The sequence below is a fragment of the Schistocerca serialis genome, chromosome 12 (assembly GCF_023864345.2).
Source record: "Schistocerca serialis cubense isolate TAMUIC-IGC-003099 chromosome 12, iqSchSeri2.2, whole genome shotgun sequence".
Classification (NCBI taxonomy): Eukaryota; Metazoa; Arthropoda; class Insecta; order Orthoptera; family Acrididae; genus Schistocerca; species Schistocerca serialis.
Window position 1 is genome coordinate 33,716,046 of NC_064649.1, and position 72,089 is coordinate 33,788,134.

Genomic DNA, 72,089 nt, shown 5'->3' on the forward strand with positions numbered 1-72,089 from the left:
TCTGAGGGCTAAACAACTACGTACCACACTGTCATGCGCGGTAATGCGAGTTCTCGGCTAGCAAGGCACGTCGACTTGTGGCGGCTCCGGTCAAATGCTCACTGGATTTGTTCAGGAACACTTGGGACGGAAAGGACTTTTGCCTTCACAGACATCCCGTTTCTTCAAACTGTTTATATCACCGTCAAATGTTCTTTGGTAATGGTGGTTTAGCATGAAATTGAATATGAAATGCCAGCTGAACTGCGAACACTGAGTATGACTAAATTCAGTAACACAATATGTCTTCTGTTGCGCGAACGCCTTATTGCAGGAGATTGGCTGCATGCTCCAGGTCAATGCTCGTAGCGACACCTACCGGATTTTTTCTGAAACTCTAGACCTTGCCAATTACCTCTAGCACTGTTTCAGTTACCTAGTGATATTTGTCTCAATATTATTACAAGTTAAAATCGAGTCATTCTTTTTGGTACACCCTGTATTAACATTATTGTAAAAAGTGTTACATTCCTCATTTGGCTACAAGTCATCTGCTCATATTAAAATTTACTTAAGAAACTGTAAGCAGTAAATTTAATTACAGCCTACTAAGAAAATGTCATAAGGTATTTCCTACAGATATCAGTTGGAAGGTTGTTTTCACACACAAAATTTGAGTTGCAGAATCTCAGATTGTGACTCAATTTTAACGTATTTTTTGGCAGAGTAGGTATCAAAAGTATGTACAGTATCCCATTTAACTGCTGTTAAATTCAAGAATTTACCTTAACATGTACTGTTCTTTCTCACTAGTTCCTGACAAAGAAAGAGGATGTTCATGTTACTGAGGTCACATCAGTATTTGTGTTCTATGAGTATGCGTATTTGTGTTCTATGGATACGAAGATGGTATGAAAAGTTCTTGGAATGGAATAAAAAGATACAATGTACCTTAGGAACACTTATGTTTCAGTGTATTCTCCCTGTGAACTAATGAACTTGGTCCAGTGATGTTCCAAGGATTCATTCCAATCTCCAAAATTAGATTTCTCCAGGCCTGCAAAAAACATGTTAACTTCAGCTACTAGTTCTTCGGTTCAAAATCTTCTTCCGCCAAGGAAAATTTTGAGCTTGGGGAAGAGATGGAAGTCTAGTGGAGCTAAATCAGGCAAATAAGGCAGATGTGGCAAGAATTCGTATTTTAGTTTGTGTATTTCTTCCGTGGCAATGACAGTGTCCCCACACATGAAAGACAACTTTTTCCTTGCCAAACCATGCCTTTCTTTGTGTATCTTTGGCTATAGTTTGTCCAGAGGGTTAGGATAGTGGTAATGTCTTGTAACTGACCTGTGGGAAGATAATCCATCAGCAGGACCCTTTCACACCCCAGAAAACTGGTGCCATGACCTTTCCAGCTGACCGTACTGCCTTTGCTTCCTTTGGTAGTGGTGAATCAATGTTTCACACACAGTAGTCTGGTCTCTGGCATAGAGTAGTGGGCTCAAGTTTGATCTGTGGCCACAAAAAAAGATTGTTGGTTGCTCTGAAAATGTGTCCAACCCTGTTCAGACAATTCCATTACAATGTGTTTCTGGTCCTGCAGTTAAGTTGCGGTTCCCATTTAACAGGTAATTTTCTCATATTCAATTCCATTATTAAAATGCAATTGCCCGTTCCGATGACATCCCTACACAGCTTCACACATTTCTCACACTTCCAGTTGGCAATCCTTGCATTAGTTTCTGGAATAGCGGTGCATCTTGGCCAACCACTACACCGGAACTATCGTGATGAAATTTAAACCTGTTTGTCCACTTGGCAACAGTTGAATGTCAAGGAGCTGAGTCCCCCAGTGTGTTCGGAAAATCTGACATGAATTTCCTTTTCGTTCATAAATTTACTTATGAAGTTAAAATCACTGCTGGAACCTCAAAATTTTTTATCTTCACAAATCACTACATGGAAACAACAAAGAAATGTCTGCACCAGAGACCTCTATCCAGAGCTCTGATGCATTACACGTTTATTCACAGGATGACCTGTTATGACAAAGGAACCTCATTGCGCTAGTTATGACGTCTGATGATTCCACATACTTTTCACATCACCGTTGTACATGTTAAGAAAAGTATAAACACCTCAGATAAACTTTAGCACACCTCTAGAATGTAAAAAAGAAGAAAAAAGCGAGATTAACAGTAACAAACCAGTGACAATTCTGTAGTAATTTGAGGATCAGGAATGGGGGAGGGGAGCATGACAAGCCAATATTGAAACGAGAGATAAACCAATAGTAAAAATTTACTGGCTCCATACTTTACATGTACAAATCACATAAACAAAACTACTTTACAGAAAAATAATCCTTATTACTAGTATAACACGAATCTTAGCAATTAAACAAGCCAAGCTTACAGCTGGAGAAATATTACAAATTATATACTGAAACTCTGTAATAAGCATTCCCTTGATGAACATTTTATGTTTACACACTGAATAATGTAATCTATGGAGATGTTACACACTCAACTATACCACATACTCAGAGCATTCATTTCACAACGTACAATGACAAACTCTAAAACAAAACTGAAGATCACATGGGCACTTTATTATAGCAGTAGAAATTAAGTTGCACAAACTGGAACCTGTACATTACTAAATTATCATACAAGATTATCACTAATATAAAACATTCTGATTGTAAACCTAACCACATGAATGAAGGATTGTGAATAAGAGCAGACAATTATACATGCAAAAAGTGAAACTGTGTGATGGAGACTACTGAATATACACAGAGACTTAACATGTCCTTTGTACAAATGTGGGAGACAGTACTGCAGTTAATAACACGATTTACTATCAACAAGCAGTGTCAACACTGCTACTTCAAACATTTAAAACTGCAAATATGACAAATCTAAGGAAAACAAAAGAGAAATGCAAAAATAAATGAATTTCCAGAAGACATGTTGATCAACTGGAGGATCTCCCACTACCACCACCTCCTCTTAAAGTCATTTTCAGTCACTTCAAATTCATGAATGTGAAGTTACTATTCTGTGTGTTTTATTATGCACTCTACTGAAAACACAGCCACAAAAGAGGCAACACTGAGAAATTTAGTGTGGTGTCAATTTCACACTACCAAGTGCTCTGCGCAATTAAAACCGTGTGTGTGTGTGTGTGTGTGTGTGTGTGTGTGTGTGTGTGCGCGCGCACGCGCATTATGGATTAAAAGTGAAAACTGATCTAAAATATCTAAAGGGAATTTGTCTTAGAACTAGTTATGGAGCCAGAAGAAGTAACTCTGCTGGAATGCACCCCCAAGTGCGGCCTGCGTCCACAGTTAGGCTGCACCCTCAGCCTTGCCTCCTTCCTCCTCATCGTGGCTGGACGTGTGCCATGTCAGTCGCTCCTCGTAGAACTTTATCACAATCTGAGGACACTTCACATTGGCCTGGCTTGAAGGTACAAGGTCTGCTTCATCAGTGCCCTTCCTGCAAGACAAGTGTCACACACTATTAGCTATCACAGAGTATGCAGCAGATAAAAGTAATTAACACACAAGTACTGCTGTGACACGAAAATTTCACTTTTACATGAGTACAATGTCTCCCCATGGCTTCCACAATTTGGCAATGGCAGCTACTGGTAGAATCCCTTTCACACCTATTGAAAAGCTGAAACACTATACAGGAGCCTGAAAGCCCATGAAGCTATCTCACTGCTGTGAGGATTGCACCACAAATGTAAGGTGAAAATTTGAAGTCTAAATGATATTATTCATGAACTCAAGCGTAAATTTTTGGAAGACTGATGATGTTCTTGAAAACCCTCTGGGTAAATTTAGAGGACTAATTATTCAAGTAGACTGTTCAACAACCACAAATCTTGAGCAGGCACCACAAAAGTTAGAGCACACATGCAAAGGCACGTTTTCCTCGTGTACAGTAAATGAATTCTGTAAGGAGTCATTAATACTGGTTCTGAAACAACCTTCAACATGCACTCTAAGTGGCTGTATACGAGTTGTGTGGAGAAAGTGATGACGCTGATTTTTTATCTACCAAGTTTTTAAATAACATTGTCCACTTCAAAGTAATTCCCTTCAGCAGCTATACACTGGCGGAGTCATTTCCAATCTTAGTAACAGCACTGAAAGGCTTCAACTTGTAGGGCCTTTAACACGTTGGCCAATCTTTTGAATGTTCTCCGGAGTCATAAAATGACGTCCTTTTAATACATTTTTAATTTTGGGAAAAGAAGAGTCGCAAGCACTTCGATCAGGTCAACAGAGAAGGGGGTGGAACGGGGTGGGGTGGGGGGGGGGGGGGGGGGCGGCTGTGGAACAACAGGAATGCCTTTCGAGATCAAAAATTTCGTGATGGATGTGGCCGTGGGACATGGGGCTTTGTCCTGATACAGCATCCACTTGCTTGTAATGTCTGGTCTTGCTCAATTAATGTTTTTCTTGAGCATTTAAAGGACATCTATGTTAAACAACTGGTTGACAGTCTGTCCTGGAGAAACTGACTGTTTATCCACAACACCTCTGCTGTCAAAAAAGAAAGTAATCACTCTTTTGATATTTGTTTGTTCGGGCTCAATGTCTCAATGTGCCTCTCCTCACTTTACCACTTCATCTCAGGATCGTACTCAAAAATCCAGGTTCATCACCTGTGATCACAAGAGTGAACCATTAGTGGTCAACGGCAATGATCAATGCACGTTTCCTCGATTGTCCTTTTTCTCTGTTGTGAAGATTTTCCTCACTATTTTGGCACGAACTTTTTGCATGTGTAAGACTTTGGTCAAAATTTGATGTACGGTGAAAGTATTTACATTTAGAAGGTCACCAATCATCCCTATTGTTAAATGTCGATCTGATTCCACAATAGCATACATACTGTTAGTGTATTCGTTGACTGCATAACTTTATTCTAAATTCCACTGTTCCATTTTCGTAACATACAACGAAAACACAGCGTCACTGACGGTGCTCTAAAAAATTACCTGATTGCTATACGGAGATTAAACTCCGAGCATTGGGAAGGGTGAATGCACCAGTGTACACAAGCAGTGCAACACAGTGTTCCCAGATAACTCACAGTGTCATCACTGTGTGTGTGTGTGTGTGTGTGTGTGTGTGTGTGTGTGTGTGTGTGTCCACAACTACCAAACTCAGCACTTTCACTACAAATATGAGATATAATTTGTATTGAAAACTTAGGCTACAGAACTTTCACAGGTGCTATAGTGCTTTGCATGTAAGGAGGAAGCTGCACGTTGCATTCTGCAGTGATAACTGGCAATGCTATGGTGCGGGGTACACCAGGCCAGTTTTTTTTCCTGCTTCTGACTCCCTAGCAGAATTTATATGCTCAGAAAATTATTCCCGTCCCTTATGAGCTTAATACTTATTGTGATTGCTTTCTGCCACCCATAATGAACACTATAGTGACTAAGTAATGTCACCATACCTGAAGTAATGTGCAAATACATGTTCCACATACACACTAAAGGTAGATGTAGCGGAATGATACTACTGGCTGGAGTGTCATATAGTACACTGCTCATGGCACTGTACATTGCCCCACTGACTGCTGCCCTATGTGCACACAACTATAGTCCTACTGAATTGAGGAAAAGCCTCTTCGCAGTTTGAGGGTAAGAGGAAAATGCAGAGATAAAGGAAAGCTCCAATTTTGTCTGTTGAGACACGTTCAGATCTTGCAAGTGGTAGTTAGCTGACAGCGAAAGACAGTACCCAGGTTTGATCCCTAGCCGTGCACCCAAGTTTTGACTCATCACATTGAAACTTCAAACATTTTTCTTTTGTAAGAGAGGCATAAGCTTTTAGAATAACCCGACACCTATGCTGGATGTAATATAGGTTCTAGTATTTGTTGTTTTAGAATTTTGTTCACAGCAGGCTACTATTTACCCACAAAATTTAAAGGAGAAGTATTCTGTTATCCTTACCACTTCATTAGGAACATTAGCTCTCCACTCGAATCTGTGGCACCAATAATCTTCTCTGGCTCCAAACCACGTTCAAAACCCCTCGGTTTGTTGTCTTCCTGCAAATGACAGCACATTATACTGGTAAGTAACAGCTGTAGAAAATTTACACACATGCGACACTTTGGAATTAAATTAGGAACACACAAGTTGTCATAAAGCTGAAAACAAAACAAACCACCTTCTCATAAAAGAAAGGAGCTGTTATGCAATGGCCTACAATGAATTGTTGCATACTAACTTGTAGCTGCCTCAACACAAGTGCACGGTTAGACAGTTTGAAGAGAATAATACCATCTCAAAAAGTTGTGAAACATTTCAAATTTTCAGCCTCAACCCCTTTCCATCCATCTTTTCTCTCAGAGGATCATACGAGCTCTGATAGCTTGCAATAGTTCCTTTTTTCTATTTACTACTGTTTCTAATGGCACCGCCTAAAATTATATCCTCTGAAGACAAGTCCTGGCTATCTACAGTCTCTCCTTCCAATTAAGTTATAGATATAATTGTGTTCAATATAATATTCTGTAACAGGAAACAATAAAATTGTCCAGAACAGTTGCATACAGCATATGTAAACATTTGCCTACATAAAAATAGGGTACACCTATGACGATTAACCAGGGAACAGAACAGCATCACAGTTTCAATACTCATAGGATAGCATCAAGAAGATTATAAACATTGAACGCTAAGAAAAAATTACCATGCCTTTTGCAGTTAGTGTGTACACAGAATTTTGTCTGCATTGTAACATATCAAATTTAAGATTCTTGTGCTCTTCCAAGAGATTGATACGTGAAAATATGTTAATATTATTTGTCTCTTGCAAAAATTAAATATGTGCCAGACCACATTTCTAAACATGGATTTCTCATTTACCAAAAGCAACCTCTCAACCAAGATGACGCACACATACTCCATTCCAGAACTTCGCAGCTATGAGTAAGCTGCCCACATACTGTCATTTTAACCCTTTTGCTGCAACAAAGTAGTTCTTTACATTCCGTGCTGAGACCGTTTTTGTTATGGCTGTACTGCTCGCCAAATGCTGGTGCCTTTGCTGAGAGATGGCATTTTGGCCATTTTGAAATATTTGTCATCCAATTTTTCAAAAACTAGTATGTGAAAAATTTTACTTTTGGATGTATTATTGTCTGATATTTCCACTCGAAGAACTGAGCTGCTTTTCGTTATCCATCTTATTAATGCGCTGTATCAAATTATGCATGAAATTTTAATGAGGTTGCATAGGTAAAAATGCACTGCATAAACTTTATGTATGGTTGATTTTAGCTCTTACATTGGAAATGAATGAAATATAGATAAGATACTACATTTTTATTTAAAATTGAGGGCACTGTGAATTGTGTTCATAGTAATCATCAAATGTCAAACATTTCAAGGTATCGAAATGATATTTACTGTAAATGATAACTCACAATGAGGCACATGTTGTATGATAAATATTCAAAACTTTTTTCAGTCACAGACATTGAAGTAACTTATTTGCAGCAACAAGAGGCTGGCAGCTCAGCATACATTCAGACCTGCCAACATTGCAGGAAAATCCAAATGATGAGCATATACATGTCCACAACACCTGTCTGCAGCTCGTGGTCTAGTGGCTAGTGTTGCTGTCTCTGGATCATGGGGCAGTCTGACGGTTGGGTTGACGAGGAGGCAGGGAGCAGTGGGGAAATAGGGTCTGGTGCGAGAACATTTAGTGCGGCTTGTGGGAACATGCATGGACATGGTTGAGGGCAGGGTAGGGCTGCTAGATACAGTTGGGAGGTTTGGAGAGAGGGGTGCGGTGAGGGGGGGGGGGGGGGGGGAGGAGGAAAAGGGCTAGTGGGTGCGTTGGTGGAATGGCAAACTGTTGTGCTGGAGCAGGAGCAGGTAAGTGGTGGACAGGGTCTATCAAAGGTCGAAGTCATGGGGAGATTACAGGAACATAGGATATATTGTAGGCAGAGTTCTCCACCAATGTCATTCAGAAAAGCTGGTGTTAGGAAGGACCTACATGGCACAGGCTGTGAAGAAATTGTTGAAGTGATGCACATTACGTTATGAAGCATGTTCAGCACAGGGTGGTCCACCTGTCTTCGCTACAGATTGTCGGTGGCCATTCATGCAGACTAACAACTTGTCTGTCTTGTCCACACAGAAAGTACTGCAATGATTGCAGTATAGTTTGCAAATTACATGACTGCTTTCATAGACAGCCCCACCTTTGTTTGTTTTGGTTTAGGGTGCAAAACAACAACGGTCATATGCATTAATCCCAATTGACGGATGAGAAGAAAGCTAAAAACAGGGACGTGGAGAAAGATGTATAAAATACGCCATAGAGAAATGGAGGTCCTGAACTAAAGATTAAATGACCTTTTCCGTATTGCTATGACAGATAAAAAGCAAAATGTGGTGGACAGCTAGCGCATCGTTCGCTAAAACAGCCAAAAACTCAGATGGCAAATACGAATGAGAATGTAAATGGTTAAAAAAAAGGGTATTCTGCCAGGAAATGGTGGACCATCAAGGATTGAGGCAATGAGCACAAAGTGGTGGGAGAGCAAACTTAACAAATGGCGAAGGCTAAAAAGACAGTGCCCAATATACAACCTAGCTAAAATGGTGATCTCACGGCAAGAGAGCCGGGAAGAGGTCGCTGGGAGAGACTTAATAACCTGGAGCTTGTTCCTACGGATGGAGTACCGGTGGTGATGCCAAAGTCACACTACCTGCTGACAGGGAGTGTAAGAACTAGCAGGCTGAGGTAGGAGGACTGCAGCCTCGGCAGCAGTGTCAGTGGCTTCGTTTCCTGTCAGACTGGATGTGACCAGGAAACCCATATAAACATCACAGTGGCTCCATCAAGAGTAAGTGACAGCTCTCTTCGACACACTGCACTAAGGGATGGACGGTGTACAGCACATAGAGGCTTTGAAAGGTACAGAGAGTCAAAGCATGTGACACAATTGAAAAGCCTGTATCACAGTATGTACTCCGTGGCATGATACAGGGCGAAGAAGTCTGCTGTTAATACCGGGCAGTGTTCCCGAAGCCAATACTGGAAAACGTTGGTGTCAATGACAAAGGCACACGCGACACCCAGTCAGTCCGACAGGCATCAGTATACACAAAAGTATTATCATGCAGTTCCTTGTGAAGGTCGTGAAACTGAAGGTGATAGAGCAAGGCTGGAGGAGTGTCCTTAGGAAGCAAATGAAGGCCAAGGTGAACACATGCCACAGCACAAAGCCAAGGTGGTGAAGGGTTCACAGCCATCAGGAAAGTGGCAGGTAACGTTCAGTTAAGCTGCTGGAGCAAGAGCCAAAAGTAAATGCCAGGAGGCAAGAGAGAAAAGGGACACACCCCCTACTAGTGAACAAAGGATTCATCAAAGGAGGCGGCATAGGATGGGTGGCCATGCACGACAGACAAACGGCATGCATATCTGCTGAGAAAGCGATCACGGCATTAGGACAGCAGTAGTCTGGCAGCTTCTGAATAATCCCTGACTTTGATGGGGTAGGAGACACCTGCAACCAGACTGGAGTAGGTGGTGGTGGTGGTGTTGTGAGGATGTATGGGACAGGTCTTGCATCTTAATCTATCGCAGGAATATACACTGCAGTTTTCGGTCAGTCGGCTATTACTAACAGTCAAATGGTGGAAATTTCTTCTGCCATCTGTCAAACCTACTCAATATTTTTGTCGATCTTTACTCCATCCCTGTTCTAAGCCTCAACTCTGGCTCATATGCCTGCAACAGACCTAAACGCAAGCCCTTTTTCATACATCCTCCCACCACTACCACGACCACCACCAAAAGTTCCAGTCCCATCTCACAGATCTACTATCCCATCAGAGGCAGGGCTATCTGCGGACACAGTCAAATGATCTAAAAACTAAGTTGCAAACACTGTGCTGCTTTCTATGTGGTCATAGTCTTTCGTTAATAGCAGCTCTGTTTAAAGTATTACCACTTGTGTCAACCCTCAATCTTTCACATGCTTCTGTTTCTTTGTTTTGGTTAGAACAGCTTTGTGTTTGTTACACTGTCAGTGAGGCCGCTCCTTTTATTCCTGCTGCAGCTAAGATGAGTACACTAGTTGTTCGTGAATTATTTTAATGAGCTTCTCACACGAGTGACTTATTTTCAGTTATCTGTGTGATTACTAGTTTAGATCAATACATTGAGTGTTTGCATGCTTACTAGGCATAGTCTAGCATTCTAATAAATCTGTAGTGAAGAATTTTGCTGTCTTTGGTATGGATATGGACTGTGATTGCTATGTTCAGATGTGAGCTGAATTTCTGACCATTTGCTCACAGCTCCAAGTGGCACTGGCTTCGGTCACACAGTGTGAGGGTGCTGCCACTGGGCATCACTATGGGAGACCAAACGTAGGGATCCACAGGATGTCCTGAAAGTTACATGTGTGTCACGATTGGTCAGCTACTGAGGCCATCCTGGGTACTGCATACTCTGGCATTGCCCCTCACCCATGGCCAAGTGAGGGGTCAATTCCCAAGTTTGGCAGACAGTAAAGGACTTTCCGAGGGGCCAATCTGAGGGCCTCCACATCTGATGAACAGGTTTGGGTCACTACCTGCAGCTGAAAGCCCCTGAACCAGATGCAGTCTGTAGCCCTGTTCCAGAGAAAGTATCTTGGTCTGTGAGGTATGCACTTCAGAGGGTGGGATTACTAGTAGGTGGGAGCTCCAACAATTAGTGCATGATTGGGCCCACTAAGCAATATGGCTGCCAAGGAGGGGAAAGAATTGTGGGCGGTTTGTGCATACTGGGAGGGGTCATTACATATGTATGGCAAGCCTGCTTCTTCAGGATGCCATGAAGAGCACAGGGTGTAGCTAAATGCAAGTGGTGGATAATGTCTGTATCAACAGTGTGTATCGCTTTGGATCATAAGAATTTGTCTGGTTTCGGGCAGCCAGGTGAAATGGTGAAGACTGCCAATCTTACTTGTGAGATTTAAAGGGAGCTCATCTGCAGCATTGTTGACAGAACCGAATGTGGGCCTTTGGACAGAGATGAATGTAGGGTCTGTTATACAGAATACGAAGAACCAGAAGAGTAATAATGTAAATAGTGATGTATGGATAGTGTTGTTTTTTTTTTGCTTTGGAAGTTTGCTAAAAATGAGATATACCAACTGATAATCCTCAGATCATGCTCATAATCAAAGGCATAATAAAAGTCTTCACACAAATCAAAGTTTACGAGTTCTGGTTTTGATGTACATAGACTACTTCTACAGACATAAAGAGTTTTTCGAGTTAGGGAGTTCACAAACTTCTTGGAACTGAAAATCAGCAACTATGTAGTTTATAAACTAACTGAACCCTAGCAACCAGATGCATTTTGGATTCAAAAGAAATTGTGTAGACAGCTATTGAGAAATATATAGCAAACAAATTTATAAGAGATGGTACTGATCACCCATGGCACACAGAACAGGACAGAACACTGATGCAGAAGCAATGAAAAAAGGATGCCAAATTTGAAAGAATCAAAAAACCCGAAGAGTGTTGCAAAAACCCCGAGAGTGTAGAAGTTTTACGGAAGCTCAAAATTTAGCATAACTTCAATGTAAAGTGCTTTTAATACTTCCCACAATGAAACTGCCTTGAAATCTGGCAGACCAGGAGATTCTCGTTGTATGTGAAGTAAACCAGTGGCAAGATGCAATCAATACCTCCACTGTACAGTAACAGCACTGGTATATGTGGTGGTAGGAGGATGTGTAGGGTAAGTCTTGCAGTGGTACAGTCACGGGTGGCGGCCATAGGTGAAATATATACTATTGAAGGAAGAACCATCTGCTGTTATGCACACACTGTCCAGCCTTTCACATTGATATGACTACCACCTAGCTATCAGTTAGGATGAATTGGGTATGCAGAGGGTGTATACTGGCAGCATACAATATCTTCTTGCACAGTATGCTCTACACCATGACAGTTGTGACCTTAGTGCCTGCTTCACCAAATGTGCCATGTGGATCTTTCCTCAGACACCAGATTCTCAGAACTCTGCAAGTCAGAGTTGACGTTACAATATGTTTTTGGTTCTTGCTACCCAGGTGGACTTGATGTACACTAATGTCTTCGGTCTCGGTAAACATTCCTTTCTTCAATCCTTTTTTGTATTCTGGAGCTCTTTTTTCACTTATCTAGTTTTCCTTATCTCTACCACACACAACAATTAGCTTTCAACCTTATTAACTCTTGCATGTCTTGTCAGGAACCTCTGTCTTGCTTATTAACCCCTCTTCCATCTTAAAGCTTTCAGGTTTTCACAAATCTCGTCTGGTGCCATCCCCAGCAAACAGTCTTTTCTTCTCGACCAATCTGATAACTTTCCCCCGACCTGGGGTTTAGAGTTACTTTTGCAAACACTTCCCATTTACTAAAATTCATCAGTCCTTTTCCATCACCCCTCTTCAATTCTTCTACTAGAAGAGAGCCACCTACTCTGCAAGATTGCCCATTTCCTTAAACAACTAGTAGTCCGAATTTGATGCATGTTACAATGTCACGAAATGGTTGGTTTTGAAAATTCAGGAAGGAAAAGAGCTATATTAAAAAACAAATACTAATCATTTATTTGACCCCCAACCATAGCAAAATTTTGACTTTTTATGTGGAAACCATAGTGAAGACTAAATCTGCAAGAAGCAGAAAAATTCAGATCATGTTATAGTGTGTGGAAGTACTATAGTGCACTGCTCAACACCAAGCAACATGAAATGCACGAATTGCTGCAGTCAGTTATGAAATTGACTCCTATGGACAAGCAGGATAGCAGCTTGAAACACACCACCACCTAAAACGTGTAGACTGGCCTCCAGATGAAGCAGATACAAATATTAACATATGTTTAGTCAAGGAGGGAGAGAAACAAAAGGAAAGCTAGTAACATCTTTGTAATCCCACCACTGGAAAGATCAGTGGATGTTCAGCACACAAAATGTATGATTATTTGTTGGTGAGCAGACAAAGTACAAACATTAGAGAAATAATCTCAAAAATTTTAGCACTGAAGTATCTTCAAACCATGGATGGGAACCTGGGCTGAGGATAAATGTTTGACAACGTAATTTTTGGAGGATCTGACAGATAACCACATTTGTTTGAGCTATTTAACTGTAGTGGCATGTTAAAGGATGAAAACGGGAGATGCAATTTTAGTGTAGAGAGCCGGAAAACTATTGGAAAGTGTAGGTTTCGGCTTTAGTTTATATATGTATTTACACATATGAACACAAATGTGTTTTCATCTGAGGAGCCTCTGAGCCAGAGGCAGTACTAATCATGCTGTACTGTCATGAATTATGTCAGGTGAGGACTCACTGAGATCTAGCATTATTTAATATTGTGATCTTGGAAACAATTTTTATGCTTAAATGGATGGGTACCAATAATGGTGTACGTTGATGAAGCACAATGTGCCTACAGAAAAAATTACTTTGACTTCTGGGGAGTTAAGTGCCTTTTCCTTGTTAACAGTGAGGAACCAATTTACTGGTTAGAATTTAGCTCACATAGGAGAGCCCATCAGAAATGGCAATGCTAGTTTGTCGATGCTGGGGGAAGAAAACAATCCTTTGGGAGTCTTCTGCTGTGCTGCTCATGCTCCAAATTCATGATTACTTGGGCAGGACACACTAAGTGGAGTTCGACAACGAAATCTCTCTGTCATAGCAGATGCTGCACGGAGCTACCATCATTAAACGGAGTGCAAAAGAGGACCTCAAGATTACACCTTCCCTATGTATTTCCACTGATGTGAAGAAACATGATTAATGTCTTACTTTCAGTTTAGTACAAGCTTAACTACACTTCATACACGATATTTGAACTTACTTTAATGTCCTAATATTTCAACATCCAAATATAGAAGAATTATTTTTTCACTGAATAACTGAAGAATAAGAATCACTGTTTATGTGGCTTTTAGCACACGAAATTTTGGAAAGGGAGAGTGCAATAATCTAAAAATAAACAAGAATCCGTAATTTAATAAATATTACAAAGTTCTTAGTTCAAAGAATTCAGAACAATCAAATATACCAAAGAAAGCAAATAAGAATCATTTTAATTTCAACTTTCAGTACGAAATAGATGACAAATTTATGCGACAAATATCTTCTGTGTCCGTTAAAATGTGAAGTGATATTTAAAAGTGACTGAAGCAGAAAACTATATTTCTTCTTGTGTATTATCTAATCAGTCAAAGCCCTTGACAAACAGTACATTATGAAGTATTTGGCAGTTATCAGTGACAAATTTCCAGCATTACTCATGTCAAGGCTCCTGGAAAAAAAAAGAGACTAAACCTCACTGGCGGCCAACAGTTAACGAAAGCGAATGCGCAGCGCAGTTCGTAACTACACCACCTTCATCACGACACTCATTTCATTATTGGCTGGTAATGAGTTAGAAGATTTCCATACTACACCTGTTACTCAACAATGCCTGTGCCTTAGTGAATGCTCAAAAAACTGAACCTAACTTGCAGTATCAGGAACCCTTAGTTTCAATTTACCTCTGTGTGCTTCTTCTTGCTGGAACCTTTCTTCTCCTCGCTTACAGCACTCGACTTGCGTTTGCGGTCTTCTTTTTTCACACTGGTTGACCCCGTGTCACTACCGCTTCCTCCCTTCTTGCTCTCCGCCCTCTTCGACTCATATTCACTGATGAGGTCCGGGCAGTCCAAATTCTCCTCTGGTTCCCACGTGTTATCGTCACTACAACAATGGAAATGGGACACAAAAATTCGCCTCCTGAACTGCCTCACAAGCCAGAGGAACTGTGAAGAACTGTGAAGAGCACTAGCAGATTGCAAATACAGTGTCCTGTCCATGTTGTATGCTCATGAATTGCTAGACTTCATAAAAAAGAATTTAACATGTCTAATAACACGAACTCTCCAGTTAACTTTGCTATGAGGCAGAAAGAAGTTTAACAGCACTTAAAATGAATATAGCAAGAGCGTTCACTAATTAAGAAAAGGTGAAACAAAGCCAGAAGGCAAAAATAAGCAAACAACTTTTTAAGAGGAAAAAATGGCAATTAAAGATCTGTTTACATTTCATGGCACATTACCTCTTTCTGAAGGAATTCCATTAAGGCTCATGTAAGAGAAAGGAGAAAAAACACCAATTACAAACTACGCCAAGTTCCTCGAACAGCTGTCACAAAGTTTAGTAGAACTCTCGATATTTCAGAACTGTGAACTGTTGCTGTGGAGATCTGTTTGCACAGCAACAATATGACACACAGTTACTGACTGGTGACTTCTTCCTGGAAATGTATTGTGAAAAAAATCAGCACAAAAAACCACTTCATAAATATGCATTGGTTTGGTCTAATTCCTGTAAACTGGGCAGTCAAACCAGTGCACCTAGAAATTTTATTGTAGCACAATATTTGTGTGGTGGATATACGTATCTCTAATAATGGCACCACGTTTGCTGCTGAAATACCACGAGAGTTCTACAGTGTAATCTGAACACTTGACAATTGTTCAGGTATGTGTTTCCCCAGGAAAACCTCAGAATCATATATACTAAGACACACACACACACACACACACACACACACACACACACACACAAACCAGAACTGACAGACAAAACTAAATACCTGCTAATAACTAAACAAAATATCAAATTAACTCAGGCGAAACAGGTTATTAGTCAAGGGGGAAAAATTATATAATTCAAATGACACAAGACACAAGAAAGGTAAACGAAGTAACAATGGAGAGTACAATCAAAAGGCCTAGAAAAATACCCAGAATAAATTACAAATTTGGAAAAAAAAGTAATCAGAGATCATGGCTAAATCAATTTGGAAAGAAAGAAGACTCACTCAGTGTAGCCCGCAATCTTTTCAACTGCACCTAAAACAATTACGTTTACACCTGCCACCCTTAGGATAAAGTTGTGTAATTTTCTTGTTTTTCTACGAATTTGTGCTTGCTATAGTGTCATAACATTGGAACTGCTGATTAACTTCAAATAACACTCTTTCTCCAGTCAGAGCCTGCAACCAGGACACCTAGCCTGCTTTGCAAGTTGCACCTGGTATGCATGCACACACAATTTCTTCATGAAATAATATGACCCCAACAATTTATTATTTCCCTGATTTTTCTGTCCTTGTGGCAAGAACCTGTGACTTACAGAAACAAAAATCAATGTTAGTATTCAAAACACTGGTGGCAGATGTCTCCGTAAAAGCTAGCACTGTACTGAAACATTTACAATAGACAATTTTTGTTCCTGAAAAATTTCTAACAATTAAGTTTACACCCCCAGCCAATATGTCAATGTCAAAGGCTTTGTAACTTTGTAAATATGTGTGTGTGTGTGTGTGTAAAATTACTAATATTTTGCATGTCAGAGTTCATCAAAATAGGCCCAAAATTTTAACTTTCCAAAATATATTTAGAAGGAACTGAAGTGACGAACAAGGACTAGGAAGAACATCACCGGAAAAGGTCTAGTACATGCAGACTAACATACAGTATATTGTGTGCAGAATCACATTCTGAGGTGAAACAGCTTTCAGTAATCTTTGTCCAGTCATCTAGTACACAGTGCCAAGCCTTACTAAGAAGATGCGGAAGAGTAAAATTTCTTCGTAGAGTTGAAAACAAATTTGTGGTTTGCCATCAAAAAAATGCAGCCGATCATTGTAAAAACACATAAACTGAAATAATACATCTTGTTTGGTCTTTGGCTTTATGCTTGAAATACATGCAATTATTGGTGTAATCTAATCAATACAAAAATGAGTTAAAGGGTAACTGCCTGGTGCACATCCTTGTCCAACAAGAATCATCAAGGGACCAAAAGTGTGACAATCATGTGGGGAGGGATCAGCACTATAGTGTCTCCCACTTGAGTTCGTGAAACTTCTGCATAACAACATTTGTGATATGGGGATCTGTGTGGGCATAAAGCAGCAGTCCCCTTGTCGCAGCTTTTCCAGACATTTTGACTTGAGTGCACAGCATAATTTATCTACCATGCCACAGCACCATTCCCCCTGTGATTCAGATCTCATCTTTATTGAAATCAATAAGCAATGAGAACTGGGTAAGCATTACATTCACAGGATATGGCTGACTGACTTTATGAGATTGGGGGAGGGGGGGGGGGGGCGAGGGGGAGGCTATGGATGAGACGACTGCACCATTGATGCTTTTGACTCCAGTTTCCAGTGACTGCACTAGCTTTCATTGCCTGCAACAATGTGCTCAATACTGAAGGCAACAGCTATCTGGTTTGCTTTTTGTTCAGCATTCAACATCTGGGATATCCACTGGCTGCAGACCTTAAGGTTGCCTAACTCCTGCCTGATAGTGTGCAGCATGCTTCTCGAGATCCTTTGCTAGCAAATAAATGGTTATGTGCTGGTCTAATTGCAAAGAACTTGGTGCACCATTCCAATGGTAGTTTTCAAAAGACATGCTGCCGCTTAAAGATTCTTCGCTCTTCAGTGGATGCCTGCTGGTGTTTGTCCTTCGGCAGCCGAGGAAAGAACAACAGCACTGGTCCGGTTTGGATGCATCTGATAATAATGTTGCCACAGTTCTCTTTCCTGCATTTACTGCATACACGTCAGAAAGGCATTTATGCCACACTGATCCCTCGCATAAATGTCAATGTTTATACACATGCATCAAAGTCACGTTACACTGCTCATACCTTCAGACGGAAACTTGCCCCTTATACATTAAATTTATTAAAAATTACTAGCCTATGATTTTGTCAGACAAATAGCTTACTCCCAGCTAGCAGCTCGGGAATATGTTTCTTTTTCACTTTCTGTCACACTTGGGAAGACCCCCCGCACTTTTCTCTGTCAATTAGTTCCTTCGTTGAAAACCATGGAAATTCCCCACGTTCCTGCATTGCCAACTGGTTCGAATGCCAATTGTCTCAATTCAATTTCGTTTTGGAGATCTAAGTATCTCTGATCTTTCCATCATGCTGGCTTTGTCATGAACTGCTCCGTGATGGGCGTTTTCAGAGAGCATTTGTCACTTTTTTATGTAATAGACACTTTGAGTTATTGTGCGGTGTGCCATTGGGTAAACAACATTATCAGCTCTGCTTCGCACAGTCAGTAAGTTCAATAGTACAGTGGTATCTTCAAGGTCTCTGTGACATCTTTCAATAAAATAATGATGGATGCAGTGGGTGTTTGACTTGCCTGGACAATGATTCTCCAGAGCTCCCAGACATTGGAAACATCCGGTGGCAGGTTGCCGAGAGCCCGGCACCCCACTGCTCGCCAGCCAGACAATCTAATTCTTACATACAGTTTGGGCACTATGAGCAATGTGCCCTTTCTGAATTCCCTAGCCCAGTTCGACAATCCCCAGAACTTTCTAGCAAGGACCACAGATGACTAACTGTCTTTGACAATTTGAAGTCTAACCTGCAGAAATTTACTTCCTTAAGTTAAACACCAGATAACGAGTTGTTTGCAATACTGTGAACTCATTATAAAGCATTCAGAACTGCTCAGCATTTTAATAATATTCTGAAAGATAATATCAATTTTCTCTGATTTTCTATGTTAAGAAAACCTCAGAGCGAAGTAGGAAAGATTTGTGTCCAGTAAAAATTACATAACGAGTTGAGAACCTATATTGTTAGCTGAATGGTAAATCTTTTACTACCAATGCACAGCAGTTTACACAAGTTTTTGTCCCACAGCTTTTATATTGAAAGGTCGTATTCCAATGTTTGTTTTTAAGATTATGCCACAGCACACATGGTTTGCCAGTATGGATACATTATGTGTAATTTTTCATTTTGGGGATGTTAGTATGCTCCATTATTCTACCATCTTCCATCTTCTCCATAGTGCTACTTTAAGAAATAGTAATGTTGGGTAGATTTTTCATCAATGACTCCAAATTGTTCATTTGTGTAGGGAGGAGGTAAGAAAATGATTGAGCACACCATGCAAGCATAGACTGACGAATAGCTTTGACAAGTGACAGCAGCAATCTATAGGGCGCTTCAATCCAAAATTTTATAACTACTACCGATACCTATTCCTTCATTATTTGCTTCAGGTAAAACAGTGATACACTGTGTTGTCAAGCACCCAACTGAGCAGCAGTAATATAAAATACAAAGTAAGCTAGGTGAGAAAAAATTTACGATTTGTGCAAAAAAAGAGACCCCAGTTATGAACTATCAGCATAATCCCACATTGAAGCAATTGCCTACGAGATAATCGGTGATTGAATACGCAGCTGGTTGGGATCTGATGCAACTGCAGTGGTTAATAATATAGTGGAAATTTATTGAATTATTGTTTATTAAAACAATAGTTTTCCCCCATGAACCATGGACCTTGCCGTTGGTGGGGAGGCTTGCGTGCCTCAGCGATACAGATGGCCGTACTGTAGGTGCAACCACAACGGAGGGGTATCTGTTGAGAGGCCAGACAAACATGTGGTTCCTGAAGAGGGGCAGCAGCCTTTTCAGTAGTTGCAGGGGCAACAGTCTGGATGATTGACTGATCTGGCCTTGTAACATTAACCAAAACGGCCTTGCTGTGCTGGTACTGCGAACGGCTGAAAGCAAGGGGAAACTACAGCCGTAATTTTTCCCGAGGACATGCAGCTTTACTGTATGATTAAATGATGATGGCGTCCTCTTGGGTAAAATATTCCGGAGGTAAAATAGTCCCCCATTCGGATCTCCGGGCGGGGACTACTCAAGAGGACGTCGTTATCAGGAGAAAGAAAACTGGCATTCTACGGATCGGAGCGTGGAATGTCAGATCCCTTAATCGGGCAGGTAGGTTAGAAAATTTAAAAAGGGAAATGGATAGGTTAAAGTTAGATATAGTGGGAATTAGTGAAGTTCGGTGGCAGGAGGAACAAGACTTTTGGTCAGGTAATTACAGGGTTATAAATACAAAATCAAATAGGGGTAATGCAGGAGTAGGTTTAATAATGAATAAAAAAATAGGAGTGCGGGTTAGCTACTACAAACAGCATAGTGAACGCATTATTATGGCCAAGATAGACACAAAGCCCATGCCTACTACAGTAGTACAAGTTTATATGCCAACTAGCTCTGCAGATGATGAAGAAATTGATGAAATGTATGACGAGATAAAAGAAATTATTCAGGTAGTGAAGGGAGACGAAAATTTAATAGTCATGGGTGACTGGAATTCGTCAGTAGGAAAAGGGAGAGAAGGAAACATAGTAGGTGAATATGGATTGGGGCTAAGAAATGAAAGAGGAAGCCGTCTGTTAGAATTTTGCACAGAGCATAACTTAATCATAGCTAACACTTGGTTCAAGAATCATAAAAGAAGGTTGTATACCTGGAAGAATCCTGGAGATACTAATAGGTATCAGATAGATTATATAATGGTAAGACAGAGATTTAGGAACCAGGTTTTAAATTGTAAGACATTTCCAGGGGCAGATGTGGATTCTGACCACAATCTATTGGTTATGAACTGCAGATTGAAACTGAAGAAACTGCAAAAAGGTGGGAATTTAAGGAGATGGGACCTGGATAAACTGAAAGAACCAGAGGTTGTAGAGAGTTTCAGGGAGAGCATAAGGGAACAATTGACAGCAATGGGGGAAAGAAATACAGTAGAAGAAGAATGGGTAGCTCTGAGGGATGAAGTAGTGAAGGCAGCAGAGGATCAAGTAGGTAAAAAGACGAGGGCTAATAGAAATCCTTGGGTAACAGAAGAAATATTGAATTTAATTGATGAAAGGAGAAAATATAAAAATGCAGTAAATGAAGCAGGCAAAAGGGAATACAAACGTCTCAAAAATGAGATCGACAGAAAGTGCAAAATGGCTAAGCAGGGATGGCTAGAGGACAAATGTAAGGATGTAGAGGATTGTCTCACTAGGGGTAAGATAGATACTGCCTACAGGAAAATTAAAGAGACCTTTGGAGAGAAGAGAACCACTTGTATGAATATCAAGAGCTCAGATGGCAACCCAGTTCTAAGCAAAGAAGGGAAGGCAGAAAGGTGGAAGGAGTATATAGAGGGTTTATACAAGGGCGATGTACTTGAGGACAGTATTATGGAAATGGAAGAGGATGTAGATGAAGATGAAATGGGAGATAAGATACTGCGTGAAGAGTTTGACAGAGCACTGGAAGACCTGAGTCGAAACAAGGCCCCGGGAGTAGACAACATTCCATTAGAACTACTGATGGCCTTGGGAGAGCCAGTCATGACAAAACTCTACCATCTGGTGAGCAAGATGTATGAGACAGGCGAAATACCCACAGACTTCAAGAAGAATATAATAATTCCAATACCAAAGAAAGCAGGTGTTGACAGATGTGAAAATTACCGAACTATCAGTTTAATAAGTCACAGCTGCAAAATACTAACACGAATTCTTTACAGACGAATGGAAAAACTGGTAGAAGCGGACCTCGGGGAAGATCAGTTTGGATTCCGTAGAAATGTTGGAACACGTGAGGCAATACTAACCTTACGACTTATCTTAGAAGAAAGATTAAGAAAAGGCAAACCTACGTTTCTAGCATTTGTAGACTTAGAGAAAGCTTTTGACAACGTTAACTGGAATACTCTCTTTCAAATTCTGAAGGTGGCAGGGGTAAAATACAGGGAGCGAAAGGCTATTTACAATTTGTACAGAAACCAGATGGCAGTTATAAGAGTCGAGGGGTATGAAAGGGAAGCAGTGGTTGGGAAGGGAGTGAGACAGGGTTGTAGCCTCTCCCCGATGTTATTCAATCTGTATATTGAGCAAGCAGTAAAGGAAACAAAAGAAAAATTCGGAGTAGGTATTAAAATTCATGGAGAAGAAATAAAAACTTTGAGGTTCGCCGATGACATTGTAATTCTGTCAGAGACAGCAAAGGACTTGGAAGGGCAGTTGAACGGAATGGACAGTGTCTTGAAAGGAGGATATAAGATGAACATCAACAAAAGCAAAACGAGGATAATGGAATGTAGTCAAATTAAATCGGGTGATGCTGAGGGGATTAGATTAGGAAATGAGACACTTAAAGTGGTAAAGGAGTTTTGCTATTTAGGGAGTAAAATAACTGATGATGGTCGAAGTAGAGAGGATATAAAATGTAGACTGGCAATGGCAAGGAAATCGTTTCTGAAGAAGAGAAATTTGTTAACATCGAGTATAGATTTAAGTGTCAGGAAGTCGTTTCTGAAAGTATTTGTATGGAGTGTAGCCATGTATGGAAGTGAAACATGGACGATAACCAGTTTGGACAAGAAGAGAATAGAAGCTTTCGAAATGTGGTGCTACAGAAGAATGCTGAAGATAAGGTGGGTAGATCACGTAACTAATGAGGAGGTATTGAACAGGATTGGGGAGAAGAGAAGTTTGTGGCACAACTTGACTAGAAGAAGGGATCGGTTGGTAGGACATGTTTTGAGGCATCAAGGGATCACAAATTTAGCATTGGAGGGCAGTGTGGAGGGTAAAAATCGTAGAGGGAGACCAAGAGATCAGTACACTAAGCAGATTCAGAAGGATGTAGGTTGCAGTAGGTACTGGGAGATGAAGAAGCTTGCACAGGATAGAGTAGCATGGAGAGCTGCATCAAACCAGTCTCAGGACTGAAGACCACAACAACAACAGTTTAGATCATTACATAAGCTTATTTTCTCGTTTTTTAAATAAACAAAGGTTAAACTGTGATTTTGACCATAAATGACTTACCTTTGTAACTTAAAGAAAGCTATTCTATACGTGTACAAAGTGTGCCGCACGCCCACTTGTGTTATGAAAAACTGTGCACCCGCTTGAGGGTTAATAAGTAGGCCGCAATAGGCCAGTCTTACACTGATTAGTGCTGTGGCAACTACATGACAATATCTTATGCACTCTGTAATTGGTTTTGTAAATACTTTTGCATTAAAGGACACCACTCACCAAAAAGCAACAGGGTTGGATTACCGATAGGTGCACACAAAAAAAGGAAAACTTGCTAGTTTTCGGAGTTATACTTTGTCAAGTGAGAGTAAACACAAACACTGCATGTGCACGTGCCCGTGAGTACACACACACACACACACACACACACACACACACACACACACACACAGGTTTTCCTCTTTTTGTGTGTGCCTATCGATAACTCTGCATTTCTTTTTGGTGATTGATATCCTTTAATGAAGAAGATTTTACATTCCACAAGAACTTTGCTAACACATCTATAATTGGGTTTATTTACTTTAATTATTGGTTTATCAAAAATGCTCCGAGCTACATTAAAGTTTCTGCCCATAAGAAACAAATGTCAGAGTTTTATCTCAATTCTACAATTGTTGTAATACACTTATCTGCAAATAAACATAGGGGTTTGATGGAAAGGTGATTATTTGTGAGCTGGCAAAGTAAACGAATGTGATGACAAAAAAAAACTACATTTCTTGCTACAGAATGTATTTTACAAATACTAGATTTCAGTGAGTCATTGATGTGGGTCAAAGTAGACAGGTTTTATCACTAGGTTCAATATTTCACTTTATGGAATTAACTTACAATGATAGAATTAAAGAATAATTTCTGAGAATTCCATAACATCCAAAAATCACAATGCACACTGTGACTAAGCCAGTTTCCATTTTCAATGCAGTAATTCAATGTATTTTCAAGTATGGCAAGATCTGAGCCAGCTGCTGAACAAAATCTGCTAACACCATTATACAAGATATTTACCTATAACCACATGCAGAGGACAACTGTGAGAAGGTACTTTGTATATTAAGGTTCACATTGAGATCTGATGATGGCTAAGACCACACTTAGTTTTACTATTTCGTGTAACAAAAAAAAAAAGACATTACTGGCTGCTGCTAATTTGAGCTAGACCACACTATGTTTAGTACATCTGTATCTGCAGTAACAGAAGTTACACTGAATCAACAATTGCCCAAATGTGTGCAGTTGTGTTTGAAATTTCCTTACATACTTCAATATTTAACGCAGTAAACACAGTGTTGCCTGTTAGTTAATAAATCTGGCAGCTACCAGAAAGAGTAAATACCTGGCAAGAACACTGGATTCAGCTGCTCCCATCAGCCACCTCGCTGAGTGCCTTCTTCCAGAATGTTAATGGTAAGTTGGCCAACAGCCGGAGGGGATGGCAGGGAGCAGAGAAAGCAAGCCTGGACCCTCACGTGAGAGGGGGAGGGGGTCGGGTCGTGTGTGTGTGTGTGTGTGTGTGTGTGTGTGTGTGTGTGTGTGTGTGTGTGTGTGTGTGGAGAGGTGGGAAGTTGGGGGTAGTAGAAGCCGTGCAGAGGTCGCACTTTTGTGAAAGCAGAGGTCACACACAGACATAAAAACCATTTAAATGTTATTTACAACTTGGAAACTGAACAAATTCTGTGTTGACTGCTATAGGCAAGTTAACTCATCATGCTCCGCAGGTGCTGAGAATACATTTCTTAATTGCAGCCCCCCAGGTTTTCCGTAACCCTTTGACTGCTAGACATGCTCAGTTCATTCCGCACTGAGTATGGCTTTGTTTTCATTGTACTGCTCATATAATGTAGCTACCTGTACTGAGAGATGGCAATCTGGCCATTACGAAATACTTTTAACAGAACTATCCAGGAAAAAAAATAAAAATTGCACCTTTTAACAGTCTGACATCTGTGTTCAATAAAGGAATGAATTTCTATTCACTATTTGTCATAGTTACCATATTGTATCAAATTAAATAAATCATTGCACAATATTCTGAAGCATTTGCAGTGCTAAAAACTGCATTTCATAAACTATACAAATGGTTATATTTTAAAATTGTTTTATTCACCGAGATATGGAAGTAATTTATTCACAGCAGTAAGAGGTCAGTGGAATGGGCCAGAAACATGTTAACAGCGCTTAAAAACCCAGGCATTTAAGCACATCCTCAGCACCTGGGGAGCATGAGGAAAACTCATCCACAGCAGTCAAAGGATCAAGCATCTTGTTCCACTGACTTCTCACTGCTGCGGACAAGTTAGTTCCATATTTCTAGTATTTATTATTGCATGGTATTGGTTGCAGAAAACCTTGTTTCAACAATTTGAACTGTTTATGAAATATTATGACTGTTACAGCCGCACAATTCCTGGCATGCAGGTACAGAAATGGGCACATTGTACATTACCATCTGCCCAATATATATACACACAGCAATGTATGTGCTAAATGCAATCATACACAAAGTTTATGTATTTGCTCTTTTACCTCTGCAAACTCTAAAATTTCGTTCAATGTTTTACTTAATTTCACATAGCACAGTAAATATGATGAATAATGAAAAGAAATCCAGTCTTTTATTAAGCAGATATGTAGAAAGATGTAGAAAAACAAAACTTTTTCACCAAGTAGATTTCTTAAAATTGGATGGTTAAGTATTTGATAGCAGCTGGAACACTGTCCCAGCACAGGTAGCAGCATTTAGCTATCAGTACAGTGACAACAAAGCCACACTCCACAGAGAATGCGGAGAGCATGTCTGTAACAGTGTAAGGGTTAATAAAGAGACTATACTCTGATTAAAATTACTTTGTGATTGACATTTCACTGATCCCAGCACCAAAATATGTCAATCAAAAATAATTTTAACATGAATATAACCACAGCAACGAGGAAAGGAAACAGTAGAAATCTGAAGCGCAACACAGCAGATAACAATGGTGACCTCACAAAGTACTTTAAGTTGAGGAACACTGGCTGCAATTAAAAACTAAGGACTCCCAGATGAAGCCTTCCAAATTCTGCAGATTCGGACCTAGGTCACCAATCAGCCAACTTACAGTTGATACACTGCATGCTTTAGCCTCCCATAACAACAGTTTAAGGAGTAATTCAAAGATCTGATTCTTAGTTGTTTTATATTTATCACAGATAGTAATGTGAATTTATGACCCTCTCACAAATGATGCTGGAGTGACAGATGAAAATAAAAGTACTTTGACACAGTTCTGATCAATAGTAACTGACAGCCCCCCCCCCAAAAAAATAGCAAAAATATCTGTTTATTTTTGTTGCTCTATATATATTATTATTATTCCTCCTATGAAGACTGGAAACTGACTCAATCATGTTACTGTGTGACAAGTTATTCAACACTTACTTTGAATACCCCTTCCACTTCAATAAGTACTCCACTTTGCCATTGCGTATTCGCTTATCCAACACTTTCTCAACTGAGTATTCTTCCTCTGGCTCCTCCCCATCCGCATTATTTCCTGCAGCATCCTTATCTTTGGTCTTTCGACTGGGGCCTTCCACTAAAAAATTTAAGAAGTATGCTATTAAACAAAAGTTCGTCACCTCAAGTCATTCAAAAAATCAATTCATTAAAGAAATCTTTACAAAATGCAAGCACTATCAAATAATAAAAATGCATACTTACAAGAGCAGAAAATGAGAAGAGCAATGCTAGCTCTACATGGTAAATGTTTAATCACTTGAGAAATGGAAGTGAAATGGATGAATGTAAGATTAGACAAGGAAATCATTCAGGGAAACTGGCAAAACACATCATCTGTAGGAAATCTTATTAACCCTTATCTTCTGCAATGTGCTTCATTTGACTTGAAGCTCACATTATTCTGCATTTTACTCTTGATAGTTTCTTTCCAGTTATTTACCATTACATACTATGACATCTCAAATGTAAGGTTAAATTGCTATCTTCATTTTTCTCGACCACTTTCATAAATAAAAAATTGGTCAGGTGCAAGTAGGACTCGTGCACTGAGGGCTCCCTACAAAATTAATCGAGTATATAGATAGTTTACCCACTTCCACAATCTAGAATCTCTACCATTTATGCTTGTTATTGACACTGATACTAGCAAGATATCAGTCCCAGGGATTCTTTTTCGACAGTCTTGCAATGGTTCAAACATCAGGCAAGAAATGACTTTACTTCTCGCATGACGGATTTCGGAATTTATCCATCATCAGATATCAGGAGTGATTTCCACATGTAGATATGACATTTCAAGTTGAATGTGAAACAAACATTTCATTTCAGAAGTTTCATTCTCAGACTAGTCTATAAATATTTGTTCCACATACAGCTTTTATTGCCATATATCCATCAGTAATCACTCTTGGATATCTGACGATGGATAAATTCCAAAACGTTTCATATCAGCAAGTCTTTTTTTCCTGATGTTTAACTTTTACTATTGCGACCCACTCCGCCAGAATGCTGAACTACTAATTCTTTAATTTCAAGTTTGACATCGGATAACAAATGATAAAGGAAACTTTTATTTCATGTGATATAGCTACAAATTAACAATTTCCGGAGGTTTTCGTTCATTTGTACTGTGAAACCTTACTAATTGCAAAATTTCACCATTGTTATCAATGGGAAATGTATTATAAGTTTGCACAAGCATCATCAAAATATGAAAAATGGGAATACTTCTGACTGCATGGACTTAGAAACTAATGCTTATTATAACGCAAAAGGCCTATCAACCTTAGTGTATGAGAAATTTCAACTTGATACATCAACCTGTTACTGAGAAAAAGTGTTTCACAGTCAGACGTACAGACCAACAAACAGACAGACAACAAAACTATCCTACAGTGATTCAGTTTCTAGTTGTTGAGGCACAGCACCCAAAAGTATGTCTAACACGACACATGTGCTAAATAGTATTGAGGAAGCCCACTGTTTTGCTAACAAGCTTACTATATAATTTTCTAAATATTGCTGCCTTTGCCACCTTCTGCAACAGCACGGCATGTGTACATTCGTGCCAGCTTTTTAGTTAATCCAGTATAAGTGTTAACACAGGGTGTATATGTGGACGAGGAAGAAAATTCCCGGATTTTCCGGTTAAAAATACACTTTCTCCCATATGAAAATACACTTTTTCCGAGTTAAGTAACAGTATACCTTTCCTCTGAACTGTAAAACTTAATCCTTTCAATGGTAGTGGTTTTATACACCGGCGTAGAATTTCCCGGCACTTTAGAAAACGAAACTTGGGAAAAAACACGTTTTGGAAAGATGTCTGATGTGCAGCAACATGTACACTGCATATTTTCGTATTACAAAAGTATAAATACGAATTCCACCAAACACTGCATGTTACTTTCCGAAGGACTGAAATCTAGATTGTCATGCGCTTTTGTAAGCCAGCCGTAGCTCACTGATTTTTGAATGAGAGTCAAACGCACTGTAATTTAAAAAATTCATCGGACATTTGCGCACAGAATTTATCTTGTGTAAATGGAAATTTACCTTACTTGAAAATAATGCTTTTCAAACAACCATTCCGAAAATTTTCCCGCAACCTGTTAGAAATAGATAGTTTCAGCAGTCGCGCCAGATGACAGGCGTCGCCAGGCTTGTGCAGCTACGATGACGCAGGAAGCCCGTACGTTCATACATGAAAATATTAAAAGATCTTACATTATGTCAAAAGAAACAAGACATTTGCGGATACTTTGTTTTTGTATTTTACCAATAGAACAAAACCTGCCATGCCATTCGCTTTACCATGCTATGCTATAGCACTCATGGATCTCGAGATTAGGTTGTTGTCGTCGTCGTCTTCAGTCCTGAGACTGGTTTGATGCAGCTCTCCATGCTACTCTATCCTGTGCAAGCTTCTTCATCTCCCAGTACTTACTGCCACCTACATCCTTCTGAATCTGCTTAGTGTATTCATCTCTTGGTCTCCCTCTATGATTTTTACCCTCCACGCTGCCCTCCAATGCTAAATTTGTGATCCCTTGATGCCTCAGAACATGCTCTACCAACTGGTCCCTTCTTCTTGTCAAGTTGTGCCACAAATTCCTCTTCTCCCCTATTCTATTCAATACCTCCTCATTAGTTACGTGATCTACCCATCTAATCTTCAGCATTCTTCTGTAGCACCACATTTCGAAAGCTTCTATTCTCTTCTTGTCCAAACTATTTATCGTCCATGTTTCACTTCCATACATGGCTACACTCCATACGAGGTAGTGTTATTAAAAAGAAATCTATTTATTAATTATTAAATAGGTCTAACAGAAAATTCCACAGTGAAAATATTCATCACTAATGATCAGAATACCACTTATAACTAAACCAAATGCCTCACACATATAAACACGCACACTATTTCTGTAAATAGTAATTTTACTTTTTATATCTTTACTCAGAGTCACAGATCTTTTTCATATTACCTGAAATTTCAAAATTAATCGTCCATCATCTGAAAAAATAAAATTTAATGATCCAGAAATCAATGGTAAATAATAAAAAAGGGAGTCTTGTTAATTTGTCAGCATATTCTTAATTAGACAGCAGATGATTGTGTGTCAGGGTCTCCTTTACTTCTACTAATACAGTTTCATGTTCATGTCATTACATCTACAGCGTCACACTTCGAAATCAAACGTTCTTACTAAAACAAAGCTGATGGTCAAACATTAAGAATTTAATAAAATTGCAGAAAAAGATGACAGCCATAAAATCAAATCATAATCACCAGACACATGAGCTTGAAATTCAGTGGAAGAACAGAATATAACGTAGATAACAGTGCATCTTTGTGATGAAATGTCACAGTGCAATTACAGGATTTTTCCCATTACTGCTACTTCAGATCGATAATTGTTTCAGCAATGCATCTCATTGAAGTTTCCAGACAAATTCTGAATATCTCTGAACTTATTTTTGTTGTATATAGGTGGAAGTCCACATTTTATGAAGTGTGTATTGTATATTTCCATTGTTTTTAGTATGGATAGGAACTTTGATTGCTCTTACACATGCAAGCTGAGTGTGTGACCCTTTGCCTACAGCTTAAGGTAGTGTTGGGTTTGGTCATACAGCTTCAGGCTGTTGCCAATAGGCATAAATGTGGAGGACCAGATATGGTAATCTGAGGGAGTGCAGCATCTCACAAAAGTGTCTTAACTGGTCAACTACTGCAGCTGCACCAGGTAGTGTCCACACTGAGGTTGCCCCCACCAGTTGTTCAGTGGAAGGTTAGTCCAACGTGTGGCAGGCAGCAAAGAATTTTCCGAGGGGACGATCGGAGGGCCTCTCTGGCTCGTTGGATGAGCAGGTTCTGAGCACTGTGAGGCTGCCAAAACCCCCAAGCCAAGTGGAGTCACTTGCCCTGTTCCAGAGGACGCCTCTCTGCCTGCAAGGTATGGGAATTCATTGAGGGAGGGATTACTGGTAGTTCGGAGCTCCAATAGTTGGCGTGTAATAGGGCATTGAGATATGGCTGCAAAAGGAGACCACGGAAGCCTGTGTGCACATGAGCAAGAGTCATCCCAGATGTGGAATGGGTGCTCCCAGATGCCAAGAAAAGCACTGGGTACAGCCAATTGCAGGTAGTGGCTTATGTAACTACTAGCAATGTGTGTCACTTTGGATCAGAAGAAATTTTGTATGGTTTTGGGCAGGTAGTTGAAATGGTGAAGACTGCCAGAATGGCTTGTGGCAGGCACAGCTCATTGTCAGTCCAAAATGGTGCAGGGCAAACAGAAGATGACTGCACAACTAGCAACGATCAGTACTGCTGCAAATTGTCGTAGCTGTGTTGGGAAAGAACCACAGAGCCAGTCACTAACAAAGTACTTAAGCTCAAATCTTAAGTACACACAGCTGGCCAAAGCCAAAAAAATTCAGGCGAATTTCTATTTTTACAAAGGGCTTAACCATATTTCTGAAAAACAGATAAAATATAATTCTTGGTGAGTGTTTACTGCTGTGAAAATAGTTTACCTTGTAGAGAAATTGAAGCAGATAGTTCCTGTGAGTTAGTATGCTGGGGTTATAGTTGATAACTGAAAGAAATGAGTGGTTTCTTTTACTGGCTTCTGATGAATCAGTTGCTGCACAGTTCAAAGAAAATTGAAGTTACTTCAAATAGGTACCTCACTCTTAGAGTTACAGTTGATGATGACTTCGATCTATCCTTAATATGTTAGGGGAAATACATATTTAGGTGAAAATAAGTTTAAAGTCGATGTTACACGAAAGACGTCGTCCAAAATCATACTCTGTGCTTTTTGAGAAAATTATTTTGAACAATTAGTTCAGGAGCCCACAAAAATATAAATGGTTGTGAAAACACACTTGACCTCATAACAGATTAACCTTAAAAAAATAAGATGTATCATAACACATTAGTGCCCCAATACTGTAACATCCAAACCCACCAAAAACAAATGCAAAATACATCAATATAAAAAAGCAGATAAGAATTTGCTTGACATCTTCCTAAAACAGTCTCTACTCCTTTCAATCTGACTACGAAAGCATAGACCTGATGCGGTTTGAATTCAAGGAAATGGTATCAATGGCTATAGAGAAATATATTCCAAACAATAAGAGAGAATACTGACCCCCACGATACTCAAACAGGTCAGAATACTGTTGCAGAAGTAACGAAAAAAGCATACCAAATTTAAAAGAAACTGTAAACCCCAAGCTTCGTGAAGTTTTATGAAAGCTCAAATTTTAGTGTGAACTTCAATGTGAGGCATTTGTAATTGTTTCCACAATGAAACTCTGTCTTGAAATCTGACAAAACTCAAGAGAATCTGATCGTATGTAAAGTACACCAGTGGTAAGATTCAATGAAATTCATTCATTGTGCGATACTATTGGGTATGTTATTGATGACAGTGACACTTAAGTAGGGTTATCAAACAGTTTTCCATAATTCCTTCACCAAGAAAGTCAATACTCCAGAATTCAAATCAAGAACTGCCAACATGAGTAACTTAGGAGAAGGTATCATCGGTGCTGCAAAGCAACTTAAATCATTATGGAAGGCCTCCAGTCCAAACCGCATACGAGTCCGGTTCCTTTCAGAGTACGCTGCTACAACAGGCCATACTTAGCAATCATATACAACTGCTTGTTCATTGAAAGATCTGTACCTAAAGACGATAAAGCTCCACAAGTCACACGAACACCTAAGAAAGAAAACAGTAGTGTTCCAATGAATTACACACATATTGCTACCATCGATTTGCAGTAGGATTTTGGAACATATTGTGTTCGAACATCATGAATTACCTCAAAGAACAGGATTTATTGACAAATGGCCAACACGCATTTAATTCAGAAAATATCTTTCTAGTGAAACAGAACTAGCTATATTCTCACAAAGTAATGAGTGCTATCAACAGGAAATGTCAATTTGATTCCAAATTCTTATATTTCCATACGGCTTTTCACATCAGTCCTCATATGCAACTCAAAATCAAATTGCATGCGTAAGGAGTAACATCTCAGATGTGAGGCAGGATTTGTGATTTCCTTTCAGAATGGTTACAGTAACTGGCAGTAAAACAATACCCAGCATTCCCCAAGGAAGTGTGATGGGTCCTTTGCTGCTCTTTGACTACATAGATGATTTAGGTGACCATCTGAGCAGCTCTCTTAGATTATTTGCAGATGATGCTATCATTTCCTGTCTTGTAAAGTTATCAGATGATCAAAACTAATTGCAAAATGATTTAGACAAGATAGATGTTCGGAACGAAAAGTGTCAAAACGTCAGAGAGCATGAAGACGACAACATAGTACTAAAAGCGATCCACTAAATTTCAGTTACATGGTAAAATACACAAATCTAAAGGCTGTAAATTTAATAAAACACTCAGGAATTACAATTACAGATCATGTGAAATGACAACAGATAAGACTTAGAAAATACAAAACGTCTAGTAAACCGACTGCTTACACTACAGCTGTCAGCTGTGTCCTGGGGAATTGCTGTGGTGTGGTATCATCAGGTAGGACTGACCGAGGACATTTGAAAAGTTCACATCAAAGCAGCGCATAGGGAGTAGAAGGGGGGAATGCCACGGTTATAAGAATGGGGGTGCAATAATTAGAGGCTTTTTCATGGTGACAAGATTTTCTCATGAAATTTCAATCATTAACTTTCTCTTCAGAGAGTGATAATATTTTGTCGGTGGCCACATACATAGGGAGAAATAAATAATAAAAATCAGAGCTCATACGGGAAGATTTAAGTGTGTGTTTTTCCCCCAGCACTTGAAAGTGGAAACGTAAAGAAACAGTTTGAAGGTGGTTCGATGCATCCTCTGCCAGGCACCTGACTAGGAGTTGCAGTATAATCATCAGATGTTGGTGTACGAATTTTTATGGCCTTAATGAAAAACTTTCTGATGACATTTGACATAAAAGTTTTCTGGGTATGGTACTGTGTCATAATGTAAAAGACTAATGCTGCTGGAGAAAAAAACCAACGTTTCAGTCACGGTTGCAGAGGCCTTCTTCTGGTGCGGTCTAGCTATGCAGCGTCCTTTATATTTTGTTGTTACTGATCACTGAGCATGCCATTATGTCATAATTTTAAAAAGGTAGTTAGTTTCATTGGTCACTTAAGGAAGAAGGAGAGGGAAGTTTATTTTAATAGGTTATTGTGGTGGAGGGAGAAAGTGACCTCTGTTGTCTATTGGCTCTTGTGTTATGTACCATGATTGGTGGTCACCGTCGAATGAGAAGTTGGCAGCTGTTTACCAACTGTTGGACGTCGGTAGTTACTCACCGGTAGTGCTCGTGCCTCGTGTTTACAGTGCGGTCTGTTGGGCTCTGATTACGGACAGCCAAGATGGGGCAACCCTGAGTCCATCCTCCCTGTTCATGTTATTAGTGTGTTTAAGTGTTTCGATGGCCTCTCTGATTTTGTGTTTTGTCATAACTGGCTGCTTGGCCAACACACAGGCTTCGTTGAATTTTATTTCTTTTCCACAGTCTTGCTGATGTTCTGCCACTACTGATTTGTTGTGTTGCCCTAGACGAATATTGCGCTCGTGTTCCCGAATGCGTGTTGCTGTTAGCCTACCAGCCTGACCAACGTATGCCTCTCCACAATCACATTCCACCTTGTAAACGCCTGTAGTGTGTAATGCATCGACCTTGTCCTTAGGGGAGCCTAGAACGTCCTGGATCCTACGACCACTATAGAAGACAGGCTGCACCCCAACACTGCGAAGGTGTTTGCCTATTTGGTCAGTAACATTTTTCACATAAGGTAAGCACACTGTTGGCTGCAGTTCGTCTATTTCTTGTTTATCTTTCTTACTTTTGTTCGTCTACAAGGCTGTGTTTATCGACCTATGGCTGTAGCCATTTGCTAGAAACGTTGTGCGTAGCCTTTTAAGCTCAGGTGTGATGTTTAGAGCATCACTACGGTGCTGTGCACGGATTGCCAAAGAACGGATGACAGTTCTGCACTGGGTGGCGGTAGGATTGGACGTGCAGATACCTGTCTGTATGTATAGGATTGCTATGTACTCTGTGCCCCAGTGTGCCCTCCATTATCCTGTATACTTCAATGTCTAGAAATTGAATTGCACCATCCTTTTCTACTTCAAGCATGAACCATATCTTCCCATGCATATTGTTCAAATGTTTGTGAAACTTGTGTAGCTCTGTTTCACCATGAGCATGTCGTCCAATTATCTGAACCAGCAACGTGGGCGTAAAGGAGCTGAACTGAGGGCCACTGCTTGAAAGGCTTCCATGAATATTTCGGCTGTCAGCGGAGATAGGGGAGAGCCCATTGCTATGCTGTCTGTCTGCACATAGTATTTTCCTTGCCTTTACACCCACGTTGCTGGTTCATTGGACGACATGCTCATATATGGTCTCATGGTGAAACAGAGCTACACAAGTTTCACAAACATTTGAACAATATGCATGGGAAGATATGGTTCATGCTTGAAGTAGAAAAGGATGGTGCAATTCAATTTCTAGACATTGAAGTATACGGGATAATGGAAGGCACACTGGGGCACAGAGTACATAGCAATCCTATACATACAGACAGGTATCTGCACGTCCAAACCTACCGCCACCCAGTGCAGAACTGTCATCCGTTCTTTGGCAATCCGTGCACAGCACCGTAGTGATGCTCTAAACATCACACCTGAGCTTAAAAGGCTACTCACAACGTTTCTAGCAAATGGCTACAGCCATAAGTCGATAAACACAGCCTTGTAGACGAACAAAAGTAAGAAAGATAAACAAGAAATAGACAAACTGCAGCCAACAGCGTGCTTACCTTATGTAAAAAATGTTACTGACCAAATAGGCAAACACCTTCGCAGCATTGGGGTGCAACCTGTCTTCTATAGTGGTCGTAGGATCCAGGAAGTGCTAGGCTCCGCTAAGGACAAGATGGATGCATTACACACTGCAGGAGTTTACAACATGGAATATGATTGTGGAGAGGCACACATCAGTCAGACTGGTAGGCCAACAGCAACACGCATTTGGGAACACGAGCGCTATATTCGTCTAGGGCAACACAACAAATCGGCAGTGGCAGAACATCAGCAAGACTGTGGAAAAGAAATAAAATTCAGCGAAGCCTGTGTGTTGGCCAAGCAGCCAGTTATGACGAAACGCAAAATCAGAGGGACCATTGAAACACTTGAACACACTAATAACATGAACAGGGAGGATGGACTCAGGCTTGCCCCATCTTGGCTGCCTGTAATGTCGCTAATGACATGTCAACGTAAATATAATTGTGTAGGCTTCCGTGGCCAGAGTCAGTCGACATAAAAGTTATTTACAGTTTGATCAACTCATACATTGTACTGCTCCTGGAATTTTCTTCGCAGCCATTATTGATTACTATTGTGTCACTGTGGATTAATCCCAAGTGCATAAGAGATACTGACAGGAACATTCTCCAAACATTTAAGCATCATGGAATGTAACAACAGAATACCAATGATGAATCATGTTTCCAGGCACGCACTCTTCATATTATGATTTCAGCATGCCACTGCAAGGACGTCAGCAAACTACTACTTCGCATTGGAATCAATGAAAAAGTGAAGCGCCGATATTCAGTTCCGATTTTTTTTTTTAGTGGAGTGCTATATCAATTGTTAAAAAAAAAAACTGCCAGTCTTAACATATTAATGTTTACGTTCGCGTCATATCGAAAGTAACGTTCGTCATAAAAAATAAAACTGAATGTTAACACGAGAAAATCTATATTAGATTATTTATGAGGCTCCAGCAGGTATTCCAGCGCGTATTATTTAAACATACCGTAAACAAACTATGAAAACTGGAGAGTGGAGACTATGGTCCCCTACATAACTTTACAGTTATACATTCATGAACATAAGGCAGAATTAGCAAACTACACACTGCAAATGAATTAGTCTTTAATTAAACATATTTTAACTCATACTGCCGACGTTGCAGGGACGGACAACACTATGTTGATTCTTAACATGAATACTTAAAATGACGAATAATTTGAATCTACTACATGGAGGCAAGTCTTTTGCTTAATTAAAATACTATTAATTTATGTATTACTTACTTTTCGACATTTTGTTGAGCTGGTGCAGAAGATCTGAAACAACAGCCAATTTTTAACATATGAGTTATTAGCAATACCAATAAATTTGCATTAGAAAGAATGTCTGCTCTGCGTTGCATACAAATTAAGTTCGATATTTTACGATTTGAAAGCGTGACATAACGATAATAGCGTTAATAATTAAATGGCAATGAAAATAACAATTACGTAAAAGGAAGCTTGTAATTTATTTTTAAATAGACTACATTATAATAAACGATGTTTCATATAGCTACAAACCTTCTTATCTTCGCCTGATTTGAGCCTTCAGAAATTTTTCGGCGCCAAAGAGAAGTTGGCGGGATGAAACTGCTGTAGCTTCTAAAATCTAAACAAAGGTATTCACTCTCAAAACACCAAAGTTGTTAACGCCGCAACGAATTTTCTCAAAAACTAAATTGCAGTGAATATAACATATTTTTCAGTGAAAAAGAAATATCATAATTTAATTTAGTAGTTAAGTTAAGTTAGTACTTAAGTTATCGTATAGTGTGAAAAGACATGGAAATAATAAAGCGAATTCTTCAACATTAAGAGCTACATATATCAAAATATCTTTCATTAATAAAGAAAAAAGAGTATTTTCTGTAAGTTATCATAAATTTATTTTTCATGTTTACAAAATTGTAAAATTTCGAAAACTATCAGAGATAATATTTGAGAGCTTCACGAATCATTCTTTTTTATGTCTAACGAAAGACATTCGCCATATCCATCTTTGCACTTTATCTTCAGATTATGCTTGTAACTGAAAATTAAATTTTCTAATCTACAAATGGTCTGAATAAAATAACAAAGAAGTAATGCTCTGCAATTCTATCAAAGGAGTAGTATAAACTTTTTGATTTGTAGCTTGTGTTCTGTCTTTACCGGAAGCGTGTCAACCACAGGAAGTTGAGCTAGTCGTATATCTTTGTCTGACGCCATCCCGAAGCCTCTTTGGCGGAAAGCTGCCATTGTTCGTACACCAAGCCGAAGGGTAGTTGGCGATGTATTTTGGTTGCTGAGTGTGCATTTGTGTACGAGAAATAACATTCCATCGCGCATTTGGTATTTTGACTAAGTCTGTTGTTCTAGACGATGGTGAAGATGGAGCACGAGGTAAATGATAAGAAATTTCAACTATGTCATCTGCCCGCTATGTAGCGGTAGACGGACATGTTTTCCGTGAACTCGGGAGTTGGGATACAATATAGAGTTTATTTTGGTTTGCTTTCTTTCTAGGCTGGTGGTTAAGGTTTGAGTAAAAGCATTTTACTCGTAACGAATTTAATTATTAATTATATATATATATATATGTGTGTGTTTCGGTAACTATTTTACAGGCCATTTCCAGTGGATACTGCTGAAAGCATTAGTTTTGCACCATGTTAGGCCTGTGGGTGATTTTTATTAAAAAAATTGCGATAGATTGGTAGTGGGTGGGGAAAAATTGTTCGGTGTGGAGTCCGTTGTGCAATAGCGACACCATGATGCGGTCCACGTGTTTCGCGTTCTGGTGTTAATGTCGCTAGCGACACAGTTATTTGGTGAAACTATGCATAATCTTGTAAATTCCTTTATTTTCGTAAAATTTTGAATATAGGGTTTATTGAAGCCTGACTCCCATTTCCTGTAAGCGGCTGATGCTGAAAGTTACTTCCTGATGTCACGGCGTCTTTAGCAGAGAGGTAGTAATTACTGGAAATGGAAAGTAGCCAGTGTTTACATGTACTGTCGCATGACTTGGATGTGAAACATGTGAACTAGTTCTCAAAAGATTACATCTTTTAAATTTGATTTTTGTCAATTGTGAAATTTCTCATAAGGGGGGGGGGTTTATAGTAATTTTATAACTTAGTTATTGCTAAGGTGTACAATTTGAAATAGAAGTTGAGTATTCTGAAGCTTTCCGAAGTTAGATTATTGAGAGTATTTATTACAGTGTCATGTTATTTCAGCAGGATGGAAGACCAGAACCTGAACCAATGAGGAAGTTGTTTATAGGTGGTCTGAACTATAAGACCACAGATGAATCATTGAAGAAACACTTTGAACAATGGGGAGACATTGTTGATGTTGTTGTTATGAAAGATCCAGTTACCAAAAGGCAAGCATTTTTATTGCATACACTTGTAACATTTAGCCCACTGTAATTTCTGCTTTGCGAGGGAGGTATTACTTTACCTTTTTTGTAGGTCTCGGGGATTTGGATTCATCACCTATTCAAGGGCATCTATGGTTGACCAAGCTCAAGCAGCTAGACCTCACAAGATTGATGGGAGAACTGTGGAAACAAAGCGAGCTATCTCTCGCCAGGTTTGTAAATGCTGCTTAATAATACTTTAAGTTTCTTTGTTTTTCCATTTATAAAATTTCATATAGAGTATAGAAATTTTGTAAACAAGTCTGTAGTCTTGATTGACAGCAGTTGATTGAAAGGCAATATCACTGACATTTGTTTGTGATACTGCAATTTATTATTGAGAACATGTACCGCACCTGGGTACTTGCAACATCAATAGTGGGGTAGTAGGACTGGACTCGTAGTGGGTTTGGTGCCTGACCTCTTAGTCAAGAGTCAGGGTTTGTTATTAACATTTCTCCAAGTTTTGTACATGGAAATTGGATTTCGAACTAAAGCTGCCAATGTTTGGCGATGAAACCTCAACCTGCCCTGCAACTTTTTTCACTTAGTGCATCAACTTGGGGCCATGGTTAAGTATAGTGTTGTGGTTAATATTGTTCTAAACTTAGTTGTCCAGTTACTGCATACTGTCAGTTTCGGGATTGGTGAAAGGCAAGGGCATAATGCCTCCATGATGTACAGAAAGCTTGCAAACAAGTGGGTTAACAGTACTCCTTATTTGCTCATTGATTAGGCCAATCATTTCCAATTTCCGAAGTATGTGTCATATGTTAATTATGCATTTACTTTGTTTAAAGAAAACAAATTCAGAGAAATTTATTTCATTATAAGCATAAGCATTTTGGTGTAGTTTGTTTTACTTTTAGAACATTACTGCGGTTCAGCAATTCTTGTTCTAATTTCATCAAATTTCATACTGTGTAAAGGGTTGTCAGGCTCATGAAATGTATCCAATAAGTGCTCAGTGACTTTACCATGAGTTCAAAGCCAACAATCAGTATGCAAATATGTAGTGATTTTTAATTTGCTAATGCAGTAGTGTCATTATGTGATACCAAGAAAAAGCTTCAGCTGAAGCAGTATGTTGCCAAAGTATCATACAAAAGTAGAAAGAGCAAAGTAGTAGGTATCACCAGATTTCAGATGCAACTTGGTCACTGTGCATTTTCTGATCTGGTCCTGGTAACTGTTCAGAAATAGGACATGATGTCCTTACAATTAAGATTATTACAATGGCCTTAGTACTTCAATGTGGACAGATGGGTTTATTGAACACTTCATGTTGCTGTTAACTGCTTTGTCCAGTTTTTGCAACATCTACATTGATTATGCTGACAGCAGCTTCAAATGAAAATTTTTTTATACAATGACGTGGTAAGACAAACGGAAGAATTTTACCATCACTGCTGTGGAAGTATTCTTAGTTTTGTATTTCATGATATCAGATCTGTGGTGATGCTTGTTAAGTTCATCGCAGCCTTTCAGATGAACCTACAGTGGACTAGCATATCTTCTATGTATATATTGTTTGGTTGTAAACTGCTTTCTCCAACTAGAGGAAATGGGAGCTTGCGTCCCCCCCCCCCCTCCCTCCCCAGTTACAAAGAAACAGGTGATTGCCTGTCGAAGTCGCGGGTTGTTAACGATACATACCGAATGTGTAATTGTAAATCGATCGTGTGGCTCTGGTGGCAGGTGTTATGATCAATTGTTTGTGATCATCATTTTTCTGTTTCATGTCATTCCCTTGGTTGCTATAAATTACACATTTGTGCGAATTGTGAGTTGCTAGGGAAACCCAGACGATTTGTTGGTAGTGATTGAGATGTATAGTGTTCTTGGCGTTACTTCGGCGGATTCTCTCACATGGAAAAATCTAATGTGTAAACTTGTGTTGTCAAGTGTGTAAAACTTTGTAAGAAGAGTTTCAATGCTGAAATACAGTTACAATGTCATTGTGGACAGTGTGGGAAATGAGTATCAGGAAGAATACATGGTTCAACTCTTCCAAATTATCCATCTAGACCAGCCTAATTCTGTCTATCTTGCTGGGTTCGAAACTACACCTTGCAAGCAAAAGCATCAGAAACTGACTTCTGCTAATGCTGGGTGGGACTATTTCAGGTTTTGCTGAGAAGTGTGTTATGTGGTAGTGACGAACAAGTGCCCTGATTGGACAAAGTAAAGTTTAAGTGGACGAATCTTACATGGCGAGAAGGAACAACCAGAGAGGATGACTTTCAAAGAGTGAAATCAATCATATTTGGGTATTTGGTGGAATAGTCCTGGAAGTGTTTCATTGTCAGAGTATTGTCCAGAGACAAGGTTGCTTTAGTGCATCTGTTAAAGCACTTCATACTGCCTGGTAGTAGTCATTAGACGAATTTGTCACACTCAAAGCAGGATAATTCAATCAAGAGTCCAACCACTCTGTAGAGTTTGTCTTTGGATGGCCTCAGTGTGCACGTGCAAAAAAAGTGGCTTTGGAAATCTGAAATCTTCCATTAAAAGAGAAGGGTGTCCTGGACAAAGAGACAAACTATACTTGTTTCAGTACCTCTATTTCCACAACATGCATTTGCAAAGAAAAGTTAACGCATGTGACACTATACTGATAATCTTGCCTGATATTGGCCGAATTTACCCAGGCTATGACGAAAAGGGTATTGTTCTTGTAGTGTATACATCACATGGATTGTCACATGACAGCACCGACAGTGAGTAGGATAAGTCGTCGTATTTTTCTAACGCCCTTTCTTTGATGTTGCTGTAGTGACCACTGTAAATACTCATAACGCCTTCGACCGAAGTCGCCTGCCCGATTTACAATCGCACGTTCGATATGTATCGTTTGCACCGCACAATTTCAATTGGCAATCATTCTTGGAAATTACCTAAATCTTTGCATTGTTGTAAGATTTTCCTATGGTGCAATATTTCATAATGAACTACTTCAGATGAGTGAAGCCACAACTGTTTCTTAGGTTCATTTGAGTAGTTACAATGTTTGGCTACTTGAAAAAGTTTTGTGCTGTGCCAAAGCTGCCAGATTCCTGCATATGCAGAGTAGTCTCAGTTGGAGTGCAGAGGGGTAATCTTGTCATGACTAGAGGCACCTGTTTTTCGCAGAGCTTGAAATCACGAAATTTTACACATTTTGCTGAAAACGCGAAACTATTTACTTTTAAGACAAATCGCAAAATAATTGACGAAAATCTAGTCATTTGAACGTAACTGCAGAAATTTGATTGTAGTTATGGTAATAAAATCCAGATATCAATCGTACACCATTTGTGACTCGCTCTGAAGATGGGCGGACGATACGCGGCCGAAATATCAGTAGAAGTAGTTTTATTTGCGCGGCTGCAGGCCCGAAATTTAATGGATTATGCATACATACATACATACCACGTTTGTGTAATTATTATACTGTCTGCTAATTGCAGCAAAGGTTAGGTAATCTTGATAGCCAATAATTTTTGTTGTTCAGAATAGGCCTATATTAAAAATAATTTTTCCCTGAGCACTCTTGAAGTCTTACAATTGGGTAAGAAATTATTTATTGGGGAGTGAAAGTTATTGCAAATACTACAGAATGTGTACAAGCAATTAAGTGTAATACAGAAACTTGAAATTCAGTGCAGATTCAGCCTGTTATATGGGCAAGTGTGTAAATGCAGTTAGGGTTTTAGTTTCAGAAGGGTTAGCACGTGTAAACACACACACACACACACACACACACACACACACACACACACACACACACACACACACACTGCTGGGCTCATTAATTAAATTTGGTTGGCAGTGTATGGGCTGTGGATCTTTGTGATTTGAACCATTGTGTTTGCAGACAAAACGCATCTTCCTTAATACCCGAAAGAGAAAGCATGTGTACATTCAGTTCTTAGCTCAGAAATATGTAGGTGTACCCACAAAAGCTAAACTTTTCCCTATTCCTGTCATCACCAGGTGGAACTCGTGGTTTCCAAGTGTCGAGTACCTTGGAGAATCTGATATAGTAGAATTTGTAGAAACTGTTGAAGATGAGTGTAGCTGTCAATTATTTTAAAGCTTTGACTTCTGCTGAAACAAAATTCAATGCCTAGCTGTTTTTCTTGTTGAGCACTGCTCAAAATGTTGCAATTTGCTGCTGACATTAGAGGGCTCAAAGATACCATTAATTAATCTTCTGGAGTCTAAGCTTGGTGACCTTGCAAAGGGCTTTGTTACTAGAGGATGCATTTTTTATTTATTTTTTTAGGTGACCTCAGAAAAACTTCTTAAACTGCCAGAGCATATGCAAGTACAGTTAACATCACTCTTCCAGTCTGTAAGTAGAGCAAGTCTTACAAAACTGAACCACTTGGAGTGTGATACAGGAAAAATTCATTTCTTCTATAGGTAAATTGTTTGATCTGAGAAACATAATAAAAGGAAATTTAGACAGTGCTGAAATCTCTCAGCTGATACAGAAAATTCCCATTCTACAAGAACTTCCAGTGTCAGAATTTCTTGTACCATACATATGGTTTAGGGATTTAGTATCTAGTTCTTGTTGAGAAGGTAAAGATGTTGATGTGATTGGTATTCTTCTTTCCCTGAAAGCAGAGTATGGACTTTTTGTGGAAGCTGCAATGAAGGCTTTGTGGATCCCAGTCAGTAATGTCGATAGTGAGATCATTTTCTAGATATTACAATGTAATGTCTGACAGGAGAACAGCTCTGACTCCCAGTAATATGGAAGTTACGCTATCCTTATTTTTCTCAGACTGTGTTGTGTACATAGACTAGGACAGGATAAATGTTTTGAAACTTTCATGATTTGGTATTTGTGTTTTAATAAGATTTATAATTGTTATGCTTTTCAATTTATGTAAAATAAGATTTTTAACTGCAAATGTGCCATAAATATATTTCCTTTACCTTTTACTGCTGAAAAGTGGAAAAATTTAGCAAAATTGTTGACAAAATGGAAAAAACTAGTGAAAATACACTGAAATAACTTTTTAAAAATGATGAAATTGGGCAAAAATTTTCACCACAAACAGGTGCCTCTAGTCATGACCCTCGTTAACATTGCGATTTCACTGTTTCTACTTCTTTACAGCTCTCATGTCAAATGAAAACAAAATGAATTTCTGTGACTGGGAGCTATGAAGTGAACTAAAGTGCATTCACCTAATTGTAGACACTAAAATGTTACAGGTTTCAGTTTTTTATTTTATTTCGATGTTTTCGGCAGTTTAGCATTAATTGCCTTGCAGAACAGTGAAGTTATTTTTCAGTTTGCAAAAGGAATTTTTTTCTGTGGAGGCAGTCATTTATTTGAAATGAAGTTTCATTCCACACCATTGGCTACTATCTACTGCTTTCTGTGTTGCAAGTGCACATTTTAATGTTCTGGCACATATGGCATTATGCCATAATAAAGAACCAAACATTTCCTTCCTTAAAACCACGCTGAAGTCTAATACCAGGTTGGAGCCTACTTCATTGTGAATCTGGACATATGAATGTGCACTTTAAGCCAAATTATGCATTGTAATGAGGTTTCAGAGATCCTGATGTTCTGTTTCATGTATGACATAATGTAAGAGCTCTTCATGCTATATATATGTGAATGCATGGGCTTCTTAATCATAACTGCACATGCCAGTAACACCTGTTTTCTGCCACATGCTGGCAACTCTGGAAGTGAACCAATTTACTGGTTGTGGGGAAAATATTGGGAATGGTGGTTTTTAAAGTGTTAATTTCAAAGTAAATTTCCTTCTACGCAAGATGAGTTGTGTGATGAGCCATCATTTAATCATACAGTAAAGTTGCATGCCCTCGGGAAAAATTACGGCCGTAGTTTCCCCTTGTTTTCAGCCGTTCACAGTACCAGCACAGCAAGGCTGTTTTGGTTAGTGTTACAAGGCCAGATCAGTCAATCATCCAGACTTTTGCCCCTGCAACTACTGAAAAGGCTGCTGCCCCTCTTCAGGAACCACACGTTAGTCTGGCCTCTCAACAGATATCCCTCCGTTGTGGTTGAACCTTGGTACAGCTATCTGTATTGCTGAGGCACGCAAGCCTCCCCACCAATGGCAAGGTCCATGGTTCAGTGTATGTTAATTTAAACTTTAATTTTTTCTGTTTGTGTTAGTGCTGCTTAAATGTTACCCTGTGTGGCTTGTCATGTGACTGCTGGCCACCACACACAAGACGAAACATTTGTGTAGGTGCATGCCTCTTTCTTGACAATAAGCATGTGATTCCATTCACATCTGTTTGTACTGTCTCCTGTTACAACTGCACAGACTTACTTAGCTGTAAGGTGCAAAGGTCCCTTAGTGTTCTGTAGTACTGATTTCCAGAAGTTTCTTCACATTGAGTTGTTCTCAGTTGAGGTACTCCTAATACCAGTGTTTATTAATTGCAGGATGTTGGAAGACCTGAAGCAAGTGCTACAGTTCAGAAATTGTTCGTGGGTGGTTTGAAAGATGACATTGAAGAAGATGATCTCAAAGAGTACTTCAAGACATTTGGCAAGATTGTCTCTGTGGCAATTGTTGTTGACAAAGAGACCCGCAAGAAGCGAGGCTTTGCTTTTGTAGAGTTTGATGACTATGACCCAGTTGACAAAATATGCAGTGAGTAAAATTTTCTGCTTCACCTTAACTCTCTTGTTATAAATTGTGGCATGACATTTACTGCTGTTTTCAGTGCAACGTACCCATGAAGTCAAAGGGAAGAAAGTCGATGTGAAGAAGGCTCTGAAGAAAGATGCAGTAAGAGGTGGTGGAGCTGGTGGCAGGGATGTGCGAGGTGGTGGCAGCTCGGGGCCGTGGGGCAGTCGAGGAGGAACCAGCGACTGGGGTGGACGTGGCGGAGGATGGGGAGGTGACTATGGTGCGATTGATATTTATAGAGGTAGTTTTGTTGGTTCAGTGATGTCTGGTGACCAGTTTTCTGTTAAACATGCTCTTAATTCACTTCACTTGGCTGGTCAGAATGTGCTTATATTGCAAACTGTTTGAAATATTTTGGGATGGGAAGGTGTGCTCTGTACATATCTGCATGGTACTCTGGAAGCCACGTAATGGTGTGTGGCGGAGGGTACTTTCAGTACCATTATCAGATCCCTCCAACCCTGTTCCACTAGCAAATAGTGCATAGGGAGAAAGATTGTTAGTGAGGCTCTATATTGGCTCTCTAATTTCTTGATTTTTCTCCTTGTGCTCAATATGTGAGATGTGGGGTGGGGGGAGTAATGTTGTCTGACTCCTGAAAAGTGCTGTCTCCAAATTTCAATAGTAAATATCTCACGTGATGCACAATGAGTCTTCAGATATGTCTGCCAGTGGAGTTTAGTGTATCTGTAATGCTCTCTTGCCAGCTAAACAATCACATGCTGCTCTTCGTTGGATCTTATCTGTCCTACCTGATAGTGATCCCAGTTAGATGAACAATACTCAAGAATTGGGTGAGCAAGTGCCTTATAAGCCACTTCTTTTGTGGTTGAATTACATTTCCTTAAGCTTCTTCTGATGAATCTGAGCCTGGTGTCTGCTGTTCCCACTATGCTTTATATGGTCATTCCACTTAAGGTTGCTCTAGATAGTTATGCCTAGATATTTTACAGCAGTCTCCAGCTCTTTTGTCATCAGTGGTGTAGCTGCACAGTAGTGGATTTCTTTTCCTCTGTGTGCAATATGTTACTTTTATTTACATTCAGGGCCAACTGCCAGAGCCTGCACCATTCATAAATTCTCTGCATGTTCTGCAAATTCTTAAGATCTTCTGCTGTTGCTACTTCTGTATAGACAACTGCATCATCTGCAAACAGCCTTAGAGCATCCCACGTGTTTTAATAAATCATTTATATATATATTGTAAACAGAAATGGTCCGATCACACTTCCCTGTGGTACTGTTGGTTTGTGTTAAGAGCAAGGTGTTGTTCTATCTCCAAGAAAGTCTTCATTCCAAACACAGGTCAGCTACAATACTCTGTAAGCTCGTATTTTGTTCATTAAACGGCAATGTGGGAAAGTGTTAAATGCCTCGCTTAAATCAAGGAACATGGCATAAACCTGAGTGCCATTGTCCACCATATTATCCCATGGAGGAACAGAATGAGCTGTTTTTGGCAGGATATTTGTTTGTGAAACCATGTTGATTTCTATAGAGACGATCATTTTCCAAAAATGCCGTAGTTCTTGAGTGTAAAATAAGTTCCATTATTCTAAAACTCTCTGACGTCAACAATATAGGCCTATAATTGTGTGCATCTGTCTTATGGCCTTTCTTTAAAACAGTAATGACCTGGGTTTTTTGCATTTGTTACGTACCTTTCGTTGCTTAAGTAATCTACGATAAATTATTGCTAGAAGGGGAGAAATTGGTTCGCCTAATCTTTATAGAATCTTAGTGGTATCTCATTGGGTCCTGAAGCCTTTCTGCTACTGAGCAATTGTAGCTGATTTTCAATTCTGCGATCAATTATCTCAATCTGCCATTTCGAAGTTTGTAAGACTATTGAAAGGAGGGACAGTGTTATGATCTTCTGTGGAGAAACTACTTTGGAAGACCAAATTCAGTGTTTCGGCCTTCTGTTATCTTCAGTTTCGGTGCTGGTGTGGTAGTTGACAGAATGAATAGATGATTGACACTTGATATTAGGCATTGCTAATTGATTTGGAGGGATAGTGCTATAAGAACAGGTGTGAAAGTTATTCAAAGAAATAAATATTGCCCTTTCTTATGTCTCTTTCTAAATTATGTGATGTAAAAAGCTAAAAAAAATGCTTAAATATGCATGAAAATTGTTGAAACATGGAAGATAAAATAAGTTGCTGAGTGTGATATATCTTAGTTTGACCTGTGCATATAGATTTTGAGGAAGTTCTGGCCACATGTGAAATCAGGACATTTAGAATTCCAATCTCATTATCTGCATGCTTTGTAGTAGAGGTTAAGTAGGGTTGTTTCTGAGATTAGTTTGTGCACGTCATCCTTCTGCAGTTTCTTGCAATGTTTCAAATATTGTTCTTTCTTCGATAATGTTGGTAACAAGTGAATGTGATCATGTAAATCACTGCAAAACAATTGATATGTGCAGATCCAACTTTCCCACACACAAGAAATATGTAATATTTTATTTAAGAAATGTACAATTAGGAATTTTTGATTAGTGCTAACATTAAATAAGATTAAAGTGTCCTTTGCAAATTTAGAATTTGTTATTGTAAACATAAATGAAGTACTGTTCTAAATGTTCAGTAGTGTCTTTGCTCACTAAAAACATTTTTATGAGCAGAAAAGGGCTGTTGTACATAAACTGAGGTAACTGGGATTATTTGAGTTCCCTGGGTGCTATATTGGCACTGGATTAACTTGAATATTCATTCAGAGCCAGCCTTAGTTTCAAACTGTTTAATATTCATAGGCATATGGGGAAAATGGGTGACAATCATAGCAATGTTTTAATACTGAATCATTTAATGTTTTGTTGCACATGCAAATTGCCAAAGCCTCGCACTGCTGAAGTCGTTTACTACACCTCTCCTGGTCTCTAAATGTGCATTGTAAAACACAGCTTTGACCCATGTACCCCAACAAGTTACCACTGGTTTGGGATGTAAAGGCACATTTAATAGTTTCTTTTTACAGGGCTTGTTGCAAGCAGGTGCTGTAAACATTTTCTTTGTGGATCCAGTCTGTTTATGTACATTCCCAAACATGGATTATACTTCAGCAAGACAATGTACTATGTTACAAAATACTTGGTGGGCTTTTCCTACTTAGATCATGTAGGAAGTAACATCTGAAAAAGATTAATCCAGAAGATTCTGGAAATATTTTTCTATATCCTCATTCCCAAATATGATTGTGATTTCTTTCAGAGTTATTTGCAGGCTGGTAAATAGGAAGGACTATAGTTTCAATGCACCAACAATTAAATATGAAGTGTAACAGTCACGTGTTGGTAGTTTAGTTGACTGAAATACAAAGTATACAAATTATGCCCTTCAATTCATTCGATTAATCTTTTGTATTTTAAGCAAGTGATTTTTGTTTACCATAGGAGGTTAAATCCCAGCTATTGTTACTTGCTGCTGTCACATCCCAGCTATTGTTACTTGCTGCTGTTGGAAGTTTTGGGCCTTCATGTTGCATTTCTGACATGTAGATTTTTCTTGACATTCTGTGGTCTATTTGAAACTTCGTTGTAGACATGAGACAATACAAAACATTTGTCATTTGTAAACGTTCTATGATGATGGTAAGCTATCCACAAAACTTTTTTCTGGTGGTGTGGTGTAGGACACATTACACAACTACACATACACACTGAACTTTATTTAAATTAAAAAAAAACTAAACTGAAACAATGGATACTTGTCTAACAACTTCTGTAATTTGTTGTCAATGCTTGCAGTATGATGGTATGGAATTAAGTGGGGGGGGAGGGGGGTGTCAGTGGCATGTGCATTGATTGCCTGTACCTGCTCAACTACCAGTTAGTAGCCTCTGTGTTAGTGATCACATGCAGTTGTAGGTTGTCACTGAGACATCGTAACAAGGTTGAGCCAGGACCCACCCATCTAGATTTTTAAAATATTGTAATGAACAAAATACACATTAGTTTTTAGTTCAAATATTCAGTACTAATGACAAGAAATCAAATGTGCAAACACTATATGCAACATTCAAATGCATGTAATCTGGTCTCTAAATTGTAAAGAATTGTCAGTGAGATGGTATTCTGAACAAGTGTTAAGCTCTTTGCTCATTAGTGCATAATTGTTAAGGATGCTGCAACATAGCCAAACCACTTACTGATATGCTGCTTGATACTCAGCACTAGTAACACTGTACCAGTATGCTGTAAACTGGTTATAGTTCCAGTATATAATGCAACTTACAATGTTTAATATATATGAATAAGATGTTATTGCTTACTAACAGCTGATTGGTGTTGTGCACAGACTGTTAATTTGTCATATTAAGATTGTATTAGTTGTGCTGGTGATGTAGAAAAGTTGAGAAAGGTTGTGTTTACAGGTGGCATTGATCCTTGGGAGAAAGGTGGCTGGGGTGGTGGAGCTAGTGCTGGTGGTGGCAGCTGGGCTGGAGACACAGGTTTTGGTGGCAGTTACCAACAGAGCTACGGTGGTGGCCCAGTCAGAGGTGGCAGCAACTATGGAGCTGGTGGAGGCTATGGTGGCGGCAGCCGTGCAACACCGTACTCCGGAGGAGGTGAGTTGTAGTTGGCATGTCTGAGTGCCAGCAAAAAAATGTTCTTAAAAGAAATGGCTAATTCATAGAATCATAATGGGTGTGCCATTAGTAATGTCTGTGCAATATATTGACACTTATCACTGAAATAGATTGAACATCAAATGTAATCTTAAGAGTTGTTAAGTACTCACTTTCCAGCAGGTGTAATTTCAATACAGCTAGTACATGCATAATTAATTTGGGTTTTGGAGCTAATAGTTCCCTCTAGTGGGAAAGTTAGAGTAGGTCACTCAGATCCCAGGTTGAAATCCACTTGTTGCAAAAATAGGCAGCCCTGTTCTGCTATTTCTTTAACTTTGTGTGACCTACCACTTTTGTGAGTTTTGCATCTTTCGGCTGCAGTGAAATTTGCTCTTGATGCCAGGCATAAGTCAGCAATTAGGTCATATCACTTTGTAGTTTCCTTGTTAATTTCAATTGTTTATGTACAGTCAGTGGAATCTTCAATTATGTGAATCCACACCTGATAAAAAATACTGATTGTGAGGGAGATTATTTTGTTATAAAAATTGCACTTAAGTGTACTGTAAAACATGAGTATCATCCTTTCCATGAACATATTCAGCAAGCATAACTTTTCAGAAATTGCCATCTGTATGCATTGAAATTGTAGAACTAATTTCACATTTGTTGTACTTATTTCAAATGAGATTTGCACGGATAGATAAGGCTTTAAAATTCTTAACTGAATTTCAGAATTTTGTTTTCATAACTAGACATGTAACACTTTTACATGAAGTGCAAGTAGATGGTACGTTTTGAAAAGGGAAACTGTTGCTAGTCAAATGACCGTATATTTGATTAAGAAAGGAATCAGGTCAAAGAACAGAAATTATGAACATAGATTTTGAGTGGTGTAAGGTCTTTGCATTATCCATTTAAATAAGCAATAGAACTAGACTTCAGATTTTGTTGGGTGTGCTTCATTTCTAAATGTCCATAATTGCATTTAGGTGGAGGCTATGGAGGTGGTGGCTATGGTGGTCGACGTTACTAATAAACCTGAGCCAGAGGTAAGTATTGTCTACACTGCACAAGTGGTTGGTGTGGCAAATTTGCTGTTTTTTATTATAAAGGCATAAATGAAATGCACCAAATTTAAAGGTGGTTGCTTGGCCTCAGTGCAGTATTTAAAAACTATAGTACAATTATCAAATATGATAAGTGTAACTATACATCAGTTAGATTCACTAGCTTTTCTAACCTGGGATTGCTTTGGAAATAGGCGGAGGAAACACTTTGAGAATTATGTGGGAAAGTAGCCTTCGGTTTTGAGGGGCAGGGTGACTTTCCTTGTGTAAGAGTTGGTAATATTGGGATTAGATGAAGGAACCCCAGGTTTTTAAGGCTGGTAAAGCTCAACTTCTGACTATCTTAATTAGGTTTTAGATGCATTCTGAAATTGTGTACACCATGTCATATTTCATGTTACTTAATTGGTACATTTAGGTGCCTGCTTTTTTAAAACTAATTGCCCATATGCTTTGTGAGGCAACACCACAGAATTGATCAGAAAGTCATTCGTGTGTTGAGAGGTCGTCAATCTTATTTTGCAATTAAGTTTATAAATGAAGCCTTAGCTCTTGCTTGAGGATCTGTAGTTCTTAAATTTGAAGTACTTGTATCTGTAGGAAGAAGAGTGTAATGCTTACTTTAAATTTATTGTGTTTTGATAGTTTCCTGTTATGTGTGTTGTTTTGTCCAGGCTCGAACCACCGCTCACCTTAGGATAGCTGACAGACAGGGTCATTGCCGGAGTCTAGGGTTCTGCAAGTATCATCTCTCAGAAGGTTGCCCTAGTGTTTGGCCGAACGAGAAAATGAACTGCGGTGGTTTTTTCCTTATTGTATTCATAACAGTGGGAGTAGGGAAGGACGTCCCACAGAGTTCATTTTTTTTATCTGCATTTTATATTTGTCAGCCAGTTTCACTTGCTTTGTGTGTGTATGTCACTATCAATTTGTGTTTTAGTGGAAACTGTATACAAATGTTTGTTCTTAAATATGTAGACTTCAAGAATCTTTGCCATTTGTTAGAATAAAGGGACTACAAATTTTAAATAAATATGAATCACTTTTATTGGCTTTAGTTTCTTGATCACCCAGTTTTGTCGCTAGGTGTCGAACTTTCTCACTGTGGTAGTGTTGGCAGAAGTATTTGGGATTGTGTGACAGGATACAAGTCTTGCATGGTAAGAAGTATGTACATCTTTCAGTGCAGTGGTTGTTAGTTTTGCATCTTGGCAGTGCAGTTGTTGCTATTCCATGGAGTTGTAAAAGTGTTTCAGGTGTTTATGGTATGTAGGCTTGATGTCAAGCAGTTTTGATGCTGAATAAAATTTTAGTTTTAAGTTTTCATAACTTCTGTAGCACGGGAAACTGATGGTTGTCACCAGTACTTGGTTTTCTTTAAATTTGTTCTGGACTTAACAGATGTCAGATAGCGGTATTGATAATTAAGATTCTTTAATCAGTTCTGTCATGCAAGATGAGGTGATTCTCTAAATGCTGCTGTTCACACAACTTGATAAATTTAATTTCAAATCGATAGTGAGATTAAAAAAGGTGGTTGTCAAAGTTCTACTGACAAAATGGTTGAGAATTGGTGTAGGTCACAAGAGGTATAAAGGTGCCGTGGTGTTCGTCAGAATGTTTTAAGTACATGAGACTGTGTGTGCGCGCACATGCACTTGTTCGCTCTGTGCAATTTCAATAAGCTTGTGACATTAAATTGCCTGCATCTCAAATTTTCTGTATACAGCAATGTCATTGCAATTCACATTAGTATATTATGAACAGTTTTGAACATTGTATAGTGAAAGCTCTGCAATGCTTATTGATACATTGAAATTCTAAACTGACACTATAAGGACAGAAACATTACCAAAGTCTTCAATTACTCAATTGTATTTTAGTGGGAAACATTCACTTTAGATTAATGTGGGTTACTTGTTTCGAAGAATGCAGTAACTCTTTAATCCTTCAATTTCTTAAAAATGATAGTGTTATGCTTGAACCATCAAATTGACACCTTACGTAAAATAGCGTAAGATAACGTGATGTTACTAAGATTGCCTTTGCAGCAGTCTGAATAGTGTCTTAAATTTGAATTTATTTTGTAAACTTCTAGACAGAAGTGTACATCTGAATGGTACTTCGTGGTTGTAAGAGCAAACCCAGTGTTTAAACAATTATTTACTTTTCAAAGCTGGAGTAGGAAGAAAAAGCTAGGCAACTTGGAAAGCTCTCATTACTTCACAACTTGGCACTTTGAAGGACTTACTGGTTATGGCCTGTTTTGACTTTTCCTTGCAGGAAGTAATCACTGTAGGTAGACTCTTACAACAAATACAGCAACAAGCCACTGTTAATACTGCTGTTTCTGTCTTTGCAAGAATCAGCCTACATTAATTGTACACAGCCACACTCAAGTCTCACCATGTCAGTTATAGGCAAAATAGCAGAAAGTAATCACTCAATGAAGTCTATTGATTTTGAGAGCATAGTTCTAGAATTAAGGAGAGCAAGATGTCATGGCAGCAGTTTAGACTCCCAGTAAACTGTCATTGATGGAGCCTGTATGATTCCAGGAGAGATATGAATTGCCACTGTAATGATGCAATTATCATTACTATACTGTGTTCATCTTGAAGAGTAAACCTGATGCAGACATTACACTATACATGCTTTAATATTTGGAGGCTCGTTGGATTTAGTTTCAGGTGGAGAGGAAGCAAAGCTGTCTTGATTAGTAAAGTACGATAAGGTATGTTTTATTTTTGACTTTGTGATGTGAGAAGGCAGCTTTACTGCTGCATTTAACTCTGAAGAGCACTGGCCAGCTAGCTGGTCCAACTAACCTGGAGTGATGCAAAGTTGCAGTTAAGACTTAGAGTAGGGAAAGAATATAGCTTTGGACGTCATAATTTTTTAACAAACTAAATAATATACGGCAGTACACTTCTTACGGGAACAAACAGAAAACATAACACATACTAGTTTTCTATTCTCGTCACAGTGAATAGAAGCAAAAAAGTGAATTCACAATACTAGAACAAGCATCAACCATGATTGCATTATTGGTTTTAAGCACCTGAATTATGGTTAGAGCCAGGATAGAAAGATCATGATTTTCAGAAATAATTATTTTGTGGGGTGAGTGCAGTTTCAGTGATGTAAGCAAAATGACATGGGAAAGAAAGAATTCAGGTTTCTCACATTCTACATAAATGTGTAATGTGTAGAGGTAGTGTGCTTAACCATCAGTTGCACAGTGTTTTCCCTAAGGTTAGTCAAACTTTGCACATATTTGACATGTTTTGCTGGCTACTCACCAGAGTTGAGGAAATTTAAAAGCAGAACACTGTATTACTGACTTTGTGAACATAACCAAATAAGAAAGGATAACACATACATTCTGCTTTCTAGCAGCTTGACATGCATTGGTTTTTGTCTCTATGCTGTTGTATATTTCATAATTTGTGTGCTGTAAAATACAAAGCATTGAAGATTTTAGTAACTTATGCATAGGAAAGATGTCAAAATAGTTAGAGAAATTTGAAATAGATGTCACACAACATATTTGACAATCTGGTATAGTATGTTAACAGCATTGTTGCAGGTAAACCATTCTTATCAAAAAAAAACTCTACAGATGTGATAAATCAGCCATCTATGTAAGCTAAGAGAATGAGACCTTGTACATTTAATTTTAAAAAGCATAAGAAATGTGTACATATTCCCACTTGTTACTTTCAAGCAAATAGTATGCTTATTCATTCTGCTCATCTGACAGAGCTGATGAATTTTTCTCATGTACACAGTGGGACCTTTTTTAGTGTTTCTGCAGTTTTCTAGCAATCATATTTTGTTTTCTTGTGAATTTTTGCTGTGGATGTGTGATCCCAGAAGCAGTTATATGTATTCTGATGAAATCTTTTTGGATGATCAGCAGAGTGCTGGTGTCTTGTCACAATGTGCCAAGGAGTTTTGTACCCATCATCTTAGGCAAAGTATTGGGGTGCTGTGTTCTGTGTACCTATATACTGCAGATTCTGTATGTTTACCACACAGTGTGTGAATGTGAGATGCAGTATGTTGGGATGCAGTGATGCATGTCACAGCTGTGTACAGAACATATTGGAAATTCTTGACTAGGGCAGGGCAGATGGACAAATCTATAGTGGTATAGTGAGCAATGCAGCTTCAGTTTGGAACAAACTTAAGAAGCTAAGCAGTGCCAATGGATTCTGGTACACTGAGGTGGTAGAAGTGTCTTCATGACAACTTATTAACCAGATATCAACTCAGCAGTGTGGTATTCTGCAGTTATAATCAAACAGGGTCCTTCTGTCCTGAAGGTGGTGTCAAAAGGGCTGTTACGTTCCTACTCCAGTGGTGTGGCACCCTCTTTTGAAAGTGTGATTGACCCACCTGCAGAATAGGTCAATGAGCCAGCAGCTATAGATATGCAGAACATAGCATGAAATTCACTAAAATGTTGCAACATGGCAACACCACCACTGAGCTGATCATGGAGATTTTATCATTGGAATATGTTGAGGAAGCCTGCAATTGCATCTGTGTTCTGTCAGCAACATTAGTCTTTCCTTACCACTTCCATCACCTATGTAAGTTGTGTTGTCAAAAGTAGAAAGATGGCAGATGAAAGCTTTGTGTGAAATGGAGAGAATGTGAACTTCCCTTAAGGTTTGCTAAAAGACTAACCAGTAGAACACAAGCAAATGTGAAAAGAATATGATTGAAAGTGTTTTTTCATGGAAGTCTAGTTTACATCAGAATACTTGTTCGTTGTTGAATGTTTGCTGATGTTGCATTCTGTACTGCATCGTATTAACTGTAGTGTGATGCCTGGTCATTAAGAGCACTTACCCATCTATATGGATGAGTCTCTTGGGCCTGTAACTTAAAGTAATTTTTATATTTGTGTTTAGTAATGGATTGTAATATATTAAGTACAATATCTTACTGCCTGCATGACTGCACAGCTTGCAAATGTTAATGTAATACACCCTGAATAAATCCTGTAATTGCATGTATAGGTGTCTCACTTTTATTATAAAAGTTCATCCTAATGTAAGCTCCATTAATTCCCAAGGTATTTTTAAGATTACTGAAAGCTCATGCTGTATGAATATGCAATTAAGATTTGATTGAAAATCATTGAAATGGTGTACAGGGTAGAGTTCATCCTATAAAGCCAAGTAACAAAAATCAACATTAACTAATTTTCGTGTGTGGTGTATGACTGAACACACCCTTGTGCTTCTGCAGTGGGAGGGAGGGCTGCAGGTAATTATGAACAAAATTTTATTGTAAATGAACATTTAGAATTGGTCAGCAGCTAATCACTTAAGACTGAGAAGGAATATTATTCCATTCCATTGTGGTGGGATGGTGCAGGAACCCTTAACAGTAATATTTGTGTGTGCTAAATGGACATTGTGCTGTGTCCATTCATGGCACATTATTTTGTAAGTGTAGCATTGTTTTGTGCTGCTGTAATCAGCTGGTGTGCTTAAGGTAACATGCAACAGTTGTTGAAATTTTTCCACCATCTTGTACCTTTTTGATTACTGCATTTCTTTTCTTTCGTCTAGGTCCACTTTACATTTTATGTTTTTATGACAGATGGGTTAATATCCTGTTACTTTCGTGTTCATTTTATATGGTTTCATGATGGGTGGATCACGTAATCTATTACTTTTAGTTCGTTTTTCCTTGGTGTACAACATAGGACCATACTGCTTTTCCTTTGTTTGGTTCCTTGGACAATCTGACAATGCCTCGGAAGGATGACTTATGTTATTGATATTAAATAACTGTGTAATACACTGTTCTTATTCTTAAATTATATAGAAAAGTTTCTTTACACCCCATAAATTTGTTAAATGTTTTGAATGGCACGTTACACAACTGTTCTAGGCAACATAGTTAACAAATCTGAAGTTCTACTTGGCAACAATTTTTAGTGATAATGTTCTGTGATCTGCACATACTATAAATTATTGGGTCATTTCAAACTTACTTCTTTGCAGTTTTCATTTTGTCAGCTAAGATGAATCCAAAGCTCTGTATCAATCTCTGTTGTAATAAAATGTTTTTAAAATTTGTCTGAAGTCTGAAAATTGAATTGTTGCTCTCGTATAAGGGTAGATTTTAATACAAACAGTTCTAGGCTACTAATAAATATTCCCGTGCCTGAGTGAAGGGATTTAAGTCACATTTACATGGTTTAAATATTAAGATAATTTTAAAAATGAAAACTGTTTTGCTGTGTCTGTATTGACTCTGGGCACAAACAGAACTAGTATTCTTAATTCTCAAATTTTAAGCAGTGAAAATAACAAATAGGTGTTAAACTGCAGATATTGGGATTTGGGCCCCTTTACCTCTCAAGTTCGGTTTACACCAAATGAAAGTGAACAGTAATTTGTAAACAGTTTGTCAGTGTTTACTATTACTAACTTGTCTCTCTGTGTAGCAAGCATGCCCCCCCCCCCCCCCCCCCCCCCCCAGTTGCAATGGAAAACTGTGATATTGAGATAGGATTTTGTGTTGAGTTTGTTGCTGATGACAGAACCAGCAAAATTATGGATGAGAAAAAATGTCTGAATTTTTGTGCAAGTGTGGAGGTAGTGGATTTATCACAGCTCTGCAACCCCAGCTTTCTTAACATTATAATAAATATGTGCATATCTCAATTGATAGTTTTGGTTGGCTTTTCATTGCAATATAGGGCGATATTTCAAAGTGGCACAAGCAATGAAACTTGAAAAAATACTATAATATATGCTTTGGGTCTTGGCAATTGAAGCCAGTTGATGTTAGTACTTGTATTACATTTAAATTGCTTTTGTATTGGATAATGTCCTCAGTCTCATAATAAAAGTGCTTAGTCTGTGAAAATGCACATAAGGAAGATGTCAAAGCAAAATTCATGCTACATGAAAATGTTCCTTTAACCTCTTGCATAACCTGTGTGGTAGTATAAATGGGAAATTGAGACTGGAAACTCTCAAACTTCTCGACACATTATCGTAAAGTCTGCCTTATGATGTACACATCCTTCTGACATCACAATCCTGTGAGGCCCTTGAGTGTTGGAGTACAGATTAAGACTTAAAAAGTGAGTGGTGTGGCAGGACAGCAGTGTAAGACTTGTGAAATGAGCTAATAGGCATTCAACAATGGCATTCCCCATATCACCGAATGGCTTGCATGCAATTGGCAGGCCCCAAACACACCATGAAAATCTGTTCGTTTCACTTGTTTGGTGTGAATGTGAATTAGCTATACTAAATTTCAGATTTGAAGTAAGTATTGAGGCAATGAGAAAATTATATCCCTAAGTATTTCAGGGAATTTGCATTGTCAGTTTGCAGCTTCAAAACCCAAAAGCAGATAAAATTTGCTATTTGAACTACTGTGGAATATTTCTGGGTAGTCTGAGTAGCTCATTTTTACAGGTTGATTGATGGCTGTAAGTTGTCATAAGTATGGTTTATATCTTACTTTTGACATACCACTTTCAGATGTTGAATAAAACATCGAAAACAAGGACAAATTGTATGTTAATTCAATGGAAGAAATAAAATTTATTCAAGGGAAAACTTTAAAATTTACCTATTTCTGAATACCGCCCAAACTTTTTTTCTGTTATCACATCCACAGCTATCACTGTGCAGCTCAACCCTGTAGGTGCACACATAGAAAGTAGTTCGTACACGAACAGTTCACTAAATTCTGTTTTGGTTAAGAGGGCTATGTTTTGCAAGATTCTATGAGAGATAGTGATAGTGTCTATTTTTCTTGAACCTTATGAAATTCTCAACCTTACTCGACAGAATCTGGTATGTTTGGAGTGGAGGTTGTCATTTTGATTATCTCAGTTTTTAAAATAATGGTGATCCAGCTATCTTCAACGTGAGCCTTGAGAATGATATGTTCTCTGAAATATTTTTAATTTCATGTTACTTGTAATAGATATATACTGACGTTAGTTTACTTCCCACCTGATTGAAGCAAGATATTGATTTTTCACGTAACAAGCTGGAACTTCCAGTGCTCCAGTAGTTTCATTTCTTTTTATTTGGCATTTTGTGCTTGGCTCTCATGGATGATGTTAAAAATAAGTCGCATATTCCTACAAGAGGCAGTATTGGTCGAAAGCCTGTATAAGACCATATTTAGCCGATTATAAGACATGGTTTCTTCCCAAATTTGTCATTCAAAAAATAGGGGTTTTTCATATTCACAGACCAAACTATAGTTGCTGAGGTGAATGTTTTTGTGTCTTCATTTTACATGTACAGATGCAGCTTTGGCTATTCAGGTTTTGTATGAATTTATTTTGAAGAATTTCGAAGGGAAGCTCTTAAACAGTATGTTCGTTCCAAGCACTTGCGACATTTGATTCATGGCACTAGTGCACAGGTGGATACCTGAGAAGCTAAGAACTAGTCACAACAATAGTCTAAAGCTTTGCTCAAAAAGTTGACAATTTTGTGGAACAGAGGTGGAAACCATTAAATTCTTTCAACTCACAAACTTGTGTTGTATTTGAATAGGTATGCAATAGTTCTCGTACATATTGCATACCATACACACAAATTTATACTGCTTTTTAAGGAAAGGTAACATTGAGACAAAAGTCCCTAGTCAGTATTTTATTTGGTTATGAGACATTGATTTTCAACGTGCATTGCAAACAAAAATTTGGCTGTTCTCATATTAGAATACTGGGGAAAAACATCACTAAGTTTTAATCAGCTTTAAAACAAGATGGTGATATTTAGATGAAGTGAGAAAGAAAATAATCCAGAATTAAATGACTAACAACGAAACACATCACAGTAAGCTGTCTACAATTATTGCAAGGATAAATTATAGCGGAAAGACTCGTGGAGATAGAACCAACAGACAGTAAGAGATCACGAGATGACCAAAAGTTCGAGGATTGGACTGAGTCGTGATTAGTCTTTATTTATGTAATGGTTGCTGCTGTGATGTGTGACCTGTGCCCTAGAAGATTAGCCAAAGTACGCAATACACATTACCATGATTGGCACAAGATGAAAATTGCTGCACGTCACCATTCCCCTCCACACCCTGATTGTAGTTCCTAGCTAAGCTCATGTCACGCTCTTACCCGTCCAGGCTTTCCATAGTGCTGTTTGATCTACAGTGAAACATTCACTGTTGCTCAAGCACAGCACTCTGGAAGGACTGCAGGGAGAAAAGTGATGAGCTCAGTGGAGAACTACAATGAATGTGTAGAGGTGAATGGTGAGGGACAGCAAATTTCTTCTTGTGCCAGCCATGGCAATATGTACTGCCCACTTTGGCTTTTTATGCACTTGTAACGTTTAAACTGCAGTTTGCCTGAATCCAATTTTAAAATTGGACAAATATCCAACAATAGCATGTATTTATGCAGAAGGTGCTAACAGTCTCTACTAGAGCCAGAGGTGAGGTATAACTTTGTGGTTTGTGCATTATTGTTGTCGAGACTCAGGTGAGGTATGACGCGTATGGAAGGTGGTGTATCAGCTGCTGGTTCTACACAGCCAATGAGGGAGCAGTGGGAAGTCACTGTGTTTTTGTAGCAAAGAACATTTTAACATTCTGCTCGTGTCAGTATAGAAGGTAAATCCACTGTGTGTTGAAAAACATACAGCATATTCAGAAGAAACGGCCAAATATTTGTGACGACTGAGTTTCACAATTGTTCTGTTAGGTTGATGACAATGATAATCGAAAATAGTTAACCAGATGAGAAGGTAAACAAGAGGCAGTGTAGATAAAATTAATGTAAAAAATTTCTTTATTTTATTTCTCCTTGTATTGCAATGATGCAGACAACAAAGTTTTAGAATAGGTGAAATGGTAACTTTTTAGGAAGATCTGTGCAGAAAATCGTGCACTCTTCCAAGTCTCCATGTGTAATGTGTCATACAAAGATCTCACGCTTCTGTAATGTTGGCACATCATTGATTGGTTGTGTACACTGATACCTTTAAATGTTCCTAATCCAGAAATTGACTGGATTCAGGCCCAGTGAACAGAGGTCACACTACCAGACCGCTACCAATCTATCACCCATGGAACATTCTTATGAGACGTTGCAAGATCCACAGAAAATGGGGTATTGCTCAACTGTGCATAAACCAGTTGTTCTGCAAGAGTAACAGTCTCCAAATTTACAGGGGGTGGGGCAGGGGATCAGTGATATGCAGCACTTGTTTATCTATTTGGTAGTGTATATGGCCCTGTGAATCTGTCACTGACAATTCCGGACTTGAACTTTGGGGGATTTGGAATTATTGAAGGAATAAATAAGTTGCCATGAAACTTCCATGTACCGTAGTTATAGCAGTAAACTGACACATACGATTTGTGCTTACCCAGGTGCATTGCTTCTATTAATCACACACAGTGTGTTTATTAAATTGATTATACTCCACTCTGGACATTGAGTGCACTGCTGCCACAAGTGACAGAGCTTATTGCTGAAGCTATTTCTGCACGTGGAAACTTATTTATTCCTTCAACAATCCCAAAGTTCAGGGCAGGAATTGTCAGTAACAGATTCACAGGGCCATATACAGTACCAAATAGATAAACAGGTGCTTCTCATCACTGATACACCCTCTCCCCAGTAACTTTGGAGTGTTACTCTTGCAGAATGACTGGTTCATGCACAGTTGAGCAACACCCCATTTTCTGTAGCACATAATTGCAATGTAATGTCGTACCATGCTGTGGATTGATTATCGAATGTAACAAAGGTACATTGCATGTGAATAGAGTATTTGTTCCTACCTCATCCTAATGGATGACATTGATGCTGCTGTTGCAACAATGAATGCTTACATCAGATGGATCAACGGATTCCTCACCGTCACCAAAACATGATGTGTACGAACCATTCAGATTTATACTGGTGTGAATTTGTTGTGAGGGACTGTAGACAGCTGCAATACAGAACTTTATGTGGAGGTTTCAAAATAGCTGTCTGTGTGCTTCTGGAAACCCAGCTGGAATTGCACAACTGCATGGATTCATAATGTAATTCTTGATCAACTTTGAGCACAAATTTTTCAGACGATGTCATGGCATGCATTAAAATTTCAGAAAAAAATGTATTTTTAAATGTGAACAAAGTCCATATTCTACTAAACATCAAAAGTAATGATGATGTAGTGCAAACATTTCATTCATTACATGTTCTTGGTGCTGGATGACTATTTGCTCTGTATGTTTATGTGACAAGTACCATTCATGTCTTTCAAAGAAAGTAAAGATATTACAGAGTGGAGACAGAGCCATTGTAAGGAAGCTGGGGTTAAAATCTGAATTCTGTGCTAATTAAAGCTGGAGAAATTTATTTGCCTACCTTGTTATTATTCCACATGGCTTACTTAATTAAACTGTTTATTCCTACCAATTTGGATGAGGGAAGAATAAAAGTAAAACAGCAATATGTATCTGTGAATTGAAAACAGGCTGCTTCCCCCCAGCCGGACACTTTGGTCATTTCATGAGCATTGCTTTCATTGAACAGCATGGTTACGTACATGGAAGTCGTAACTGTTTCTTCCTTCAGTTTCTAAGAAAGTACACGTTTCTTGGTCCCATATATAATGGCGAAAAATGCTCGATTGTCTATCAGTCTCGCCAATTTTGAGTCGATTATGTGTCATGGGCTTGAGACATCGTTTTCTCAAAAATGAACCAGTGGAGTGGAAGGGGGATTGCACAAAGACATCTTAATCCTTCATTTTAAGTTGTCCCCAAGTGACATCCTAAATATGAGCCAAACTAGTTCGCTGTTACTGTGCTTTCCCCTTCTACATCTGTACTCTGGAAACAACTGTGAGGTGCCTGGCAATGGGTATATTCCACTGTACCAGTTATTAGGGTTTCTTCCTGTCCCATTCACATATGGAGTGTGGGTAGAATGGTAGTTTCAACGCCTCTGTGCATGGAGTAATTATTCTAACCCGTGTGAGCAATACATAGAGGGTTGTAGTATATTTATAAAGTAATCATTTAAAGCAGGTTCTTGAAACCTTTGTAACAGACTTCCTCAGGATAGTGCATGTCTGTCTTCAAGAGTCTGCCATTTCAGGTTCTCTCTGACACTCTCCCATGAATTAAACAAACCTGCGACCACATGTGCTGCTCTTATCTAAGTTAAATATCCCCCGTTAGTCATATCTGGTACGGATCCCACACACTTGAGCAATATTCTAGGATGGGTTGCATGAGTGATTTGCAAGCGATCTCTTTAGTAGACTGATTGCACTTCCCCAGTGTTCTACCAAAAATCGAAGTCCAACACCCGCTTTACCCACAACTGAAACTATGTGATCATACCATTTCATATCCCTACAAAGTGTTACACTCGGATAATTGTATGAGTGGGCCGATTTCAACAGTGACTCATTTAGCTATTATAGTCGTACAATCCTACAGTTTTTCGTTTTGTGAAGTGCACAATTTTAAATTTCTGAACATAGACATAAAGTTGCCAATCTCTGCACCATGTTGAAATCTTGTCAAGATCTGACTGAATATTAATGCACCTTCTCTCAGATAATACTTCATTAGAGATTACTGCATCATCTGCAAAAAGCTTGATTTTACTATTGATGTTATCTGCAAGGTCATTATTATATAACATAAACAGCAAGGGTCCCAACACACTTCCCTGGGGCACACCTGAAGTTAGTTCTATGACTGATGATGACTCTCTGTCCAAGACAAGTGACCTGCATAAAGTGAGCCAAACCAGTTGGTTGTGTCTGAGGCCTTCGACTTCTAAGTGCATATTTCTTATGGTAAGAAGTCGTTTTCTGTGGGAAATTTCTCAGTAAGCTGAAGGTGCTATGACAGTCATGGTAGCAAAGTTGAATTACTGTTAGAGAACTGAATAGACTTACGTAGTTTGTGAAGAGCTGAGAAAGGTTCCTTTCACTGTTAAAAGCACACAAAGGTAGTACAGTCGAATGAAAGCAGGAGAATAACCGTGCTTGGAGGATTGTTGTCTCTGGTGAGCTATCAATACAAGTTGTGGCCTATAATATTAAAATAGTGGGATCAGTTATTTGTGTAAGAGATTAATTTTCTGTTGGAGCTCTTCAAAGATGAGCACATATGGTAGAAATTGGCTAGAAAGTTATTAGTATGGTTCGTGCTTGCATTCCAACCACGAAGCTCCATTCTTCTTCATATCATTGCAACAGTCTTGTTCACTTACTGTATTAAGAAACCACTTATGTAGGAAGTGATTTGATCAAATTATGATGTAGGGTCAAAAATGAATGTAATTCAGTAGTGTAAACAGTTTAGATGGATAGAAGATATATGTTGAAAACTTAAGCCACTATATTGTTTGTAGACTGTTGCGTTTATAGTTAGCTGTGTAGAGGTGTGTAGTGGTGCTGAAGATTTAATCAATCTAGGTTCTCGGGAGAGAGAAATGGCCACCATACGTGAGAATTGGAGGTTTATTAACTTTTGCCTGTCACATTAAAGCAGAGTTGGCCACTTTGTGCCAAATGTCATGAGAGCACGATTTTTGGGCAGAGGTTCGGCTTGTCTTGGGTTTACGTGAAAAGAAGTACTTGGTACAGTGCGACATTTCATGTAGCATTGCGTTGCAGCACACTTCGGTCTGCATGACACATTTTGGCAGAATAGTGGTGTTCACACTGTTAATCGTAAACTATTTGTCCGAGGTACAAAAGTAGTTAACAGTTCCAGTGGCTGTTTGCACAGAAAGAGGCAGTGTAGCCATTTATCATCGCAAGCCTTTAAAAGTAAATGAGAATGACATAAAATTAGGATTATAATTCTCATTATCTATTATGTAATGTATAGTTGCATAATCAATGGGTACTGCAAATTTGCCATGGAACACTTGTTACAACACCGTGTGAAAGAATTTAAAGATTTAGTTGATGTTGGAAGAGCAAAAGATTATAACAATTGATTGACAGGATTCATTGTTCTATACGTCAAGGAGCATTTTGTGCTAAATTTGCAGGCATGGAGCATGGGATGATATTGGGAAAATAAGTAGCAAATTTTCTGATGTCGCACACATTATTCCACTGTCAGTTCGAACAGTTGTCGGTGGAACTGAATTATGAATATGGAGACTTTTTACTGTGAAGTAAATTGGCCAGGTCAAGGGTCATGCTGTTGTTGAATTTATGAAGGAAAAGAGAGTAGGAATGAAAATTAGAACATACAGAATGGATTGAATACTTCGCATTTTAAGTGGGCTTGACTGCCCACAATAAGACATTTTATTATGAGAAACAACTTGTTTCTGATTTGATGGGAATGCATTTGTGGAAGGAACGAATTCTGACAAAAAAACACCATCAATTTTCCTAAGTTTACTGCCATGAAGAAAACATGATGTTTGAAGGATTTATTGTGGCCATGAAATAATTACATTGATAGTTTTCTAAATGTTTTGAGAACACTGGCAATGCTAAATCATTTGTAGAGACCATTTGCCATTATAGTTGAAAGAACTCGCTGTTCATGTGCACATGGAACTGATTGATCTACAGTGTAATTCCCGTTTAAAAGACAAATTCATGGAAATTAGAACTCTCCAGGAGGTCTATATTGTTTTCCTCAGGAAGAGTTTCCAGGCCTCCATAATAACATGGCGGCGAATTCTTCTAGAAAACCTGGAAAAATCAGAGAAATCTCAGGGAAGTTCATGAAAACTCAGGGTATTCTGTGTTTTTGACCTAGCATTGAAATTGAATTTTATTGAGTTTTACAAATAACAGATTTTGAAATACTCAAAGTGTGTTAATTATATGAATATTATTCCATATAAATTATCGATGTTTAAAAACTGCTGTTTATGGCTGGCATATAACTGAACTGAGGGGAAAAGAAAAGGCCACTGTTTTGGTATGCTGCCCTCCATCTCCATTCTCACCATTAATTTATCAGGATCTTCTTGACATCTTCTTCCTCACTCCTGGAATTCTCGGGGATTTTTTTTTTTAATCCAAGATTGAGTAGCCAGCCTGAATAAGGTTGGAAATGTGATAAAGTATTTCAGTCAACATACAGTGTGGAAATCCTTTTTCGATTACTTAGCAACCTGAGTGCAAAAATGTGTGAAATTGTGTGCGCCCTGCCATATGCAGGCAGTTTCTACCAGATAAAACTTATGTCTTCAGTGCACAAAAATAATTAAATACGGAAAAATCCAGGGTGGAATGTAACAATATTATGAGAAGGAAAGTTGCTATTTGACAAAGGTCCCGAAAGCTATAGTTTTGAGTCTTTTTGTTGTGCATATCTGCGACTCAGCATCTCCACAATATGGTAAGTAGTAACTTTCCTTCTCATAATATTGTTAAATACTAAAAATTTGTTTTAGATGTGATTTATGCCGTTTAGACATGTGTAATATAGCTTGTATGTAGTGCAAGTACATTACCATTTAAATTTGGTGCTTTCGCAGTTTCCCCCTCACACAAACGGTGTGGCGGTAGGGGAAACATTAAGCCAGAAAAGACAGCTAGTGACATGCAAGCAAGAGCACTGCTCACATTCTGAATTCTTGGCCTCCCTGTTATTAAAGTACTGAATAGTGCAGTAAATACAGAGCTTTCTGAGGTTTATTTGTAATGAATGACTGAACATTCGAACAGTAGGCATTTATTGTCTCAGAGGAACATGTTGTCCATGAATGAATGTAAAACAGGATGTACTACAGATTATAAATATCTGCTTCCCCTCCTTTTTCTGAAGACCTTGGTTCCATTTATAGAATACTGAACTTGAACATGTATTTTACTTTCCTGGGAAGTCAAATCCAAGCTGTTATCAAATCAATGCTTGATTTAAACACCACACTGCATTATTAGGCCTGGATGTATCAGAGGTGGTGCGTCGTCTTCCTCTGACCGTTGAACTTACGTATGCAGCCAGTTTTAGCTGGGACCTACAGTTTAATACAGACTCCCAAATACAGTGAAACTTGTCATTTTTCACATTAATAAATTTTACCACTGGCAAAATAAGCAAAATGCTGACTAAAATTATTGTACAATAATTGGGAACCAAACCTGAGACGTTTGGTCTGTAGTGTGGTACTTTACCATTGAGTCGTTAAGCCTTCTGCTGTTTAGATCCGATAATGAAAATAAAGGTTTAGGGATATAAAGTCAGAATGTAACACTTACAAGCTACTGTGCTGACTACTAACTGCATATACGGTGGTGATCGTTTCCTCCACTGTTTACGTGTAAAACGGTTGGAAAGAGCAATTTACTCACTATATAGATTGTTCATTGTCTTCAGTTAGAATTTTGAGCCACTGGTTTTCTTCTAATAGGTGTTTCATATGTAAGTATACAGGTGCTTGTCAAAGGTAAATAATAAATAACGTCATTTAAGAATTAAAGCTTATTTTAATAGGAGACAGTTTTTGATTCCAGATTTCACATAATCAGATAATTGATGGAAATGGCAAGTAAGGTTTGTTTTCAACATGTTTGTGAGTATTTGGTTAATACCATGGCATTATATTCTTAATTATTTTCTGTTCATCACTCGTCGTCATCTTTTGGAAATTTTATTTTGTTTTCTTTGTATTTTTCATCTATCTAGTAGTTATCAACAGTATGGAACTGTCATTACTTATATTTAGATGTACTGTTCAGTTACTTTCAGCTCTAAGCATATTATCATTAGTGCCCATGCTGTTCTTGGATATATTTTCAATTTGGAATTTGATTTCAATAGTATTTAGTTCTTATCCATGTATTATGTGTGAATTTCTGTTGAGTGATGCAGTAAATTTGTAGTGTTAACTAATATAAGGCTTTTTATTAAAATTTATTGTGAGTTGCTCATACTATGTAGTGTACTAGTGTCATTGAGTAGGTCAGCAGCATGCAGAGTGGAATTTCTGTGACACAGTCTAAAGAAATTCTTGGGCATGTCAGACATACTGTGATACTCAAGTAACTCTTTTTTGCTGTTTGTGGCTAGTACTGATCTGTGCTGTGTGACCTTAAAATACCTCACCCACTGCAAGTTTAAGAAATCTGCTCCAGATAATGTGATTGAATTAGAAGCTTTGTCGTAACTTCTACTCAGTTTCATCCCATCTTGGGGATGTTGCCACGAACACTGAAGTGTACTTCCCCCAATTATTCCAGTGATTGAGGATATCCATCTTCAACATTTTAGCTAGCTTCAAAAAGGAACCAAGTGTAGTGTTGGCAGAAGAGCCAACACTGTGTTTCTAGAGGAGGCTGAAATGCACGCGTTTAATTACACGCTGACTGGCGTGAGGTCTGGAACAGGACAATATCTTGAGAATTGCAAATAAAGTAAGTAGTTGATATAATACTTAACTTTAATCCACAATTGTAGAACACCCCTCTTGATGATACGTGCTTCACATAATAAATATCAATTGAATACGGCGCCTTGCTGGGTCGTAGCAAATGACGTAGCTGAAGGCTATGCTAACTATCGTCTCGGCAAATGAGAGCGTAGTTGTCAGTGAACCTTTCCAACCTTTCCTTGCAAAGTCGGCTGTACAACTGGGGCGAGTGCCAGGACGTCTCTCCAGACCTGCTGTGTGGTGGTGCTCGGTCTGCAATTACTGACAGTGGCGACACGCGGGTCCGGCGTATACTAATAGACCGCGGCCGATTTAAAGGCTACCACCTAGCAAGTGTGGTGTCTGGCGGTGACACCACATTCCTCCCCCGCAAATCGGCGTACGGTTGTGTGATAAGGCTTCCGCCCGCCGTGGGGAGGACCCCATGTTGACATATGCGATGAGGTGGGGAGCCTAACAACAGGTGAGGCTGTGCCACCCGCACCCTGCCATTCGGTCCGAGGGGAGCTAGGAAACGCCTGAAAACCTAGTCCAGGGTGCACGTCAACATGCGGTGTATGCGCCCGTAGAGAGACAGGAGGGGCCGAAGGGTCGACCTCCATCGCGTCGGGGTAGCCGACCGGCGAAGACGACATCTGGTCCGGAGCGGGCGAGAGGTCCATGTCGGAGGACAGCTGGTCACGGGAAGCGATCGGCAGCGTGTGACCCAGGGAGGCAGCTAAGCGTCCACTGCGGGCGGCACCGGCGGGAGAACAGGCGGCAGCAGCGTGTCGCCATGGGGCAAAATGGAAGGCCGCGTCGGTAACACCTGGGGATGAGGCGAGCCAGTAGATGGGTCCCCAGAGCGCTGACCGGACGGCACCATCGCTGAAAGCAGACGGGGAGCGGCAGAACCCGTGCGACGACAGAGGCGCAGCTGATTGAGATGCCGACGCACCTCACCAGAGGCCCCCAAAACCAGATACATAGCGCGGCCGAGGCAGTGAAGAATGCGCCCTGCGAGCCAACGCCGTGAACCTCGATAGGTGCGATAGTATACAACGTCGCCTGGAGCAAAAGCAGGTGTCTGCTGCTGCACAGGAACCTGATGCTGCGGATGCAGCAAAGGCATCAAGGTTCGATGAGGACAACCGAGGAGCAACTCAGCCGGCGAGCGACCATCTCGGGGCTGAGAGCGATACGAGGACAAGAAGAGCAATAACGCGTCCTCCCGAGAATGCGACTCTTTCAACTTCAACATCTGTGACTTGAAAGTCCGGACCAATCGTTCAGCGGCACCGTTTGACTGAGGCGAAAACGGTGCGGATGTCAGATGTTGAATACCATTGGCCTTGCAGAATGACTGAAATTCTGTGGACATGAATTGTGGGCCATTGTCGGAAACAATAGTCTGTGGAATACCTTCAATGCAGAAGATAGCGGATAATGCTTGGATGGTGGCAGATGACGTCGTGGCAGTCATCCGGACAACAAAAGGAAAATTACTGAAAGAATCGACCCCAACCAACCATCGAGCATTCCAAAATGGACCAGCAAAATCTATGTGCAAGCGTTGCCAAGGGGAAGTGGCTTTCGGCCATGCAAAGAATTTCCGCGGTGGGGCGGATTGTTGTTCGGCACACGCCATGCAAGAAGAGCACATATTCGTAATCGCAGCATCGATTCCGAACCAAGTACAGTGCTGACGAGCAAGTTATTTCGATCGCACTATACCCCAATGTCCTTGGTGGAGAAGCTGTAAGACAGAGGACTGTAACGAACGTGGGACCACGACCCGAGACTGATCATTATCAGAACGCAACAGCAAAACACCACGTCGTACAAAAAGTCTCTCCTTGTGAGCAAAAAATCGGCGAACCAACGGATCCTCGATCCGTGACTTTGACAAGGGCCATTGCGTAGCAACAAAACGCAAAATGGTAGCAAGGACGGGGTCAGCAGCTGTGGTTGTAGCTACACGACGAAAATCAATTGGAAACGATTTGACCACGTCATCGGTTTCCGAATCAATGAATATGCAATCAAGTTCGGAAGAATCGAATGCTCGATTCTCAGCAACAGGCAAATGGGACAACGCATCGGCATTTCCGTGCTTAGCAGTGGACCGATACACAAACAGTTTGCAGATATTGCTGAAACAATGCAGGGACGAATGCACACCCGAATGGCAGTCTTTTGAATCGGTACAAACCAAGATGCGTGTTAACCACCAAGACGCCCTGGGATTCGTCGTCCAATGGTAGTTGCAAGTACGCATCTGCTAGGTCCAATTTCGAAAAATATTTACCCGGGCACAATTTGTCAAAAAGATCTTCCGGGCGGGGTAAAGGAAAAGTTGCAATCACTAGTTGTGGATTCACTGTTGCCTTGAAGTCCACACACAGTCTCAATTTTCCGGGAGGTTTTGGTAAAATTACTAAGGGTGATGCCCAGAGAAGCCTGCACACGTTCAATCACACCTTGTGATTCTAAATCGTTTACTGTTCTTGCGACCTCATCACGCAATGCGTGAAGAACATTGCGCGCTCTGAAAAATTTCGGTTGCGGGTTTACTTTCAGGTCCAAATGTGCTTCATAGTTCTTAGCGCAACCAAGGCCCGGTGCAAAAATGTCTGCAAATTCTTCACATAGACTAGAAAAACTGGCTGAAGGCACAATCTGGTTCACTGATAGGACCTGATTTACTATAGACAAGTTAAACAACTGAAATAAATCTAAACCAAACAAGTTCACTGCAGAAGAAGAACGAAGTACGTAAAATGACACAAGTTTTGTTTGTCCCTTGTATGTGGCAAGAAGGCTGCACTGTCCTAACACAGGGGTATTCTCACTGGAATGACTATTTAACTTAACATTTGCGGCATGCAACAGAGGTGTGCCCAGTTGTTCGTACATGTCTTTATTGATCAATGAAACTGCAGCTCCGGTATCGTGCTGGAAAGGGATCACGTTGCCAGTGATGTCCAAGTCTACAAAAAGTTTATTGTCCTGCTGACGACAAGAGCGACTGTCTCGTGCAATTTGAACAGACACTGGTACAGAATCACTTGCTAATTGACGTGATTTCCAACGACGTCGACGCACACTTTTTGTGGGACGCACACAGTCACTTTTAGAGAGAGTGGCACTGGGCGGAGTGGAATTAACTACGTGAATTTCCATGGGCCAAGGTTCACAAGCCTGAGGATTCTTGGTTCGATTCCGATTCCGGCGTGAAGCAAAGGGCCTAGAATGGTTGTGAGTGTCTGATCTGAGCTTTTTCTGGCAAACACTCTGAACAGGTCCTTTTTTATTACAGAAAAAGCAAATAGCTTGGCGTGACGGGCAATTCTCACGCGAATGTCTAGTAGCACACCGCGGGCATGATTTCACTGCATTTGCTTGCTGCCGTGGGACACGTGGTTGAGATCGTGGCGGCAGCTGCGCGGACAGGCGCGAGGGCTGTTTACAGTTCCGTGTAGCTCGCCCGGCAGGCCGGTAAATGTGACACACGGCTGGCGAAGTTTCAAATGATTCCTGAGCAAAGTCAAGTGTGTCTTGCCTATCCAATATGTCTATCACTTGTTGAAGAGAGGGACTGACTAGTTTCAAAATTTGCTCCCGTATACGAACATCAGAAACGTTCTGTGCAATTGCATCACGCACCATAGTATCTGAATAAGGGAGTCCACATTCACACTCAAAAGCACAATCCCTAGTAAGGCCTTGCAAAGTTGCAACCCACTCCCGATTAGTTTGACCGGCCGTACATCTTGTACGAAAGAACGTATACCGTTTTGCAACTACATTGACTG

General features: G+C 39.3%; 2 protein-coding genes across 5 annotated transcripts; one reads left to right on the forward strand and one right to left on the reverse strand.

Moving 5' to 3' along the window:
- Window positions 1–2,262: 2,262 nt before the first annotated feature.
- Window positions 2,263–36,818, reverse strand: LOC126428223 (chromobox protein homolog 1-like). 2 transcript variants are annotated; one of them, XM_050090140.1, is made up of 6 exons: window positions 36,694–36,818; window positions 36,415–36,447; window positions 26,184–26,340; window positions 14,582–14,783; window positions 5,968–6,065; window positions 2,263–3,482 (listed from the first exon to the last, which is right to left on the reverse strand). In XM_050090140.1, the coding sequence occupies exons 2-6, from the start codon at window positions 36,422–36,424 to the stop codon at window positions 3,332–3,334; spliced, it is 618 nt and encodes a 205-aa protein (XP_049946097.1). In that variant the 5' UTR covers window positions 36,425–36,447; window positions 36,694–36,818; the 3' UTR covers window positions 2,263–3,331. The 2 variants fall into 2 exon arrangements, with proteins under 2 accessions (XP_049946097.1, XP_049946096.1); XM_050090139.1 differs by having other exon boundaries at window positions 14,582–14,786.
- A 557-nt stretch (window positions 36,819–37,375) lies between these two features.
- On the forward strand, window positions 37,376–51,951 carry LOC126428224 (heterogeneous nuclear ribonucleoprotein A1, A2/B1 homolog). 3 transcript variants are annotated; one of them, XM_050090141.1, is made up of 8 exons: window positions 37,376–37,554; window positions 38,394–38,542; window positions 38,631–38,751; window positions 45,009–45,219; window positions 45,293–45,478; window positions 49,636–49,830; window positions 50,826–50,885; window positions 51,578–51,951. In XM_050090141.1, the coding sequence occupies exons 1-7, from the start codon at window positions 37,534–37,536 to the stop codon at window positions 50,867–50,869; spliced, it is 927 nt and encodes a 308-aa protein (XP_049946098.1). In that variant the 5' UTR covers window positions 37,376–37,533; the 3' UTR covers window positions 50,870–50,885; window positions 51,578–51,951. The 3 variants fall into 3 exon arrangements, with proteins under 3 accessions (XP_049946098.1, XP_049946100.1, XP_049946099.1); XM_050090143.1 differs by having other exon boundaries at window positions 45,293–45,469; XM_050090142.1 differs by having other exon boundaries at window positions 38,397–38,542.
- Window positions 51,952–72,089: the final 20,138 nt, after the last annotated feature.

Excerpts from the sequence above, each read along its gene's own strand:
- LOC126428223 (XM_050090139.1), bottom strand. Across the intron at positions 6,066-14,581 it reads GCAAGAAGAAGCACACAGAG|GAAGACAACAAACCGAGGGG; the intron begins GTAAATTGAAAC and ends TGTCATTTGCAG. Across the intron at positions 3,483-5,967 it reads CTAATGTTCCTAATGAAGTG|GAAGGGCACTGATGAAGCAG; the intron begins GTAAGGATAACA and ends CTTGTCTTGCAG.
- LOC126428224 (XM_050090141.1), top strand. The coding sequence starts at position 37,534 with ATGGTGAAGATGGAGCACGAG. Across the intron at positions 38,543-38,630 it reads AAAGATCCAGTTACCAAAAG|GTCTCGGGGATTTGGATTCA; the intron begins GCAAGCATTTTT and ends CCTTTTTTGTAG. Across the intron at positions 38,752-45,008 it reads AGCGAGCTATCTCTCGCCAG|GATGTTGGAAGACCTGAAGC; the intron begins GTTTGTAAATGC and ends TATTAATTGCAG.